Raw genomic sequence first — 70,193 nt, forward strand, 5'->3', positions numbered from 1 at the left:
GGTGGCTCCTTCCTGTGTGTGTGTGTGTGTGTGTGTGTGTGTGTGGTGTGTGTGTGTGTGTGTGTGAGAGAGAGAGAGAGAGAGAGAGAGAGAGAGAGAGAGAGAGAGGTTTCTAGTGTCAGAGACAGTATCTAGGGAGAGAATGTCGATCTGCTCCAGGTCGTAGCCCAGGGTGGTTTAGAACCTGCTTTTCAGTGTCACTGGTGATGAGTGAAACAGGGAGGGGAGTTAGTAGGCCCATGGGGTGCTCGGGGCAGCTCTTGGGTAAGTCCCTCATCAGTCAGAGTTCTGGAGCGTGGATCCCGGCTGCTCCGTCTCTGGCACCACGGGCATTGCTGAAGCACTGAGCTAACAAGTATGTGGACTCAGGCAGGCAGGGCAAAGCTGGCACACTGCCCTGCCACTTGGATCAACTTGTGTCAAGGAAACAAAATAGAACAACTTTATATCAGGGTGGGGATTCGTGCAATGACTAAACGTGAATGGTAGTGTAGAACTGAGCTTTTTGCAGGTAACTGATTCACACCATGTGTGTATGTCAGGAACAGTCTAACTGATTTACACCATGTGTGTATGTCAGGAAGTCTTTTGCAACTAACTGTTGTTGTTGGAGTCTTGGAGCTGTTAGAGCTTATTTTACCCCTTTTGTTCTTGATTCTCTGGTGTTTTTCATTTGCCAAGTTAAAACACAGAAGTCTGTGGGCAGTGAAGATAGTTGAGCTCTGTATAAGTTGCTGCAGAAAGACCCTGGTCCATATTTGCAACCCTACTGCAAGTCTCTCTCTCTCTCTCTCTCTCTCTCTCTCTCTCTGTGTGTCTATGTCTGTGTCTCTATGTCTGTCTCTGTCTGTCTGTCTGTCTGTCTGTCTGTCTGTCTCTCTCTCTCTCTCTCTCTCTCTCTCTCTCTCTCTCTCTCTCTCTCTCTCCGGTTTTGGGCTCTCCGAGACCAGGTTCTTGACTTAGGGGAAGAATTTGAGAGTCGAGAAATAAAATACAGAAAGTTGTTTATTAAAGCAAAGTAACCACTTAAGAATAAGAGTATCACTGCTCCCAAGTCAAACAGTTTATTGGGAGCAAGTGTATAGAGTGTGTGCATACACAAGTAAACGTACTGCCATTTCGACACAAACTTCTGAGTTAAACAGGTATGGAAATGGCTCATTACTAAAAACTAGAATATGCAGTGGGGTTTCAGAGAAGAGGGAGGCTTGGGGGAACGTGATTTCTCCTAAGCCCAAATACCACCCAGCTTCTTACCACAGAAGAAGTCACTTCTGGGGGTTGCTGTGGTAGTTGTGAGCTGTCATGGTGTGAACAGCTGTGATATCCCGTAAATGTCTACTGAGGGCATCATGGAGTTGGAGCTTATCTGTCATCACTCTGCTCCTTCATTCGATTTTAACTGGTGCCAGCCTTTACCATTTCCACCACGTGGTGCCCAGCACTTGTAACTCATTAATTACCTCTGTTAGGGCTGGAGCCATAGCGCAACGGCTTGGGCGTTTGCCTTGCATGCGCCTGACCCAGATTCGATTCCTCTGCCCTTCTCAGAGAGCCTGGCAAGCTACCCATGGCGTGTTCAATATGCCAAAAACAGTAACAAGTCTCACAATGGAGAGCAAGTTGATGAGCAACGGGATGACAGTGACAGTGACAGTGATCTCTGTTCACAGAAACACAGCAGGCTTTGTGTGCAGGCTAATAAGACAGACCTGACTGAAGATGGGGACTGATGTAAGGGAGGAGTGTTGGGGTGTGAAGGGTCAGGAAATGACTGGTCCCTGGCTATGCATCTGGGTGTTTGCTCTGAGAAACTAACAGAATGTGTTAGTTGTGGGGGGCTTTGCAGTGCCTGCACGAGGGAGTATTTTCCCACAAGAGGCAACGTTTCCTGATTCTTTCCTCCTTTTGGTTGCATGCCACACCTATGCAGGCTGTTCTAGCTTAGCTCGGGGTTAGAATTTACAAGAGAATCTCTGTCTCTCACTCTCCCTGTCCATATCTCTCTCGCCTCTCCATCCCCACCCCTTCATACTATGTGTTTTAAATGGCTGGACAGGGAAATGAACCTGACTCTGGCGAGGATACGTAAACTCCAGCTGGCTCAGTGATTGCCCAGCCTTAGAACCCTCAGATTCTGGGTCCCAGCCTGGCGTGTACTGGAGAGCCCGGGAAGCAACACTTTCCGGAGTGTGCCGCCCTCTGATGGCCATTCCGCAGTATTACAATCAAGCCAGCGCGTCCTCCGGGAGCCCGTGCACAGCTAAAGCCAAGGAGCAAAGTCGCTTCTGACTTTGTTGCTAGCGCAGTAGCTTTGTGGCCCTGTTGCTCATCGATTTGCTCGAGCGGGCACCAGTAACATCTCCATTGTGAGACTTGTTGTTACTGTTTTTGGCATATCAAATACGCCATGGGTAGCTTGCCAGCCTCTGCCATGTGGGCGGATACTCTCTGTAGCTTGCCTAGCTCTCCGAGAGGGACAGAGGAATCAAACCCAAGTCGGCTGCGTGCAAGGCAAACGCCCTACCTTCTATACTATTGCTCCAGCCCTAAATTAAATTAAATTATTTAATTTTAATTTAATTTTAATTTATTATTTTAAAATGTTGTTTGTTCCTTTGCTTTGTTTTGGGGGCCACATCTATTTGTTCTCAGGGCTTACTCCTGGCTCTGTGCTCAGGGATCACTCCTGGTGGTTGGGGGATAATAATCAGTGTTGGAGATGAACTAAGTTGTCTGCATTACAAGTGGCTTAAGCCTTGTATATCTTCCCTGTCTTCTCTCAGCTAATACCCGGAGCTCCTACGAGGCAGACTTCGTGGTGATAGTGTTAGAGATTCCACAGCGGACATGCAAGTCAATCACCAGCTCTTCCTATGGTCCCCAGTGACACATACTCCCCCTTCTGAAACACTTCCTGGTTCATTGTAGAATTAAGTCCTCATCCCTTACATCCCAGGCTAAGTAGCACGTAATCAAAGACCTCACTGCCCTCCCATATAAGTTAGATCCCTAGATTAGATCATTTGCCTTCATGGCATCTTGGGGATTACATTACAACTCAACCCAGTTGTAATGCACCCAACTGTAATGCAGTTACGTTGAGCTGGAACTGTTGCAAACCCATCAGGACCAAGGAGAGCTGGATCAAGGGAAGGAGGGGCAGGCTTACTGGAAGGGAATGGCAATAAGTTTCAGGGTTCTCTTGGTAGTCTGAGTAACACCTCGCAGAGATGACACCAGGTTCAGGGCCGGAGCGGTAATACAGTGGGTCGGTGTTTGTCTTGCATGAGGCCAACTTAGGTTCCATCCCTGGCATCCCATATGGTCCCCCAAGCACCACCAGGAGTAAATCCTGAGTGCAGAGCCAGGAGTAACCCCTGAGCACCACTGTGTGTGACCCAAAAAGCGAAAAAAAAAGTGACTAGGTCCACACCCCAGAACTCAAGACTTTATTCTGTTGCCTTGGAGAATGACTCTTACGTAGGCTGTTTATGGGAAAGATCGTGAGGCAAAGAGAAGATTCTGGGCTAGCCAGGTGCACCCAGTGTAAGGAGGAAGTGTCGACAGCCCCCCTGAATGCTGGCAGCTGCCAGGCTGGAAGCCAATCTCCCTGGGCCCCCAGCTAGAGCGCAGAGGACTCCTGCCACTGTGTCGTCACTGCAGCAGGACCCCAATTGGTAGACTAAGACAAAACAACCCCCCCAAAATTGCTAGTAAATTAAGAGTCCACCCCTAACCCCCGTGTTTCTTTTTGCAATTGGTTAATTTTGTCTGTACACAAGTTGCCTTTAGTCCGGGACACCTGCAGAGTGGGATGTAAACATCCAAACCACATTTTTTGTTGTTGTTTTGTTTGGGGGCCCGTCTCCGCATGCAGGCATTCAGACCATATGTGTTTCTACTGTCTTTGGGTATTAGTGTTGTATAATGTTTTTTATATCCCACAAATGAGTGCAGTGATTCTGTCTGTCTCTCTCCCTCTGACTCATTTCACTCAGCACAATGCTCTCCATGTCCTTCCGTTTATAACCAAATTTTATGGCCTTATTATTCTTGGCAACTGTGTAGATGTACCATAGTCTCCGTAGCCAGTGTCTGTCTCAGACAGTCAGGTTGATCCCAGATTTTGGCGATTAGTGCTGCAATGAACATTAAACATGCAGATGGGTTTTGTGTATTGACTTTTGGGGTCCCGGGGTATATCCCCAGGAGTGCCTAACCTCTTTTTAAGAAATAAAAGTCCAAGAAGGTCCTGTTTAAGCGGCAGAACGGTCCTTAGCTGCAACCGCTCATGCAGGTTGGAGACCTGGGTTCAAGACACCTGTAGCGCCGGCCTTAGCAGAAGGGGTAGACTACGTACTTAGAAAAGGCCAAACTGGAAATGCCAGAGGTGCCCAAGGTTCTTGGGCCCGAGAAACCTCTTTTCCCTGGGGTTTCCGCTCTTCACCTCAGCTCAGGGACTTGGTCTAGTTGGTTCCCAGCGGGTACACCTGGGTGGCGGGCAGAGCAGCCGTGCGGACAGCCGGCCTCTAGGGGGCGCGCGCGACGGCCGCCGCAGCGTGGGGCCGCTCTAGGCCAGTGGAGGCCAAGCTGGGCTCTGTGTCGGCCCGTCTCCCCTCCGCCGCCGCCGCCGCCGCCGCCGCCGTGCCCCGAGCTGCTCGTGCTGTCACCGCCGCTCGGCTCCGCCCAAGGTACCTGCGCGCGGCCGGGGGGCTCCGGAGCCCCGCAGGGCCCACGCCGAGGGGCTCGAGGGGCGAGGCCGGTGGGCCCCCGCGTCTCCCGGGTGCCGGGGGGGGGGGGGCCTCATCGCGGGGCCGGGTCCCCTAGGTAGGCCGCGTCCTGCCCCCGAGGGGCCGCAGGTAGGAACCGGCTGCGGGGCCCAGCCCGGGGCGCGGGCCGGAGGGTCAGCCCTGCTCTGCCTCACCCCGGTCAGGAGCCCGGCCTCTTGGTGAATTTCAGTGCTCAGTGAGCATTTGCCTGGCCTCCTCCAGAATTTCAGTGCTCAGTGACCACTTGCTGGCCTCTTGCAGAATTTCAGTGCTCAGGAGCATTTGCTGGCCTCTTGCAGAATAATTTCAGTGCTCAGGGAGTATTTGCTAGCTTCTTGGTGAGTTTCAGTGCTCAGGAGCATTTGGGGGCCGCTTGCAGAATTTCGGGGCTCAGGAGCTCCACGGCACACCCCAGTGTCCAGTACACGTGCCTTCCTTGGTGGCCAGTGCTCAGAAACAGCGTGCTGCATTGAGTGGCAAGTGTTTGCCGATAACCTCGGAGCCGCAGAGGTGCTGGTGGGGGGCATCCCCACTCCCCTGCGCCCTCGAAGGGACGAAGGGACGGGGTGCCGTTTCTTTCCCCTCCACCGCCGTGCTGCTCGCAGGTGAGTGGTGTGTCTGCAGGTCCCCCAGACCCCCCTCCCCCAACCGTGGGAGCTGAGGAGGGTCGGACTCGACATTTCCCGGCTTTTGCAGAGGGTGAGGGGTAGCTGCTGCCCTGGGATGGCCCAGGACCTGGTTAGGTGATCCCCGAGTCCGGGTGGGCGGGGCTTCCCCAGCTGGGAGTTGCGGGTGACACTCAGGGGAAGTCAAGCTGGGATTTATCCACTGCCATGGGCGGTGCCCTGGGAGAGGAGATTGAAGTGGGACCCCCAGCTGGTGCCAGGACGCTGGAGGGATGGAGTTTTATGTTCCCTGAGCCAATACAGACTTGAGGATGGAGGGGCTGGAGCCACAGTAGGCAGAGAGGGCCCAGGTCCCATCCCTGGCATCCCACGTGGGATCTGAGTGCAGGGCCAGGACTAACCCAGTGTGGCCCAGAAACAAAAGCAGAGAGAGAGAAATAAATATACTTCTAGATTTCCTATATGTGTCTAGTTGCACGGATTTTAAAATACATCTGGATTCTTTTATTGTAAAGAATTTTCAGCAGTATGTCTCTTTCTCCTGATAGAGCTAATGAGGGCCGGAGAGAGAGCTCAGAGGGACGGAGAGTTTGCTTGGCAGGCACAAGGCCCCAGGTTGGGTCCCTGGCAACACATGGCCCCCTGAGCACTGCTGGGGGGTAGCCCTGGTGGCCTCGATGGCCCTGGGGAGGCCCAGAAACTAGCCAGGCACGCAGAGCTGGGGAGTCTCCTTCATTCCACTCGCTTCACATGGCTTCCTTCCATTCACGCGTCCTTGAAGTATGAGTCACTTTCGAGGTGTCACTAGGCTTGAATTTGTCCACCCAAGTTTGTGCCCTTCAGAGCAGACTTTAACAAAAATTTTTTTAATTTTTAAAATTTTGCACTTTGTTGCTTTTCTTCTTTTACTTATTTATTTATTTATTTATCGAATCACCATGAGATGCAGTTACAAAGCTTTCCTGATTGTTTCAGTTGTGCAGTGATCGAGCACCCATCCCTCCACCAGTGCACATTCTCCACCACCAGTATCCCCAGTATCTCTCCCGCCACCCCAGACTTTTCTTTAAGTGTCTTACAAGGAAACTAATTAGAGAATGGCGTCTTCTAGAGATGCTCCTTAAGTGACCCCTACTGGGGTACTTCTAAAAGTAACACCCATGTAAAATTATTTTGGAACATTAGATTTTCAGTTTTTGGTTTTACCTTGGTAATAAGAATCATTTTTCCTAACCAGTCAGTAGATATAGGAGTGGTCAGCATAACGTAAACTCAATATTAAAAATAAAATCAGGGGTGGGGGACAGAAAGATAGTGTGGGGCTTCAGGCACTGGGTTTTCAGGTGACTGACCCCAGTGTCCCTCTGGCCTCTAGCACCCGGAGTGGTCCCTGGGCAGAGAGCAGGAGGAGGCCTGACTCTCCTGGTGTGGCCCCCAGACCAAAGCTAAGAACATGAAGGAACTAATTACAAAATACGGGATCTGGAGAGACAGCACAGGGCCAAGGCTCCTGTCTTGCATGCATCAAGCCCAGGTCAGTGCCGGGCAACACTCACGATGCCCTGTGCACTGGCGGGAGCACTCTGGAGCAGAGTGAGGAACAACCCGGATCATTGGTGCAGCCCCAGACAGAACCAGAAAAGAATCATCTGGAGGCAGGAAACATAGCTCACACACACACACACACACACACACACACACACACACACACAGTGTAAGCAGCACACACACATACACACACATGCACACACTGTAAGCAGTATGCACACACACACACATGCACACACTGTAAGCAGCAGACACCCCCCCCACTCACACACCAAACATACACACCACACACACCGCAAACACACCAAACATACATTCACACCACACACTGCAAACACCAAACATACATTCACACCACACACACCACAAACACACCAAACATACACACACTGCACACACCCATAAACATACCAAACACACACACACCACAAAAACACTGAACGTATACACACACCACATACACACACCACACACTAGGCAGCAGACACCCCCCACAACACACACACCAAACATACACACCCCACACACTTGGCATACACACAGTCACCACACATACTACACACTATAAGTAGCAGGCATACAAACACCACAAACACACCAAGCATACGCATACACAACACATATACACCAAACACACGCACTGTAAGCAGCAGACACACAAGCATAAGAAACACACACACACACACACACACACACACACTCACCCCTGTTGATGGAGGTAGTGGGGCCCTTGTCCCTGATGCAGCCGGCAAGCTTGCTCGGGGATTCTGCCAGCCCTGTGGGTCGGGTCAGTGCCCATGGCCCGGGCACAACCCTTCCCTTGAGCCGCCTCCTGGGAGCTGGGGCCCTAGGAGACCCGCTGTCTGCAGTGGCCCTTTACACGGCGTCCAGGCCTCTGTGGTTAGGCCACCATGTCTTTTCTGACTTTCAGCCTCTGTTTCTGCTATGCTCAGCATGGCAGTGCTCAGGGGCTGCTCCAGGCCCAGTGCTCCGAGAGCCTTCCTGGTCATGCTGGGGATCGAACCCCAGCATGCTGCTCGCGCTCTGGCCCTTTGCACTGTCGCCCGACCCATGGGTTCATTTGTTTCAGTGTCCTGATCACCTGTTGGGGTTGTCGGCGTAGATAATACCGGGCCTTTCCCCGCAGTAGCCGACAGCTCTGCGTCTTTCAGCCCCTCACCCCGCCTCCATCTTTGGGTTGTGGTTTGCCTATGGGTAGTCATACCAAGATTTTTCTTTCTTCTTTTATTTTTGTTTGTTTGTCTTTGGGCCACACCTGGCAGTGCTCAGGGCTGACTCCTGGCTCTGCACTCAGGGATCACTCCTGGCGGGCTCGGGGACCACCCAGATTCTGGGGATGGAACCCGGGGCGACCCTGTATAAGGCAAACGCCCATCTGCTGTACTGTCTTTATGACCCCAAGGGTTTTTTGTTTTTTTGCTTTTTGGGTCATCACACCGGGCGATGCACAGGGGTTACTCCTGGCTCTGCACACAGGAATTATTCCTGGTGGTGCTCGGAGGACCATATGGGATCCTGGGAATCGAACCTGGGTTGGGCGCATGCAAGGCAAACGCCCTACCCCCTGTGCTTTTGCTCCAGCTGCAGTTTTTTTTTTTTATTATTATTCTTTTTTTTTTCTTTTTGGGTCACACCCGGCGATGCACAGGGGTTACTCCTGGCTCTGCACTTAGGAATCACTCCTGGCGGTGCTCAGGGGACCATGTGGGATGCTGGGAATTGAACCCAGGTTGGCTGAGTGCAAGGCAAACACCCTACCTGCTGTTCTATTGTTCGAGCCCCCAGTTTTTTTTTTCTTTTTGGGTCACACCCAGTGATGCACAGGGGTTACTCCTGGCTCTGCATTCAGGAATCACTCCTGGCGGTGCTCAGGGAACCATATGGGATGCTGGGAATCGAACCCGGGTCGGCCACGTGCAAGGCAAACGCCCTACCCACTGTGCTATTGCTCCAGCCCCCAGTTTTTTTCTTTTTAATCTTTTTCTTGGGGGTGCATGGGTGGCATATCGGGCTGTGCTCAGGGCTTACTCCCAACTCTGCTCAGGAATCACTCCTGGGTGCTACTCTGTGGTGCCAGGGATCGGACCCAGGTCGGCCGCGTGCAAGGCAGGCGCCTTCTGCACTGTCCTGTCTCTGGCCTTTTTTCCTCTCTAAACCAGACAGAAACAAGAGCTTTCCCGTGGCGAGTTGCTTGTGTCTGGTTTATCCCGAGGGTCCTGTCCTTTCAGCTTGTCCTTCGAGTTCTGCCCTTGGCCCCTGGGGTTGACCAGCTTGCAGCCGCCCTCCAGCCTTCTGCTGTGTGAGGCCTTTGCTTGCCTGCCCACCCCCCAGTGCTTCCTGCACAGCCCCTCCCCTCCCCTCCCCTCCCCGCGCAGTGCCCACAGCGCCTTCTTAGACAGCCTGGCAGAGCACGGCCCTGGCACCTGCTTCGGTCCTTTGGCTCCAGACAGTAGAGAAGGGGGTCTCGGGGTCTCGGGGAGGGGGAGGCTCAGGGGGAGCGCAAGCGAGTCAACCACCCGCCCGGCTCTCTGCCTCACTCTGCACGCTCCCACTCCCCAGAAATGTGCGTGAGCCCCACGAGGCCTTGTTTCCATGTCCTGTTCGGTTTGTTCTGTGAGACACTGTAGGTTAAGGAGACAGTGTATCATAAGAGCATCCGGGCAGGGACTGACCACTCAGCCTCCCAACCGCTCGGGCCAGGGGATGTGACAGGAGAACACGCTTTAGTAAGGGGGCAGGTACCTGCATTGCAAACCGTGAGGGAGGCCTAAAAGGAGGGAGGGAAAGGGATGGGGAGGGGGGAGGTCAGGGGGGAGAGGGAAGGGGGAGGGGGGAAAGGAGAAAGGAGAGGGAAAGGGGGAGGGAGGGGAAAAGGAGGGGGGAGGGTTGGAGGGAGAAGGGAAGGGGAGGGGGGAAAGGAGAAGGGAGAGGGGAAAGGGGAGGGAGGGGGAAAAGGAGGGGGGAGGGTTGGAGGGAGAAGGGAAGGGGAAGGAGGAGGGAGAGGGGAAGGGGGAGTAGGAGGGAGAAGGGAAGGGGGAGGGAGAGGGAAAAGGAGGGGAGAGGGAGGGAGAAGGGAAGGGGAGGGGGAAAAGAGAGGGAGAGGGGAAGGGGGAGGGAGAGGGAAAAGGAGGGGGGAGGGTTGGAGGGAGAAGGGAAAGGGGAGGGGGGAAGGGGGAGGGAGAGGGGAAGGGGGAGGAGGGGGAAAGGAGGAGGGAGAGGGAAAAGGAGGGGGGAGGGTTGGAGGGAGAAGGGAAAGGGGAGAGGGGAAGGGGGAGGGAGAGGGGAAGGGGGAGGGGGAAGGGGGAGGGAGAGGGGAAGGGGGAGGAGGGGGAAAGGAGGAGGGAGAAGGGAAGGGGGAGGGAGAGGGAAAAGGAGGAGGGAGGGTTGGAGAGAGAAGGGAAAGGGGAGGGGGAAGGAGGAGGGAGAGGGGAAGGGGGAGGGGGAAAGGAGGAGGGAGAGGGGAAGGGGGAGGGACAGGGAGAGAGGGAGGGAGCGGAAGAGGGAGAGAGAAAGGGGAGTGGGGGAGGAAGTGCCAGTCTTAGAGGCAGGCTGGGGGGTAGTGGCAGAAGGGACCCGGGGACACTGGCTCTGAGCACTGTGCGCGGGAGGAGGGCTGGTGTTGGAACACTGTGAGACTGAAACCCCGTCCTGAACAACTTTGTAACCGCGTATCTCACGGGGATTCAATTTGAAAACACCTTGAAAGAAGTGCTCCTCATTGTCACAGTAGTATCAGCAGTGATCATGGTGCTGAGGGCAAGGGTGCGGTAGAGGCAGCAGTGGGGCGGGAGCCGGTGGGCCAGGCCCGGTCTGGCTGAGAGACTCGGTGAGTCTGCTCAGGGGCCCAGACACCCCCGGCACGTCCCATCCCGCCCCAGTCCTGCCGGAGTCGGGGGCCTCCCCCACCCCAACACGAAGGAAGGGGGAGAGAGCTGCCGCTCGGCCCCGGGCTTCACTGCACCCGCTCACTCGGAAGGGGCGGAGGAGAGGAGCTGGGGACGGTGGAGGGGAAACTCACGTGGTTCGAGGTCTGGAGCAGGCTGACGGGGCGGTGGGACATCGTCAGGAAATAGGTGTTTATTATAATGTCAGGTGAATAAGTTGGGGGTGGGCTACATCCAGGGGTGCCTGGGGACTGCTCTTGGCACAGTGCTCGGGGACCCCAGGCTCCCACCATCTCCCCAGGCCGGCCTGTCATTCCGTCATCTCAAGGGGCGGAGGAAAATGGTCAAGCTCTCATTACAAAATCAGTTGTGTTTGTCGTAGAAAGAGTATTAAGTCATAAGCAGAGTATTAAGTCACTAGCATCAAAAAACTGATCAGGCCCCCCGGGGTCACCGGTTGCCCAAGACAGATTTGTTAGCAGCTGGAGAAACGTGCACAAAAAACATACTCTCTCCACTCCTTTGCCAGGTCGGGACTACAGTGGAACCAAAAAAAGCTGTGCTCAGCAGAACTGTCAATAAATCAGGTTTATTTTTCACTTTCAGTGTTCTGTGTGGTTTGGCTTCCCGTGTGTGTCTCATATTTCTGCTCATTTGCATTCAGAGGATCCGGTACAGTTCCTACCATTTGTATTTTTATCAACTTATACTTCTATGGGTGGAGTGATCACACAGCGGGTAGGGTGTTTGCCTTGCATGCAGCCGACCTGGGTTCAATTCCTCCATCCCTCTCGGAGAGCCCGGCAAGCTACCGAGAGTATCCCGCCCGCGTGGCAGAGCATGGCAAGCTCCCCGTGGTGTATTCGATATGCCAAAAACAGTAACAAGAAGTCTCCAATGGAGACGTTACTGGTGCCCGCTCGAGCAAATCAATGAACAATGGGAAGACAGTGCAACAGTGCTACATACTTCTATAATTTTTAATAACGTTTCATTTGCCATTCGGAGATGCTGCCAGTGTTTAATTTGAGGCACGATATGCTGAACGTTTCACCTTGCTTGTCAGTGTGAGCTTGGGGTCAGAGTGAGGGTGTGTCAGTCGCCTTCCCAGGCCGCGGTGTGGCCCTGCGCCCCTTGCCTGTCGCCCTGCCCCCTCCGGCCGCCTTGCTCTCTGGCCCGCTCTGCTCAGCCCCCAGTCGGCCAGCACCGCCACGTCTAGGACATGAAAACACTTCTGAGGCGTTGTCATCCGGATGGCCAGTCACCAAGGCCACACCCGCCTGCAGGCTTGGGGCCGCCCGCGTGCTCCCAGCACGGCCCCCGGCCCTGTGTCCAGGAAGAGGCTCAGCCACCGAACGAAGTCTCCACGACACAGCCCTGGGTACAGGCACCCTGGGCACAGCCACCGCCTCGACGCCACCAGAGTGCCAGCAGCACGGCCCCAGGGTCACACACAGCGGGGCGGGGGCTGGAGACGGCAGTCAGGAAGCCTGCCCTGTGTGCGCCCACAGGCTCCATTCCTGCACGTATGCTCTCGGAGCATCGCCGGGGGTGGCCCTGGGGTCGCTGAGCATCACTGGGTGAGGCCCTGCAGGTCCCTGAGCACCACTGGGTGTGGCCCTGGAGACCCCTGAACCACCGGCCTGATTGGCTGAGAATTCTGGACTCCTCCACCTGGGAGACCAAAGCAACGGGACCCCACAGACAGGAAGGGAAGGAGGAAGCAGACCCCTGGGTGTGACTTCTTCTGTTTCATTCTCTGACGGGGCCACGCCAAGGCTTGGCCTGGAGCTGCTCCGGAGAGGCGGAACTTGAGCTGGGATGTTTCAGTGCTCGATCCACAGTCTCGGTACACACGGGCCAGGTGTGGGACTCAGAGTCTCACATATGCCATCACCCCAACCAGCCGCCCCCTAAGTGACCTCTTTGAAGGAGTTTTTGGGGGCCCACTCGGAGCCCTGCATTCTTAGGCCAGTTCTGTCCTTGGGCAGCGGGGGTGCGTGTCTCCGTCCCTCGTCCATGGCTCCTGATGCCTTAGTTGTGCCCAGTGCAAGGCTCCAACGAAAGACTCGCTGGGGTGTGGACTTCCCACAGATAAGCTCCGGCTGCAGAGTGGATGATTAACCTCAGCCACCGGGAAGAGCCTGGACTGCAGTCGAACTGGGCAGGAAGTCGATGTGAGAAGCGAGGGACCTGGGGGCCATGACCAAGCCCCCAGAGCAGAGATGTGCCCCCGAAGGGTGCCTGCCAGCAACAGCAAGGGCACGTGCAAAAGCCATGGGGCAGGAAGGGGCTTCAGGGAACACCAAGGAGGCAGACTCTGTAGGGCAGAGTCTAAAGAACAAGAGCAGGGGTTCAGAGGTCCCTGGACAGGGAGGGAGATGGCACCTCATTGAGAGCCAGGGCAGGGGAGGGAAGGGCTATTTGGGGGTTGGATTTGAGGGCCACACCCATGGGTGTTCAGGGCTTACTCCTGGCTCTGCACTTCGGGATCACTCTTGGCGGGGGTATGGGATGTCGAGAGTCAAACCTGGCTCTGCCTGTGCAACGGAAACACATCTACCCGCCATCCCCTTAGCCCGCCCCTGGGACTTTGTTCTCCCCGTGCCTCCTGAAAGCAGGGGAGCAGCCTTCATTGTTGTTTGGGGGTGCTAGTGAAAGTGGACGTGGATTTGAATTCCTGACACCTGGTGAGGTCGGGGGCTGTGGAGGACTGCGGGAGACTTTGGTCCTCAGTGAGGGTACAGGAGGTTGATGGCGAGCCCCAGGCACGCGGAAGGGACACGCCTGGGGGAGAGGAGAGAGGGTAGTGTGGACGGGAGAGAGATGGCTCTGAGGGCCGGGCCGTCCAGTGTCCAGAGAAAGGGCATCGAGGACCATGAGTGGCCACTGCTGCAGGCAGACTCTGGGGCCATCTCTGTTGGCGTGTGCGTGGGATATGGGGTCTCTGGTGTGGGCTGGGGGTGGGGCAGGAAGCCCCGGTCACTGTCCCTTCACACGTACTCTGCTGGCCCCTGGTCCCCCCTGCCCAGCCCTGCCTCCAGCACTGTGCCCGCCTCTGCCCTTGCCACCTAAAGGGAGAATCACTGCTCCTGATACTGCCGCAATGTGTCAGCCGGGGCCTGTCTGCCAGCGTGTTGGTTTGGGGTCCAAGGGGCGCCCTGCCCCGGGATTCTCAGCCCACTCAGGCTGGCATCAGTGCCAGGGCCTGAGGGCACAGTGCCAGGGGTGCCCTGGCCACCCTGTGGTGCTGGTGATGTTTGGAGGGCCGCGGGGGACTCCAGGAACACGAAGAGCATGTTGTTACTGTTACTGTTTTTGGCATATCAGTTATGTCACGGGTAGCTTGCCAGGCTCTGCCATGTGGGTGGGATATCTTGGCCATTAATGAGATTACATGGCACGGGGTGGGGGGCAGTTTGTGGGTGTGGCTGCCAAGTTACTGGAAAACTGGGGGTCTGGGTGGAGGAGGCCCAGTCCTGATCCAGGCAGGCTTGGAGATCTCAGCAATGGGTCCTGCATACCTAGGTTCCTCTGTCGGTTCCTTCATGGGTGAGACTTGTCTGAGCATGTGGAGAGTGGCCTTGAGCATGGCTGTGTCTGGGTTCTGGAGGTTTTCGGCTGCCGGGGCTCTACTTGGGGCCGGGAGGGAGACTCAACCTGCCCTCCTCGGTGTGGCCCCGGTGAAGACAGCCTGGTGCCGGGGCAGGAGATTCTGCATCGCTCAATAAGATAAGCAGAAACTAAAATTTGGCTTACCAGGGTAGGGGGGTGGGCGGATGGGGACCCTTGACAGTGGCATGGGGAAGTGGACACCGGCGGACAGCATGGGGTTGAGACATTCTTCGGGGGCATGAAACCCTGTCGGTTAAATGGTCAGTTACCATGGTCGAAACAGAAAGAATTGAAAAGAAAATGCTTCGTCAATATTAAAACTGTCTGTCTGTCTGTCTGTCTCTCAAAAGACAGAAGGGAAACAATGTGAAGAGACCATATATTTGGTAAAAACCTTTTCCACTTGTTTGGATTAGTGTCATGGATGGGGTGTGCCCCGTGGTCTGTGGTACGTTTGGTTGATGTTTGGGGTTTTTTGGTGCCAGATGGAACCGGGCCTCCTCCATGCAGAGCCTGTGCCTTCCCTCGGAGCGACATCCCCTTCCTAAGTGGCCAGTGTCGCAGTGGCTGAACTTAAAGCTTTTCCTTTGATTTTTGTGTGTGAGTGGGGGAGGGGTTGCATTCGGGGGTCACACCCGGGGGTGCTCTGAGCTAACTCCTGGCTCTGTGCTCAGGGATCGCCACTGGCGGAGCTCTGGGGGTCCTGTGGGGTGCTGGTGACCAACTGGGGTCACCCACACACAAGGCGAATGCCTAACCCCATGCTGTCTCTCTGGCTCTGGCTTTTAGCTTAAGCATAAGCTACTTTTTTTTTTTTTTTGGTCATAGATTATTTTCCCAAATGCCAAGTTTGGCAGGTCTGAGAACATAATTCCATTTGCGCTAAATATACAAGATTTGTTCTTCATCTGTTGTGGGAAGACAATGAAGTTATTCTCTCTGGATAGCATTTTAAAGAACAGTTTTCCTTTCCTAATTATCTCTGAACACTGGAGTTCTATTGAGCACAGGCACAGCAGTTCAGAGGAGGAGTTTCTCAAAAAATGCATTTAAGTACTCTAAGACGTCATACCCCTCTCTAAGGCTATAGTGTGTGTGTGTGTGTGTGTGTGTGTGTGTGTGTGTGTGTGTGTACATCATCATCATCATCCGGTTGATCATTGATTTTCTTGAGCGGTTTCAGTAATGTCTCCATTCATCTTACCCCTGAGATTTTAGAAGCCTCTCTTTACTTGTCCTTCCCAACGGTGCCACATTGGAGGCTCTTTCAGGGCCAGGGGAATGAGACCTGTCATTGTTACTGGTTTTGGCATATGAATATGCCACGGGGAACTTGCCAGGCTTTCCCACACAGGCAGGAAACTCGGTAGCTTGCCAGGTTCTCCCTGAGGGAGAACTAGGCTATAATATGTTCCAGGAGCTTGGTTTTATAGTCTCTAGATGTTCGCCATTGATGGGATTACACAGCGCTGGGGGCAGTTTCTGGGTGTGACCGCCTAGCTACTGAAAAATGGGGGATCTGGGCGGAAGAGGCCCAGTGCCGATCCAAGCAGGCTTGGAGGTCTCAGCCCTGGGTCCCGCACACCTGGGTTTCTCTGCCGGTTCCTTCATGCATGAGGCTCAACCGAATGTGTGGAGAGGGGCCTGGAACATGGCTGTGGCTGGCATCCAGAGGTCTTCGGCTGCCAGGGCTCTGCTTGGGGTGGGGAGGAAAACTCAACCCATCCCCTCCAAAGGACCCCGTGAAGACAGCCAGGCACAGGGGCAAGAGACTCTCCGTCGCGCTCTTCCAGGAGCTTGGTTTTATAATCTTTGGATGTTTGGATGTTGGCCGTTGATGGGATTGGGTGGCCTGTGTGTGTGTGTGTGTGTGTGTGTGTGTGTGTGTGTGTGTGTACATATATATTTAATTATATTTATTTATTTTTGGCTCTTTGGGTCACACCCAGCAATACTCAGGTTTCTCCTGGCTCTGCACTCAGGAATTAGTCCTGGATGTGCTCAGAGGACCAAGATGCCGGGGATTGAACCCATGTCAGCAGTGCGTGCAAGGCAGACACTCTCCCCACTGTGCTATTGCTCTGGGCCGTGTGTGTGTGTGTGTGTGTGTGTGTGTTTAGTTGTAGTTTAGTATGGTTATGCAGTGTTGGCTCTCTCCACTACACTATTGCTCTGGCCTGTGTGTGTGTGTGTGTGTGATTGTAGTGGAGGTGGTATGGTTATGGAGTGTTCATTGTCATGGTTGTGGTGGACAGAGTAATGGCACTTTCACCACCACCACTGAAGTGGGCAGCCCCCTCCCCTGGTTCCTGGTCCTTTCCTTTGCCTTCACTTTCAGCCCCGCCCCCAGCCCCCACTGCTGCATAGTCTCAGGGTTTGTCCCGTTGGAGGCTGTCCCTTGTCTCCTGCCGCCTATGAGTGAGTGCGTTGATCACTGCTTCTTCCTCAGAGTCGGCCCCTTCCCACGGCCCCTCCAGTTCCGTCCTGGCTCTAGTGGGCAGGATGGCGTCTTTCCATAGGGTTCACAGTGCTCTACAGTGCGTGTACACACGGCTTCTTTTTCTTGTTTTTGGGTCCCACCTGGTGGTGCTGGGGGGTTACTCCTGTGGTGCTGGAGGGGCCATATGGGATACGGGGGATGGACCCAGGGCCCTCCCTGCTGTGCTTTGGCACCGGCCGGCCCCCAGACCACACCTCCTTCATCCCCCGGAGAGCCCTCTGCCATCTGGCTCTGCCCGTGGCCTGCCGCAGTGCCGTGTCCTGGGCCGTGGGGCAGCTCTGTTCCTCTCCCTTGAGGAGCCTCCAGACTTCTTTCTCGTCGAGGCTGACCCAACAGCTTCCCACCGATGGCGGGTGGGGTTCCTCTCTCTCCGCCCCCGCACCCACTGGCGGTTCCAGCCTTTCTGATGCCTGCCCTGCTCACGGGTGGGAGACGAGTGGGGTACTGCGAGGTGCTCGCCTTGTGTTAAGTGGTGACGCACTCTCGTGTGCCAGCTGGCCTCGTCGGAGGAGCGTCCCCACCTCTCCCTCTGTGGGCGGCAGCATTTTTGCTGTTGTCAGAACTTGGTTGTCTGCATGTCTACAGTATGTCTGCATATTTGCCTTTTTGCTTGTTTTCGTTTGGGGGCTACAGGCAGTGGTGCTCAGGGATACTCCTGGCTCTGGGGGACCAGATGCGGGGCCCTGGTCAGCTGCACGCAGGGCCAGCGCCTTAGCCCCGGTCTGAACACTTCCGTGAGTGAGGGTGTGCAAGTATGTTCTCACGCTCACAAGGGCATGTTTGAGTTTCAGCCCTTCTTCCTATTTGCCGGGCAACCCCCTGGTTAGCAGAATGTGGCCCCACTTGTCGATTTGTGGGTTTTTGAGGTGTGGAGGTGGGTTAGGCCGGACCCAGCGATGCTCTGGGCTCACTCCCGGCTCCGTACTCAGGGATTATCCTGGCGGACCCGGAGACCACATGGAGCCCGGGTCGGCCACGCGCAAGGCCAGAGCCCCTCCAGCTGCCCTATCGCTCCAGCCCAGATGTGCTCTTTTTTTGTCTTTGCCACCCTTGTGGGTTCATTGAGGACCTCCCCGAGGTGCTCAAGCCGGGAAGTTTCACCCGTGTCTGAGAAGACATTCCCGGTTTCCTTCCCCGGCTCTTGGTGCCTGCCATGGCACCGTGGCCAGGCCAGGCCAGTGTGTTTGGAGAGATTGGAAGCACCACGGAGAACCCGAGTCCTGGAGATACCCTGATCTGGCGGGGCTGTGGCCCTGAGTCTGAGAGAGGGGCCTGGGGGTCACCGGGGCTGGTGGTGCTGGGGGCCTACAGCGTGGTGCCGGGGACTGAACTCGGGGCCTCGCGCATACAAGGAAAATGCTCCAGCACTGGGCACTATCTCCATACCCCTCGGTGGGTTTTGTAAAAATAAGTTGAGCTTGGTTCCCTGCCCTGACTTTACAGAGAAGTGGCAAGTCATGTGCTTGAACCACGTCAGCCACCAGGGGGCACCACGACCCCACGAGAATGACGCTGAGGCGGTCACAGAAAAGCCCCCTGTGGACAGTGCCCATCAGCGGCTGTCCACACACCCAAGGCCTTCGGCCTTTGGGTGGACTTTGCAGCGCTTTAAGAAAACATAGCCTGTGGTTTTGTTTTGTTTTTTTATAGATAGGTACAAATTAGAAGCGGGAGATTTAGGTGGGGGTGGGGGGAGACAGGCTGGGAGTACAAAGAAATTGATTTTGGTTCCCTGGAGCAAGTGCTGGGGACTGGGTGTGCTTGAGCCAGCAGCGGGGCCTCCTGATGCTTCAGCCCACAGCGATCATGCCTTCTGAGGCCCCGGGCTAACCACAGGGTTTGCAACAGGGTCCGATGCCCCCAGCCTGTCGCCTGCCTCCCACGGACTATTGATTTTTCACCATTTGCATTGAGGTGCTGGATGTACAGTTACTGCCCGTTATATTGTTTTCCTGCGCGCATCATTCCTACCCATGACCGAGAACCTGCTTCCCTTCACCCTGTCCCAGGACCCCATCCTGCCCCCCAACCCCACCACGCGTAAGCTCTGTTCTCTAGACAGAATCTTTAGTTCCAGTGATGCCATTTGTTGTTTCTTTCCTTGTTTTTCAATGTTTCTTTTTTACCCCACATATGAGGCATATGTGGGATATCCCTTCAAAAAAACACTTATTGTGGAGGTGGTAAAACCCACACAAATATACATGAATAGTGCTAATCTTCCGATGTTTCACAAAATTGTAAACCAGTGAGAGGTTTGCTGATTTTTTTTTTTTCAAAATCTGTTTCTCTTTTTACAGTCACACGCATTAAACGTTAATATAATTCTGTGCAGAGATATTATTTTTTGAAGTCCCCTTTCACCACCCACCTGTGTTTAGAGTTCTGTGCAGCGCCAGGGGTCTAACTTGGGGCCTCACAGGGGCAGTGTGCGCCCCTGCCCCCTCCCCCAGCCCCATCCCAGCCTGCCACTTGCATCCTCACTGACTTGGGGCTGTGTGCTAAGAATATGGGACGGTTTGATTTTACCACCCCTGCCTCTGAGTTATTTATATTCCTGGCCCCTTTCCCAGAGTTGATTCTGTCAGTGAAAGGGTCCCGCCCACCTGGCGACCACGCTTGCCCAGTTAGGTGGGGTGCATGGGTGGGGGTCTCCCGTGATGGTGCTGCTCTCTCACTGGGGGCCCTAGGTGGTGAGCCACGTAAGCAGGTGATGGACATGGTGCCACGGATCAGAGCCCGTGGCCTCAGGCCTGCATAGCTCGAGCCCTACCTTGGAGGCCCCCGGCCCGAGCCACACTTTAGTAGTGACACTGTCGTAGCTTTTTTGTAGTGGGCTAAAGAATTCAGAAAGATGCGGCCCGAGTGATAGTACAGTGGGGAGGGCCTTTGCCTTGCACGCGGCTGACTGAGGTTCAATCCCTGGCATCCCATAGGGTCCCCTGAATACTGCCAGGAGTGATTCCTGAGTGCAGAGCCAGGAGTAACCCCTGTGCATCACCAGGTATGACCCAAAAAGCAAAAACAAACAAACAAACAAACGAAAGGAAGTTGAGCACGCATGCACTGGCTCTCCAGCAGGCCAGCTCCTGGTTTGGGTTAACTTTCTTTAAATGATACGACAGGGCCTGGGGCCTCAGACGGGCCTTTTTAGTTCCTGGCACCTCGTGGTTCCCTGAGCCGCATCGGGGGCAGCCTTGGGGGTCCCCAGCACCAGGGAAGCCCTGGGACCCCCAGCCGTGCAGGGCCCGAGTGGCCCTGCGTCCTCTGATCTTTGTACTCAGTGACTGGCCGGTTGCCTACTAGCCGTAGAGCTCTCGGACCTCCTGGGTCCCCCCCCCCCACCGCCACACACGATTTTCATTTTTGGCCACACCCATCAGGGTGGGTGCTGGGGGTGGAACCCAGGCTGCCGGTCAGGCAACCCCGCCCTGATTCTGCCCTCCCAGAAGACCTGACATTTGTAGGGGGGAGGTTGGGGCCAGGCCCGGAGGTGCTCAGAGAGTCCCAGGGTGGCCCAGAGGGACTCCTGGAAGCAGAGCGTGACTTCAGCCCCATTCCCACGCCCCAGTGGCCCCCGACACCCTTTGTCCACACCAGGAAGGCTGACGCCCTTGGCCCCCAGGGCCTTTCGGCAACTCGCCAGCCCTTGCTCCAAGCTTGTGTCTGTCTGCCCGTCCAAGATGGGATGTACATTGAGAGAAAATGCCAGTCTGAAGGTCCACACTGCGCCATGCTTAGGGCTTGCTCTTGGCTCTGCTCTCAGCTTCACTGCTGAGTGCTCGGGAGATCAAAGGGGATGCGGGGGTCGAACCCTGGTCGGCTGCGTGCAGGGCCAGCGCCCTACCTGCTGGACTGTCGCTCCAGCCTTGTTAAGAACAAGTAGATTTTCTTACAAGGAAAGTGGTGGGCATGGCCGACGGGGTGGGGGGAAGCCTTGGGGTTTATGGGGCTGGGATGGGGGGTCGGCTAGGGTTCTGCCTCCCCCCCACCGTGGAAAGCAAAACCCACGGGTCAGTGAGGACCAGGGATGCTTGAGATTTGGGTCACGACTTCTAGAATCCCAAAGAGGAAGCAGTGGAGGGGAAACGGTGTCCTGTGTCGGGAGCGGGGGGCGGCGTGAGAGGGACTGACCCTTACCTCCAGCACCTGCAGCCGCCGTGGGGCCTGAGCCATCCCTGCACAAGGACATGGGTGCAGTGGGTGCTCAGTCTTGTGCCTAGAGCAGTGCTAGCCCCAGGTGGCTTCAGGACTCTTGACTGACCCCCCCACCCCTACTTTGTGATCAGCCCATGTCTTCTTCAGCTGCTAACTCCCGCCCACCCACCCTTATTCTCTTGACCCTTCTGAGAAGAATTCCAAGAAGAATTCGGGGCTGGGTGGCCCCGAAAGGGGGGGGGCGGGGAGAGAGAGAGAAAGAGAGAGAGAGAGAGAGAGAGAGAGAGAGAGAGAGAGAGAGAGAGAGAGAGAGCGAGAGAGCGAGAGAGAGGTCCCCTCCCCACTGTGTGTGAGCTGGGGCAGGCTTGCTGTCTCTTCTCAAGGACAACTTGCCAACACTTGTAGCCACCTCCGCACACTTGAGGGAGGGACCCAGGAAGCCTCACTACAGGGAGCCCACGTGGCCCAGCCCCCAGCGGCCGCAGGAAACCCCCAGCCGTGTTTGCACCACAAACTCCTGCTCTTGTTTCCCCTTGTCTGAGCTTACACACATCAGCCCTTGGCTATGTGGAGACCTTTGTTTTGAAAATGACTTTTTAAAGCTCTCTCTCTCTCTCTCTCTTTTTTTTTTTTAATGAGCCAATCCAGAGAATATTGTGGGGGAAAAATAAATCCACCCAGAAGAGGATTCTACACTGTTTTGCTCAGCAATATCCATTGTGTTCATGTATCTAAAACTCTTTGTAGGTGCCGGAGAAATAGTGCAGGGGTTAAGGCGCACTTGAGCCCCACCTGGTCCCCCAGCATAGTCGGACGTGGCCCCTGCACCACCGGGTAGGGCCTTAAGACAAAAGAGAGTCTTTGTAGTTGGTCATAAGGTGAAGTTGCCACGATCCCCCCTTTCTTATCGGGGTCTCACTCTGTCGATACAGTCCTATTTTCCTGCCCCCTTTCAGGGAACTCCTTCTTATTTGGGGGAGGGGCGCCACATCTGGGGTTGCTCTTGGCCCTGTGCTCAGGGATCACTCCTGGCAGGTCTCCGGGGCCATATGGGATGCCGGTTCAGACCCAGGTTGGCCATGTACAAGGCCAGCGTCCCCTTGCCTTCCTATCGTTCCGGGCCCAAGGACACCCGTTCTGTCCACTGCGGCTTGCCTCCACCTCCCGATCCTCATCCCCGTCTTGTCCCTCTGTCTCGGACTGCCCGGGGGCTCTCCTTGACGGGGACCCGGCCCCTCCCCTCACCAGGAAGACCTGGGTGGTGGACGCCTTGCAGAAGCCAGGGTGGCCTCAGCCTTCCGTGAGGTGGTTGGGAGAGTAAATCAGACTGCCTGCCCTGGTGCCGGGTGTGCTGGGCAAGCGTTGGCTGGCCTGCTGCCCGCTGTGCCCGGCTGGTGACACTCGGGTCTTGCCCTCTGCGTCTCAGAACTGTCCATGCCCACATCTCTCCTCAGTACCTCCCACATGCCCCAGACCCCCACCCGCTGCCCGCCATCCCCCACCCCTCTTTACTTCCCCTCAAGTCCTTTCCTTCTCTGTCCTCCTTCCTGGCACCTATGGTCAAGGGTCAGCCCCCCTTAATAATCTCACGTTCCCTCGAAATAAGTCGTTTGTTCGTATTTGTTTTTGTTGGGGGGCTCAGGGCTTCCTCCTGGCTCTGCACTCGGGAATCACTCCTGGAGGGGCTCGGCAGACCCTTGGGGACCCGCTCACTGTCTCTCTGGCCCCTCCAAGTCAGAGCTTCCGAGGGGCCATGATGCCTGAGGGGGCGGGCTGCTGTTTGTCCCCAGGGAACTGAGGCAGGGGCCAAGCCCTCCTGCGCACCTCACACCCCCCCCCCCCCCGCCCCCGTTGCAGGCCCTGTCTCGGCCATGTCCTACGTGTTCGTGAACGACTCGTCGCAGACGAGCGTGCCGCTGCTGCAGGCCTGCATCGACGGGGACTTCAACTACTCCAAGCGGCTGCTGGAGAGCGGCTTCGACCCCAACATCCGGGACAGCCGGGGCCGCACCGGGCTGCACCTGGCCGCCGCCCGTGGCAATGTGGACATCTGCCAGCTGCTGCACAAGTTCGGCGCTGACCTGCTGGCCACGGACTACCAGGGCAACACGGCCTTGCACCTCTGCGGCCATGTGGACACCATCCAGTTCCTGGTCTCCAATGGGCTCAAAATTGACATTTGGTGAGTCCTTCTGGGCCTCCTCGGGCCGGGCCCTCCTCTTCTACACGTCTCTCTCTCTCTCTCTCTCTCTCTCTCTCTCTCTGTCTCTCTCTGTCTCTCTCTCTGTCTCTCTCTCACATTTTGAGTCATACCCGGCGATGCACAGTGGTTGCTGGGATTGCTCCTGGCTCTGCACTCAGGGATCACTCCTGGCTGTGCTCAGGATGCCGGGAATCAAACCCAGGTCAGCCACATGCAAGGCAGATGCCCTCCCCTCTGGACTATTTCTCCAGCCCTCACCACGCCTTCCTCAAAGTTACAGGCAACGACACAGGGTCAGGGCCATGTGGAAGGACATTGGGGATGATGTCAGCGTGTCAGAGGGGCAGAACAAGGGACTGTGCTCTGGATTCAGTTCTGGAAGCAGAGGTGTCCATGTTTTTTTATATATAACTAGTGATCAGATTTTTCCTCTTGCCAGCAAAGTCCTCCCTCTCTCTCTCTATTTCTTAATCACAGATCATTTATTTATTTAAAAGCATGTACTGCTACTTCCTATGCAAGGAATCCCCTTAAGCTTAGTGAAAATATGTGCAGTCATAATAGCAAATGTTTACTCCTGAGACTCCTTTCTAGCCAGGGAGATAGATAATACACGAAGGATAGTAAATGATGGAATCCTCTCTATTTTTTGAAAATTCTTTTAAATCATTTATTACTGGTAATGGAATCGATTTTATATGCCCAGCCCCACCCCTGGGTCCCTGGATCTCAGGGTCCCTGCCCCGCCCCCACAGTTCTGCCTCCTTGTCTCAAGCTGCTTCCCAGGGAAGCCAGGTTCAACCCAGGAGGAATAAAGACAAGAACTAGAGGTTGTGGAGGGAGCCACAGTCCCCGTGTTCCCTTTCACTGGCTCACTTAACTCCCAGAATCAAGAACTTTTGCAACCAGCGTTATCTCCAGTGCAGGTTGAGCTGGTGGAGGTGAGAGGGGGATTCGAACCTGATTCCATGGAGTCCAGAACCTCTTGGCCACCCGCCGAATCATCACCGTCTATGGCTCAGAGTCCTTTTTCTTCCAAATGCACTGAGGGCTTTTATCTCTTTTTTTCAATATTTATTTATTTATTTATTTAATTATTTAATGTTCTTTTTTTGATGGTTTGAGGGACGCCTTGTCTCTGAGTGGGGAAGTCACCGCCATCCTCAGAGCAGAGGTTGAGCTTCCCTGCACAGGCTCCTGTTGTCTCGCTTACCCGGTGTCTCTGCTGTCCCCATCCGCAGCCTGTTTACTTGGGGCTCGAGTCTCCCTGCGTGAACGTTTTTCCGAGAGGGAGAGGCCTGGGCCTGGACTTTCCCGTCCATGCTCTGACACGCTCTGGCTTAGCTCTATCCCCAGTGGCCCACGCTTTCACCTGTAACATTACAAATGGGTGAATTCTAAGCATTTGCCCTGGGTGTGGCTGACCTGGGTTTGATCCCCAGTATCCCATAGGGTCCATAAGCACCGCCGGGAGTGATTCCTGGGTGCAGAGCCAGCAGTAATTAACCCCTAAGCATTGTCAGGTGTGACCCAAAGAACTCTTTCCCCCCACACATACACACAAACAAAACCAAGTGCATCCAAAATCCAGGTTCCCGCTCCACCCGGCTTCTGTGCTGGGTCTCATTCCCAGCCCCTCGGGTCTCCCTCTCCCCGCCGGGAGCACCGTGCTCATCCCGACATTGTTCCGTTGGACTTTCCTAGCAACCACCAAGGCGCCACCCCCTTGGTGCTGGCGAAGCGCCGGGGAGTGAACAAGGACGTCATCCGGCTGCTGGAGTCTCTGGAGGAGCAGGAGGTGAAGGGCTTCAACCGGGGCGCACACTCGAAGCTGGAGACCATGCAGACGGCCGAGAGCGAGAGGTGCGTGGGGCAGCGGGCCTCCGGGGAGGGGGGCTGCCTCTGAGCACTGCCTTGCCCACACACGTAGGACAGGCTCAGCCAGCCTGGGAGAGAGCTGCGGGCCTGGGGGGACTGGCTAGAACCCGGGCTCGGAGGAGGCGGGGCTCATCAGGAGACAGGGAAACAGTCCTGGGGGGGGGCGGGAACACCAAGATGGGGCGGAGAGGGGGAGAGGAGAGGGAAATGGGGTGGAAGGCTACGCCTGCACCCTGCAGCGCCACACGGCCGAGACAGTGCCTGTGACGAGAGGGGGAGCAAATCAAGTCCAGGTCCCGGTCAGCCTCGGGCACCGAGCTCGGGGGCCAGAGAGCCCTGAGGCGCCCTTCACTCCTTCTCCTCCTTCCTTCCCACCTAGCAGCGGTGGAGAGCACTGTTTTAGGGAGCACTGAGAAGGTGACGCCAGGTTAATTCTCTAGGGGAGGGGCCATGCCAGGCAATGCTGGAGGCTAATCCTGGTGCTTGTGGGGGAGCTCTGCTCTGCTTGGGGGTTCGGGGAGTGAACCCCGAGCCACCACGTGAGGATCACGTGGCCACGCTGAGCCGACAGCTCTAGTGTGCGTTTAGCTTGGTCACCTTGGAGTTCAAGACTAAAGGTGCAAAGAGGGTAAGTTTCCTCTGGCCTCCCCGAGTCTCTGGCTGAATATGGTTTGAAGGTCCTTAGCAGTTGAGCTGGACTTAGACTTTAGAACTTTTAGGGGTTTTGTTTTGTTTTGGGGTTTGGGGTTTTTTGGTTTTTGGCGGGGGGGGGGGGGTTTGGGTCACACTCAGCAATGCTCAGGAATTACTCCTGGCATTGCTCAGGGATCGTCTGGGATGCCAGGAATCAAACACTGGTTGGCTGCATGCAAGGCAAATGCCCTCCCCTCTGTACTGTCGCTTTGGACTTAGATTTTAGATCCGGTAGTTCACTTAGATCTTTGGGGTCGTTATGAGTCTTTTTTTTTTTTTCTAAATTTATATCTACTTATTTGATTTCTTTTTTTTACCACACCTGGCAGTGCTGAGGGGCCATTCCCGGCTTTGTGCTCTGGAGTGACCCCTGGCTGTGCTCGAGACCATCTGCAGTGCACGGAATCCATCCATGGTCAGCTGCATGCAAGACATGGTGTCTTAACCCCTGTCCGATCTCTCTGGCCCGTCTCTCTAAGTTTCAAATGAAACCCTTTTTCCAGCTCAGACTGTGTTTGACATGAATCCGGCACTGCCAATTCGTGTTAATTAAACCCCAGTTAAATGTGGGCCACCGGTGGTACACACCTCATCGGCATGTTAATTCTTCATCCTGCAAATGCTCTGCTCTCTCCTCATGTGCGAGACAGACTCCTTTGCATCCTTCTGTCCCACTCTCCAACCAAGGCTAGTTTGGTTAGAAAAGTCCAGACAGCCGTTTTATCCCAGTAAAGAAAGCGCTTTGCTTCTCGAGCCACCCCCAGAGACTGCAGGTTGTTCAGGCAAGTAAGAAATCAAAGACACGTTTGCAGTTTCCCTCCTCGGCTCCCTCTCCTCTCCCTCTGAGTCTGCGGCCAGGGTGCCACGTGAAACTCAGTCAAAATGATTTGCCTGTCAATCAGGTGCCCTCCAGGAGCTTGACACTTATTTTTACGTTTTTATAAAGGAAGTTACTTGAAGTTCCCTTTCCACCAAAAGCATCTTAGAATGCTGTGGCTCGCTGGGGGATGCTGGTTAGGATGTTTTGTTCACAGCAAGTTCCGTGGCTGCCCTTTACGTAAGCCGTACCTTGAACTTTATTTTGCCTCCGTGGTGATTACTCATTAACTACAGAGCGATTGGTAAGCTTAGCAGTCGCCACGAACCATTTGCTCTTGTTGCCATCGCATCCCTGCTTGTAAATATTTTGGGTGACAGCACGTGTAAAGCCAGTTCTTCCAAAAGGGAACCACTGGCCCTGTATAGTCAGGTTGTCCTACCCTTCTCTGCCCTTCCGTGTCGTGGTAGAGATGCCGTGGTTGGAAGTTGTGTCATTGGTCATGGGGGAAAAGGGGGCCAGACCAGCGACAGAGCCTTCAGCACCCCAAAGCTGCAGCCCGAGCTAATCAGAGAGAGGGACCAGGCAGGAAGGTCGGGAAGCTGAGCCCCGTGGTGTTGATGGTGGCGCCAGTCGTACAGCTGCCTTCAGGAACCGTTTTACTGCAGGCCTGACCATTCCACTCCGAGGTGTGTATCCAGCTTTAACTCTTCTACAGCCACTGAGTGGGGCCGGAGCGATAGTACAGCCGGAAGGGCATCCGCCTTGCACGCAGCCAACCAGGGTTTAATCCCCAACATCCCATAGGGTCCCCCGGGCACTACCAAGGAATGATTCCTGAGTGCAGAGCCAGGAGTGACCCCCAAACAAACACTACTTGGAGTGATTCCTGAGCACCACTGGTGTGGCCCCCAAACCAAAAAAAATCAATAAACTGTTAAAGGGTGGGTTTGGTGGCATTCGAATTCATCTCTGTAGAGAGACCGTGGCTTGCATAAGGCGTCTCTGACGTTTCTCCCACGGCTGTGTTTTATAGCCCAAACGGGGGATGCAAGTGTTGAAACGCACGTACCACTTAGGATCCATGTTTCTTAGGATTTCCAGGGGCCGAGCCTAGTTTCTCAAAGGCGGCCTGTGAGCCACGTCGATGGAAAAGCATCTCCCCCCCTCTCACCTCCTAAATGGAACTTCTTTTCTTTTTACCTTGTTGGTACATATAACTCAGAATAAGCCCCGCACACACACATGCCCAGACCGTGCTGAAATCAGGTGTTTCCAGGCAGTACAAAACACCTTATTGGATAAAAGTCTCTACAGGAAGTTCTGATGAAGGGAGAGCCAGACAGACAGCACTTTCTTTCCATGTGGCTGCCACAGTGCTTTGAATCCTGGCATCTCATTGTCCCCCAAACACCCACAGGTGTGCACACCCCCGGCCTCCCCAAAATAAAGTTCTCATGGTCTGTGCTTCATGAGCTCGGAGGAACAGAGGAAATGCTTAACCAGATTCTCTCTTTTATCTTCGAGTCCATTTTCTGCAAGTCAAAATTTCTGTCATTTCTGTAAGCCTGAACTTCTTTCTCACCCTGCCTGTTGTAAGTCTTCTCAAAGTTCTAATCCTATTCCTAACTAGAGGTTTCTTCAGTTTCTCGGGGGTTGCAAAGACAGAAAACCCCGTCTTTCTGGTCTTCACAAAACGTCTTTTTTAAAAATAGATTTGACTCGTTAGGCCGTGAGCCCACTGGCCCACGAGGAAGTCAGTTCCCTGGGACTAGGAGGTCTCTGAGACCTGATTGTCCTGGCAGAGGCTCTGGGCGACGGTGTCCGGAAGGACAGTGAAGCAGGAGGTCACGAAACTGCCAGTTTGGGGACTGGAGAGATAGTGTGGCAGGGAGGGCGCTCACCTTGCACAAGGCCAGCCCATGTTCGATCCCCGGCTTCCCAAAGGGTCCCCCTCACCCTGCCAGGAGTGATCCCTGAGCACAGAGACAGGAGTCAGCCCTAACACCGTTGGTGTGGCCCCAAAACAAAACCAACAAAGAAAACTGGCAATTTGGCGTGGGAAGCAGGTCCTGGGGATATTGCTGCATGCTCAGGGGAGGGTTGGGCACCAGTGAGGGATGGGGGTCAGACCGGGTTGTGATGGCCCTGCCGGTCACCCCACGCTGGACTGCACGCTGCCACCCCCGTGTGTTCTGGTCCTCGACGTCCAGGACTCCCTCACGGTGGGGCCTCCCAGGCCGTGATGTGACACGCCAAGGTGGCTCTGAAACCAGGGTCAGGATCTCCGTGGCGTTTGCATCCCACCCAGTCTCAGCACCTAAGAGAAACATGTTCCAGTGTTTTGTGCAAGATAGAACTTACAGCCCGCGGTTGGGGGCGGGACAGCTTAAGGGCAGTGCCCTGTCTCCAGGGTGACCGCTGTTCAGTGGACAAAATCACGAAAAAGAGGGTCCACCCATCAGCAGAGGGGACTCAGTGAGTGAAACCCCCCTCCCCCCCACACCACCCCTGTTAGCTGTTAAGATTCAGGCTCCGTCTAAAATGGGTTTTAGACTTGCCTTCATGGCTTATTTCCACTGGCATAGAGTCTCGAATGACAGATCTTCATCTTGAATGTATCTGAGTTGAAAATGGCTAAGGGGCTGGAGAGTGCAGTGGTTAAGGCACTTGCTTGAATGCGGCCAACGCCATTGTGGTCCCCGCCACTACACCAGGTGCCCTGCACGCCACCAGGAATGATTCCTGTGGACTGTTAGGTATGGCTCCCAAAACCAAGAGAATAAAATAGACCACAAGCCCAAAGATAAGCAAAACCCCACAAAATGACTGAAACATGTTTGGGGTTAGTATCTGATAGGAAATGCTCATTTGAGTCCAGCAGGGAGGGCGCCTGCTTTGCACACAGCCGCCCGGGTTCCAGGATACCCGGCCTCCCATATGGCCCTCCCAGCACTGCCAGGAGTGATCTCTGGGTGCTGAGCCAGGAGTAACCCCTGAGCATCACTGGGTGTGGCCCCAAAACAAAAAAGGAAAAGAAGAAGCAAAGCTCCTTTGATCCAGGTCCGAGAAGGATGGTCACCTTAGCCAGTGCTGGGCGCTGCAGCAGGAAGCTGTACCTTGTGTTAGCAGTTTACTGCGAAAGCCCAGTTGTCTCGCGTGTCCCCATCCACCCAGGAGCAGGGAGACTGTCTGCAGCCCACCGTCCGTCCTTCTGTCTGCCCACCTTCTCGGGTCCTCCTTCCCCGGGAGGGGGGGTGCCCCAGCTCTCCCGTCTGTGGTGGGTGACGTGTGCCTCTCTCCCCTGCAGCGCCATGGAGAGCCACTCCCTGCTGAACCCCGACCTGCAGCAGGGCGAGGGCGTGCTGTCCAGCTTCCGCACCACGTGGCAGGAGTTCGTGGAGGACCTGGGTTTCTGGCGGGTCCTGCTCCTGATCTTCGTCATCGCCCTGCTGTCCCTGGGCATCGCCTACTACGTCAGCGGGGTGCTCCCGTTCGTGGAAAACCAGCCGGAGCTGGTGCACTGAGGGGGCCCGGAGAGGCAGCCAGGGCCGTCCGCTGCCCACCGTTTTCAGTTTTCCGTTTGTTCGTCTTGCGTTTGTACCTTCTAGAACAGGGCGTGCGTCTCCACGGATGGCTACGCACTGCCCTTCAGTACCGCAGCCCTGAAGCCCCGAATCTACCTCGGACTCCCCCTGAGATCTTAGGAAATCAGCATGCACCCTTGTTTGATAAAAAAAAATAATAATAAATGGGGTGCTCTAGGGGCCAGAGCTATAGTGCAGCAGGAATAGCCGACCTGGGGTTCAAGTCCCCAATCCTGTATGTTCCCCCTTGCCCCCCAGGAGGAAGGAAGCCCTGAGCACTGCAGGGCCTGATCCAGAAACAAACACAAAAGTTGGGTCACTCGAGAGGATCCAACTGCCGGCTGGCCCTCACCCTCTCGGACCCGTCGGCTGGAAGCACTCAAGAGAAGGGCTTGGGGTTCGCTCTGGTTTGTTTTGGCAGGAGCCCTTGTATCTTTTTATTTGCATTATCGGAGAACAGGGGGAAATGAAACAGTCAGCTTAGAATGTGCAATGAGGGCTGGAGCCATAGTACAGCGGGGAGGGCATTTGCCTTGCACAGACCAACCCCCGGCATCCCATATGGTCCCCTGAGCACCGCCAGGAGTGATTCCTGAGTGCAGAGCTAGGAGTAACCCCTGTGCATCACCAGGTGTGACCCGAAAGAAAAACAAAAAAATGTGCAGTGCTTCCTTCAGTCCCTGGAGAGCAAATCAGGATTGTTGGAATCAGTTTAACTTAATTTTTTGGTGGGGGGTGGGTAGTGTTTGGACCACTCCCAACAGTGCTCAGGGGCTCTTCCTGGCTCTGTGCTCAGGAGAGACCCCTGGTGGTGCTCCAGGTTAGCCACGTGCAAAGCAAGCCTGTTGCCCCCGCCGTTATCTCTCTGGCCCTGGCTTAATCTTTTTTTAAGCTGCATCACAAACCCAACAGAACTTTTGAAAATGAGCTCTGAAGAAGAAAAAGAAAAAGAAAGAAAATGAGCTGTTTTCTTTTTTTAAAATAATGACTGCTCATATATTTATTTGTTTTTAAGGTCATTTGGGATTCTTTTTTCTCCTTTTGTAAAGCGCTCCATTTGTCTTTGTCATCTGTAGAAAAGGTACTTCCGGAGTTCTCCTCTGCACTTTTCAGTCTCTCCCTGTTTATTTCAAAGATGGGATTTCTCTGGAATAGTGTTAGAAAGTGTGGTCCCTACTTCCTTCGTAGTTGGTGGCTAGTTGGGGTGAAAACAATCCTGAGAACTGTCATTGTGATTCTTTGGTTGCTACGAGGTGGAAAACCCAGTTCTATAAGCGGATGGGGTTGACACAGTTGTGTCACGTCATGATGCTTTAAGCCCAGAAGCAGCCCCGCTGATAACCCCTGAGAGACTCCTGCTGACAGCCCCCCTGGGTCAGGGCTTCTAGGGGTTGGGGGCAGACCGTCCTGATCGCCTCGTAGGTGAGAATGAAGAGAAGGGTCTGAGAATTGAGACGGAGCCCCCAGCAGCAGCAAGCTTAAAGGGCTCTTTTGTTAATAATTCTGATATATGTAGATCATTTGGGGGGCTAACTTTTTTAAAAAGACCGGGAACGGTCAGAAACGGTCAGAACGGTCGTGAAAACTAATGGCTGGACTTCTCCTTGGAACCAAGGCAGCCGAGCTGCTCGCCCATCGAACTGTTGCCAGAAATAGAAACTATCATCTCAAGCAGAATTGGTGCCTCCGTGACCCTTTTTTGCCTCTTTTTTTTTTCTCTTTTGTATTTATGTATCTAGGATGTGGCTTTACCATTTGTAGAGCCATTTCAAAAATTTCTAATTTGGCTGGCGGCCTCAGGGTCAGCGCACAAGTCTTAATTTTAGATCGGGGTTTGAGCAAAATCACTCAGAGCCGGTGTCAGCACAGCCGCGAGAGTGAGCGTGCAACGGAGAACGCCCGGATACGGATACGCACACCCAAAGCATGGACACGGATAGTGCTGTGGAGTTGGCTTTGCATCTGTTTGAGAATCTAGACAGAGAAGCAAAGTTGGTTAACGTGTTTGTAAACACATCACATTCGTAACGGCTGAGCATTCCCCCTTTATACCCTGACTTCTTTGTATTACATTCCGTGTACTGCACATGAGTAATTCTACCAATAAATTTTAATCTATAACCTATTCATCGCAATCTGTTTTCTTAGAAAATCCTTGTGTTTCCTTTCATTCAGGTTTTCTTTTCACTAGTTTGCAGTTGACTGAAAGGCAGAGAGATTTTAGTTGAAACCTGAGCACCTCAAGATATGTAATAAATTACATGTATATTTTTAATTGTTTTGCTATAGTTTAGGTAAGGTGATTACACTGGTGTTAACCATTTATGGTCTTGATGGACCACAGCACACCACCACCAGGCTGCTCACAACCTTCTCCCACTGTCCTGTCACCTCTAGTCTCATCTTCATCACTGTGGCACCTCAATTGTTTTTTCAATTTCTTAATTTTGCATTTTGGGTCACACCCAGTGATGCTCAGGAGTTACTCCTGGTTCTGCACTCAGGAATCAGCCCTAGCAGTGCTCAGGGAGCTATATGGGGTGCTGGAGAAACGTCTTACCTGCTGAACTATCACTCCAGCCTCATGCTCCCTCAATTTTATTTTAAATTTGGCTTTTGGTGGTGTCTGGGGAATCATGCAGTGCCAGGAACCAAACTGAGGTCAGCCACATGCCAGGCAAATGCCTTAACCCTCCTATTATCTCTCTGGCTCATCATTTGTTTGTTTGTTTGTTTGTTTGTTTGGGGTCCACCCTGGGCTGTGCTCAGGGCTTATTCCTGCCTCTGCACCCAGGGATCACTCCTGGTAGGGCTTGGGGGACCACATGGGGTGCCGGGGATCAAACCCCAGGTCAGCCTCGTGCAAGGCAAGGCAAGAGCCCTACCTGCCGCACTAGTGCTCCAGCCCGCAAATGTTATTTTGTCGAACAAGTGTCTGCTGTGAGCTTACAGCCGTGTGGGCTTTCTTGCCACTTGTGGTCTGTGTGTTTGAAGAGTTCAGCGAAAGCCTGCGGGCGTGCAGGACGCTCGCGCTGTCCTCGGTCACGGGCTTGTTCTCTTGCTAGACGTTTGCAGAGAGCACCAGGGAGCCAGCTCGAGAGGCTGCAGCACAGGCTCCCGCCTAGCTATGCAGCCCCCCTCCCCCCGGACACCACCAGGGCAACCCCCGGACATGGCCGGGGCGCCCTCCCAGATGAAAACAAACTGAGTGATCTTTTCACTTCTCCCCATCGGAAAAGTCCATATCAAAATCGCTTCCTGTAGAGTGTCCCACACCGGGAGACCACTTCCAGATGCAAACAGAACTTTCTAGAGTCCCTTCAGTCGAAAGCATGGAGTGCCTCTGTTAGAGCGCTCCGCTCGAGCGATTTTGCTTCCGAGAAGGAGTTTTCTCCCATCCGGCGGTCTGCTGCATCCTGTAGGTCCAGGTGGGAGGTGGCTGAGTGCAGGAGTGTCTGTGAGTCACCCTCGGGCAGGTGTCATGGAGTCTGAGCATCAGTGGGGCACAGGTGCGGCTCTCCCAGGCGTGGCTGCTGTGGGTATCTTTGAGGCGGGCCGAGGAGTGGGTGAAGGCAGAACAGTGTTGAACCCATTATCGAATCCACTTAGAATCAAGAGCTCTCGTTCAGATTCAGTGGATTTCTCTGTCCACTCTTTATTTTTTTTTTCTGACTGGTTTTTGTTTTGTTTTAAATCAGGGCTTTCCCTACCCAATTAAAGGAAATTCCTTTAGACAGATGAATTCAAATAACTTTAGCCAGTTGAAAAATAGAAATGTATTAGGCGCAATGGGTTTAGTTGGTTTAAAATACGTAAGGGACCAGAGAGACAGTATAGCAGGTAGGGTGCTTGCCTTGCAAGCCAACCTGGGTTTGATCCCAGCACCCCATATGTTCCCCCGAGCCCTATCAGGAGTGATCCCTGAGCACCGCTGGTATAGCCCAAAACAAATGAATAAATGTGCATTTCACATACATTTCACACACACGTTGGAAATAAAACTAAGGATTGATTTAACAATAACTTCTGACCTAGAATAATTAATTTCAGCTTCAAATCTACTGAGATTTAACAAAGTAAGGGGATAGTTAATTTGCTGGAATCACTCCAAATTGACATCCATATATTTATTTGTGAGTAAATCTGTTTCAGCAAACTTCAACTTTTTGTCTTTCACTCTTATATATATATATATATATATATATATATATATATATATTGCTTTTTGGGTCACACCCGGCGATGCACAGGGGTTACTCCTGGCTCTGCACTCAGGAATCACCCACGGCAGTGCTCAGGGGACCATATTGGGATGCTGGGAATCGAACCCGGGTCAGCTGCGTGCAAGGCAAATGCCCTACCCGCTGTGCTATCGCTCCAGCCCCTCACTCTTTTATATTACTCCTCTCTGTGCTTTTAAAAAGTTTGGTAGAGAGTGATAACTTTTCAGTATCAGTATTGCAAAGGGTGGGAGGGGAAGAGAGGAGAGAGAGAGAGAGAGAGAGAGAGAGAGAGAGAGAGAGAGAGAGAGAAGAGTAAAATTGCCTGCTGTAGAGGCAGGTTGGGCGGGATGGGGGTGATGGGAGGGAACCTGGGGACACTGGTGCTGGGAAATGTGCACTGGTGGAGGGATGGGTATGGAACGCTATGTGACTGAAACCTAATCATGAACAGCTTTGTAAGGGTCTATCACATTGATTCAATAAAAAAATAAATCCATTAGGGACTGGAGCAATAGCACAGTGGGTAGGGTGTTTGCCTTGCACGTGGACAACGCGGGTTCAATTCCCAGCATCCCATATTACCCATGAGCACCGCTATGGGTAATTCCTGAATGCAGAGCCAGGACTAACCCCTGTGCATCGCCAAGTGTGACCCATAAAGAAAAAAAAAATCCATTAAATAAATAAAAATGCGTATGGACGCGCGGGGCTGGGTGGGGGGGAGGTTCGTAGATAGGGTTTGTGCTACCGAATGCCTGGGGCTTTGTTTTCCGGCCATCAGCCAAATCCCAAATGAGAGATTCAAAAATAATTGCAACCAACCTCATTTGCTTGCCACTTCATTCTATAAATGACAAGTTTTCAGAGGTGTGGCATGCAGAGTTTATTATTCCTAAAATTGGGCTAGGAGAAGGTTACTGTCGGTCACCAGAAAAATTAATACACACACTTTCTCTCTCTTTGGGGATTCATTTTTCCAAATAGGAAGGTTTTGGGTCAGAATTGGCTGGACAGTTTCGATGAAATTTCAGGCCCCAAGAAACAAAAATAGGTTTGGATGTTGTTTCTAGGTCACCGGCTCAGCGAGCTGGCAGAGACCTCGAGCTTCCTCTGGGCAGTCCCCGTTGGTAATAACAATTCCAAAACAGCACAGTTTGTTCCTTGAGACGGTCGAATCAGAGCAGGACTCTAATCTATAGGGACCCCCGCTTCTTTACTCTGTCGGTACCGATGTGGGGGAGTCTGGATTTGCAGGGGAGGACACTTACTTCATCGGCCGTTCTGAAGGTCCCCTGCATCCATTCGCTCACATTTCTTAAAGCCCTAGTCTGAGGCGCTCACCTTGCATACTTCTGACCACCTGGGCTCACTGTGATGCCCTGCACCCACCGGAAATGGTCCTTGAATGCAGAGCCAGAAGTAAGCCCTGAGCCCTGCCGGGTGTGGCCCCCCAACCAAAAACTAAAATAAATAAACATGAAGTTCCACTCTTTGATCAGATGGTGGCAATCTGCTGCTGGGAAGCACGTCAACTTGGACCTGAATGATGCCGGCTATGAGTCGTAGGGATGGACGTTGGTTCAAGCCTCCGGTCAGGACCAGGAATAGTGGCCTCCGAAGGCGTCGCCGGGCACTCTCTCCTTCCCGAGTACTGCGCGGGTGCAGGCACCTAGGGGTCGATACTGTCGTTGAGCCCATAAAGAAAACTCCCATGTAGGGGGTCAAGTGCATCATCACTCAAGGTCACCAATCACACAGAACCGAGAGTTTAATCCCTGTGGAACCCGGCGACTTCCGGATCATGAGCAGGGCGTGTGGGGGGCAGCTGACACGCCGCTGGACAGGACTCAGTTCATGCCCCTGGGCCGAGTAAGCTGAGATGCGTGGGCTCAGCTCTGGGTCCCCTGAGCACGGAGCTGCAGGCTACCCCGTTTCCCACCAGCCAGTGGGGGCTTTAACATCTGTTGGGGCTGGAGTGATAGCACAGCTGGTTGGGCGTTTGCCTTGCACGCGACCGACCCGGGTTGGATTCCCAGCATCCCATATGGTCCCCCGAGCACCGCTGGAAGTAATTCTTGAGTGCAAAGCCAGGAGTAACCCCTGTGAATTGCAGGGTGTGACCCAAGAAGCAAAAATTAAAAAAAATAAAAAACCTGCTTTGTTGGTGGATGATTTTTCCATAGTGCATAGTGCAGCCTTGTCAGAGCCCATAGAACCTTCCAGTCTCCAGCCCAGTCCCTTCCTGATAAAGGGGTAGAGGCTCCTCGGTGGAGACCCCTTCACGGACCCCGCAGGCGAGGAGTGCCTGGCTTGGAGTCACGCCAGGTGCGCGATGAGACGGGAAGTGTGCCTTTCGGTTTGGGCGGGGCAGGGGGCGGCACACCCGACTGCTCACGGGGTTTACACCCGGCTCTGTGCTCAGGGATCACTCCTGGCAGTGCGTGGGGTGCGGGTGGGATATATGTGGTACCCGTGATGGAACTAGCCCCATCAACCAGCCCTGTCCTATCTTTCTGGCCCGGCCCATGCATCTTTTTAACCAGCCGCAAAGGTTCCCGGTGACCCCTCTGAGTCCCAAGACTGTGGCCATGCTGGCTCGTTTCATCCCAGGGTGCGCCCTGCTCTCGAGCTCCCACTGCTGCCTTCAGCGGGGAGATTCAGCCACTCAGCACCCCTTCGGGGGCTGTCCTTGAGGCAGAGCACCCCCCATTGTGCAGGAGGTGACTGCCCCCCATTGCTCCAGTACCGGGCGGGGGGGGAATCACCCACTAGGGATGCAGCCCTCTGAGAGACCCCTCTGAGGATACATGTGGGAATGAGGGCGGGGGAGGTGCATGGTTCAAGTGGGGAGCACGTGCCTCACCACTGTCAGGCCCTGAGCTGGTTCCCCGGATCCGCGTGGGCGCAGAGCTTCTGGACTGAGCTGAGGTTTCCTGCTCTCAGAAACACACACACACACTCTCTCTCTCTCTCTCTCTCTCTCTCTCTCTCTCTCTCTCTCTCTCTCTCTCTCTCTCTCTCTCTCTCTCTCTCTCTCTCTCTCTCCCTCCCTCCCTCCCTGCCTCACTGTTAACTGGACTCCCAGGGAACTAGTAGCCAGAACACACCTTTTGCAAACACTGTGACCTGGATGCAGAGTCTGGGGCAGTGGCTAAGTACTCGGGCCTTGGAATCCGACCCAACGTTGGGTCCCAAGACAATGACGGTAGGCCATTAGGAGGCCACTCCTCCCACCTCTTTCGGCCAAGGTTCCCCCTGGGGTACCCATTCCGGAAGGACGGTCAGGCTGAGGAGAGGTGCCAGTGAGCGCAGGAGTGAGGGCAGCAGGCAGGACCTGGCTGGGAGGTGTGGCCCCCCGGCTGGCTGGCCCGACCTCTCTCCTCTGTGCTTCCTTGAACAGGACCCTCATTCTGAGTTCTGGAGGGCGTGACTCATGGGCCCTGGCCAGCCCTACTAGGGGTGGGGGAGAGAACTCGGGTGTCTGTGCTCTGTGGCTCTCCAGGGAGGGAGGAATATCACACTGGAAGGTTTGCAAGGCAGAGTTGGGTCCTGGCCATGGAAGTCCAGGCCCGTGCCCCAGGCACTCTGCTGTCCCTGAGCCCCAGTGAGGACAGAGGCAGTGCCCGGGCACCTCTGCTGTCCCTGACTCCTGGAGAGGAGGCCAGAGGCCCTGTGCCAAAGGTGCAGCTGCCCAGAGGAGGTGAAGCTCTGCGCTGGATGACCAGAGACTCTCCCCTCTGGTCCAGCACCAGGTGATGCCCGCACACAGGGCGCTGGGTATGGGGGACTTTGGCCTCCTGGCAGCAACCCACCAGGACAGCTCGGTGGTGACGTCATGAGGTATTGTTGGTCTCCACTGACAGCAGATTCGATTTCAGTGCAAAGAAAGTGGTCTGGGGAGAAAAGTGTCTTCCTTGGGGGAAACTCCCAAAAGCCATCAATGCAGTGGCTGGCGCAGGAGAGAGCCACGCCCCCAACTTCCGGCCTGATTCCCACAGGCTTCCCCTCTCCTCAGGGGTTCTCCTAGGCTGGGTGCCAGCTTCCCCTGTCCCCATCCTCATCCAAGGGCGCCCTGCCCACCCATATCTGGAGCACCTCCAACAGGGAACCTTCCTCCTGGTCTCCCAGGCTTGTCCTGCGTCTTTAGTTGGCTGTGAAAGCAAATGAAAAATAACACGTGGTTGTTTTTTATTTCATCTCTCTGGTTTTGGGGCCACACCTGGCAGTGCTCAGGGCTTACTCCTGTCTCTGTGCTCAGGGATCTCTCCTGGCAACACTCAGGGGACTGTGGGGTGCCAGGGATCAAACCCAGGCTAGTTCCTCCCTCCCCCTCCCACACCTCCTCCCCGTGCTCTCTCTCCAGCCCGTCCTCCCTGTAGGAATTTGCTGACGTGAGTGTCTGTGCCCAGGGAGCCCCTTTCTGCGGGTTGCCCAGAAAGAGCGAACAGAGTCTCCAAGTTTCCTGTCCCCCCGGGGCTGGGACCGCGTCTCCCTGCCCTCGCCCTCACACGGGGCTCTCCCACAATCCTGCCCCCCTGGCCCTGTGGGCAGGAGTTGGGGCTGGATCCTTGGAACTGGGCGTGAGATGTGGTCCCCGACCCACCCCCAGTGCTGATGGAAGCGCTTCCCCTGGCCGGGGCTCTGCTGCCCACAGGCGCCTGGAGCTGGCCAGGGAGGCCCAGGCCGGCCGGCCGGGAGGAATCTCTGAGGGGCACAAAACCAAGCGCTGTGTTAGGGGCTGCCCACAGCCGCAGGGCGCACCAGGGGAGTGATCTTGGGGAGGAGCTCAGCCGCTGGGTCCCCTCCTAGGGTCTCCGGAGCTGGGGACAGTGGTGCGGGCCTCTCTGAGCCCCGGGGAGGGGCTGAGGGATGGAAGGTCTGAGCTCCCCCAGGGCAGGGGTGAGGTGAGAAGGTCATGGAGGACAGAGGTGCCGGGGTGCAGGGTGGGGGGGCACACTGACACGGGCCGGGGACCCTCGGCAGCTTCCCCACCCCACAGTCCCCCAGTTCCTTCATGCCCAGAGACAGACGACGAGGAGCCTGGAGACCACAGCCTCCCCTCCCCCACCAGGGGCGTCCTGTCCCTGCCGAGCCAGCCCCAGTGCAGGATGGGTGAGGGTCAGCCGGACAGATGGGCCTCACTGCCTGCCCTCAGACTGTGCTCAGACCCCCAGGGGGACGTGGGCCCTCTACCCAGCCCTGGGGGAGGGGCAGGGGACCAGGCTGGGGTGAGGGACTGAGCTTCCATCTGAGGGTAGGAAAGGCAGCCCTAACCCTGCCCCGCGCTTCCCGGGAACATCGCCTTCCCCGGAGGATGCTTTCAGGGGGGTTTCAGGAAGGGTCAGGTCTGGATAAATTTAGATAAACGAGGATAAGGAGAGAGACAGAGGCAGAGAGAAATAGAGACAGAGATAGAGCAAAAGAGATAGAGGGAGAGAAAACGAGAGCAAGAGAGACAGCAAGAGAAAGAGAGAGAGAGAGAGAGAGAGAGAGAGAGAGAGAGAGAGAGAGAGAGAGAGAGAGAGAGAGAGAGATTCTCGGAGTGGCAGGAGGTGCCAGTAGCTCTGGGTATATTTGGAGACTCCCCAGAATCGCCTTGGTCTGGACACAGGAGTTCGTGGGGGCTTCATGGGAAAGCCCCGAGCTGCAGAGACGGTGGTCCCCCGCTGCTGGCAGTCCAGCGCGTCTGCATCTGGAGGGGCCTCAAGCATTTGGTTGGTTCAGGCTGTGTTTTTCCCAGGACACTCACCAAGACCCCATCTCTCAGCCTACAAGTTTCCTCCCTTCCCTCCCCTCCCTGCCCCACCCCCTCACTCCCCTTCTCTCCCCTCTTCTCTTTTCCCTCTCTCTAACACCTCTTCCTCCATCCCTCTTTTCCCCTCCCCTTCCTTTCCCTTCCCACTATGTACATAGGTTCAATTCACTTTGACTCTGATTTCAGTGACTTGCACTGAAATTATTCCAGTATTAAGGCTGGAGCCATAGCACAGTGGGTAGGGCGTTCGCTTTGCACATGGCTGACCTGGGTTCAATCCCCAGCATCCCCGTGGTCCCTTGAGCACAGCCAGGAGTGATTCCTGAGCACAGAGCCAGGAGTAAGCCCTGAGCATCGCCAGGTGTGGCCCCTAACACAGAAAAATGATTCCAATATCCTGATGGCGTGGCCGCCTCTCATGCCTGGCGGACCTGACGCTCCTGGAGAAAGCTGTAGCTCTTGTTTTCACGGGAACCGCAGGCCTCTGAGCTGTGCCATCTACAGCCCTTTTAACTCTGAAATGTACAGCGGTCATGTTTCCCTAATTGAATCCACATTTTAAATCAGAGAAAACATATAAAATTACTTTATTATATTATTATTATTATTATTATTGGTTTGAGGGCCACACCCAGTTGTGCTCAGGGCTGACTCCTGACTCTGTGCTCTTTGATCACTCTTGGCCATGCTTGGGGACCATATGGGGTGCCAGGGATTGAACCCAGGCCGGCTGCGAGTAAGACAAGCACTCTTCCTGCTGTACTGTCGCTCCGGCCCCAGTACTGGAATAATTGAAGTGCAAGTGACAGAAACCAAACCCAAAGTGAATCGAGCCTACAGGCACAGGTTTTGGCACAGGGTTTAAGATTCCTGCAATCCACAGTGGGGAGGGAAAGGAATTTTGTGGGGGTGAGGGGACCCACCGGGAATCCCCCCAGATCAGCCCATGGAAGCAAGTGCCCTGCCCGTCATACTATCACTTGGGCTCCTAAAAATTATTTCCTTGAACTCACAAAGTGGGTCACAGATCCTTTCGTCCAAGTTCTCTCTGCCGTGGCTCTGAGTTCCGAGCGCCCGAGCCCTCCGTCGTGGAAGCATCGGTGGGAAGAAGGGAAATCATCCAGAAACAGCGGCGGGGGACCCCCATCCAGCACCCAGAGTTCGTAGCTGGCGCCCGGCTGCACCCTGGATTCTGGAGTTGGCACGGCCTCAAGAATGTGTCTTCTGGCATCTGCCAGGCGGGGCCAGTGTGGCCTGGTGCCCGCTAAGTGGATACAGAGCCGGAGGCTCTGGGTTTTATTTCCACCTAACCAGGGTGCTCAAAAAACCCAGTAGGCGCAAGGGGGTGCAAAACTTTGTCTTGGGGGCCACCGGCCCACCGCGCCAGGGGCCCTTCCCGGAAGCCAACCGGGAGAGCTTTGTGGGGGCTCCCACCCATTCCCCTGCCACCTTTGTCCCCCAGCTAGGGAGAGGGGCTCAGGGTGCTGCCTGCTGGGTCTTGGGGGTCATGGTCGGGGGAATGCAGAGTGGACTGTCCTCCTAAGAGCTGATGCCAACGGGAGATGCCAACCCCGGGCCCCAGCACGCCCACCTCCTCCGCTGGCCCCGGGTTCAAGAGGTTCAGAGCCTGGAGGACTCTTCAGGCCTTTTCCCAAGACTCTGCCTGGGCGCTTTGCGTGCATGCATGAATGAATGAATGAATGAATGAATGAGGTGCTTCCCGGAAGCAGAGGGAGAACTGGGGAGGTGGAGGAGGTGGGGTGGGGGAGCCCCTGCTCAGGGAGAGGGAGATTCCAGACTGAGTTGGTGAGATCTTATCTTCCCTCCTTATCAGGGTTTAACATTCCTGCAACCAGAGGCAAGGCCAGAACCTTCCTGGTTGGAAAAAACCAGAAAAAGACCCTGCAGGGCAGGAGGGGGAGGAAGTGAGGATGTGCCTGGGGCCCCCGCCTGCTGCAGGGCTGGGTGCAGGGGAGCCGGTACAGGTCTCCCAGCTCTGGGGAGCCCCGTCCCTGGGGGGTGGGGGCAGACGGGGGAAGTGGGCGCTGCAGCAGTGCGGGAGGAGGAGGGGACCTGCTTCCCTTTGAGCTTCCCAGGGGAAGTGCCGGGACCCCCACAGGCGCCCAGCTGGAGGGCCACAGGGATGCCCAGGATATGGGGGTCCTGGAGCCCCCCTCTCCCACCACCCACCCGACAGAACTTCACTCCCTCCCGCTGTCCCCCCTGATCATTTCCCAGGAGCCCCGTGGGGGCCTTCCCCAGACCCACCGAGCCCCTCAGGACACCCCTCCTTGCTGCCCATGAGTGGGACTCAGGAGTGAGCCCTGGGCTCCGACCCTTGCGGGGAGACACGGAAGCACGCAGGGATTCACCACCCCAACACTGAGGCAGGACCTTAGGGGCCCCCATGCTCCCGCCCCCACTGCCCTCTGCTGCTGCTGTGACCACCATCCAGGTTCGGGGCCCCCTCGCCGGCTGTTTCTGGATGGTTTCCCTGCTTCAGTGCACCCCGGACTCATTCGCCGGCCCTCTCTCCTCCACTCAGGCTCCTTCCGGAGGTTGGGCTCTCTGCTCGGTCGCTGCCGGGTCCCCAGGGATACGGTGCCAGTGAGTGTGTGCGTGAGTGGACGGAAGGATGGAAGGACGAACGGATGGATGGATGGATGGATGGATGGATGGATGGATGGATGGATGGATGGATGAGTAAATAAATAAATACATGTATGGAAGGACAGATGATCTGGCAGACGGAAGGAAGGAAGGAAGGAAGGAAGGAAGGAAGGAAGGAAGGAAGGAAGGAAGGAAGGAAGGAAGGAAGGAAGGAAGGAAGAAAGGGAAGGAAGGAAGGAAGGAAGGAAGGAAGGAAGGAAGGAAGGAAGGAAGGAAGGAAGGAAGGAAGGAAGGAAGGAAGGAAGGAAGGAAGAAGAAGGAAGGGTGGGGATGGATGGATGAAGAGATGGATGCAGGGATGAATAATACATGGATCAACAGACAGATGGATGGATGGGTGGGGAGGGTCCCCGGTGCCGTGGGGGAGCTTGGGAAGCAGGTGGGGAGCTGGGAGCTGATCTTCCATCCTGGCGCCTCCGCCGTCCCCCACCCCATGGCTTGGACGCCTCTGCTGGTGGCAGAGACTGGGGCCTGAGGGGTGCTTGGGGGACATGGCCCCAGGGATGGTGACTTGGGGGTCATGCCTTGGGGGTGGTGGCAGGGTGGGAGCTGAGCTGCTGCAGACGCGAAGGTGGGGGATCGAGTCTCCCTTGAACAGTGCCACCCAGACAGCTGCTGGCCCTGCCAGGGCAGGCCCACTCCCCCCTCCCACTCTGGAACACAGTTTCTCTGCCCAACCCTCTGTGTCCCCCACCCACTGAGCCCTGGGGCCGCTCCTGCATGATCCTCTCCCCTCTGCTGTCCGATGTCCACATGCCCAGTGGACCCAGGAGAGATGCAGATACGGAGCAGTGGGGCCTCAAGAAGGGGTGATTGCTGGCACGGGCACAGTCCTGGGCACTGGCCTGGCCCCACCCCGTGTCCCTCAACCTGCACCAGCAACCACGAAGCTCATGAGAGCCCAGCTGCAGAGAGACACTGCTGCAGCTCCCGGCCCACTCAGAGCACTGGGCCCAGAGCGCATCCAGGAGCAGACTGAGTCCCACACTGAACTCAGAGTTTGCTCAGAGCTCTGAACCCAGAGCACTGAACAAGAGCTTGCCCAGAACACTGGACCCAGAGCACTGGATCCAGGGGCCAGCAGACACCCCAATGGTCCTTGCCTAGATCCCGGGGACCCGGAAGTGGCCTCAGCCGAGCACCCAACTGCGAGCAGGTTCCCATGCACCAGACCCCTCCGCACTGACTCCCCTCACCCCTCATCACTGATCCCCACGAAGGCTCCCATCCCCCGCTCCTCCCCCGCGGGGGAATGGCCCCTGTCCTGTCCCTGCAGAGTGGGGACGGCTGCCCTCAGGCCCCCTGCTGCTGTGTGTCCTTGGGCAAGGAGCTTGGCCTCTCTGTGGGGATCCCGGGGCTCCTGGAGAGGCTCCCAGGGCGGGGCAGGAAGACCCCCACTCAGCCAAGTGCAGGGCGCCCTGGAGGCTGCACAGCTGTCAGCTGTAAGTGGGGCCTCGCTCCCCTGTCACGCCTCGGGGCTCCAGCTCACATGATTTCCACGAGTCTGCGAGATGGGGCCAACACAGCTCGTCTGTGCCAGGCCGAGCCAGCCCCCAGGCACGGGGAGGAGTCCCAGGGCCAGACCCCCAGGGTCCATACCCGGCACCCCACGGGGTCCCCCAAGCCCCACCAGGACAAAGCCAGGAGCAAGCTCTGAGCAGTGCCGGGGTGGGCCCCAACCCAAACGGGGACTGTGGCTGGGCTGTGGGGTGGGGAGCCCCCTTCTCAGCTGGGCCCCCCTTCCTACGCCCTCCAGGCCTCTCTGCCTAGACCCTTCCGGTCCCGGGGCCTGGACCAGCAGCGGCTCTGTCGAGATTGTGGGCTCTTTTTTTGGCTTTATTGCACGGGGCGGTGGGGGGGGCGGTGTCACGCCTGGCGATGCTCAGGGTTCCTCCTGGCTCTGCACTCAGGAATCACTCCTGACGGTGCTCAGGGGACCACGTGGGATGCGGGGGATGGAACCTGGGTCAGCTGTGTGAAAGGTAAACACCGTCCCCGCTGGGCTATCCTCCGTGCCCCCAAGACGGTGGGTTCTGCAGCACATCCTCCTCACAACGGCTCCCTGGGGGGCCCCGGCCCCAGCACCAGGCTCAGGTCCAGTCTTCTTCACGACACCTCCATCCCCCAGGTGGAAAGAGGAGGCTCAGCAAAGCCAATCCACCTGCCCGAGGTCACACAGCTAGGAAAGAGCAGAGACAGGCTACCCTTCAGGGCCACATCCAGCCCGTGAGTCCTTCCTCCAGTCCTGCGGTTTGGGCCGCAGCTGGCTGCGCCTGCCATTTCCTCCCGGCCCTGGACGGCTCGGGATCGAACCCAGGCTGACTGTGTGCAAGGCAAGTGCCTCAAGGCCTGCCTTGCCTCGGGGCCAATCCTTCCGTTTAGTTTTATTCGTTATTTTGGAGTTTTGGGGACTCAGAGCTGCTCCGGGGTTATTCCCAGCTCAGTGCTCAGGGGACAGTGTTGTATTGGGGGTCGAACCCAGGGATTCCACAGGCAGCAAAGCCTGTGCTCAGCCCTTTGTGGCCCCCACACCCGCTTTCCCTCTGCCTGGGAGGGAAGCACAGGCCGAAGGCGCCAACCCTCGGGTTCCCGACTCAGAAGTGAGCCTGGATCCCATGATCCCAGTGGAGAGCTGGGTCTGGGGACATCACCCCTGAGTCCATGCTGGACACTTTTCCAGGCACCAGAGCTTTTCAAATGGGGGGACGCCACCTTCCCACTGCCCGGAACGGGGGTGCTCGGGTGAGAGCAGGAAGAGACTGAGGGTGAAAACAAACAAACAGAAAAAACCCCGTTTTCTCCATTTATAGCTCACTGGCTCCTGGGCCGCAGTGGTCTGGAACCGTTTCCCCTCAGCCAGGCAAAGCTGAACTGAGAAGATCACTCAGCTGTTTGAAGCCTCCGTTGGGACTTGTTGCAGCGAATGTTGCTTTCGAACCTCTGAGAACTTTCTGGAAGTCACGGGTCATTTTCACTTCCACCTGTTAAGATCTAAGCTTACACTGAGCTTATTGAAAGGTCGCTGGGCAGAGGCAGCTGTCAGCCCTGGCACCAGGCTGGGGGTCAGGGCAGAAGGAGGGCACCCCCCTGCCCACTCTCAGGGATCCCAGCAGGCTGCAGGCGCCAGCTCACCCCAGAGCTGACCCAGAAACTGCGCGACCTCGGTCCTTGGGAGTGGGGTGCCGTGCCGCCCAAGACCCAGCAGAGGGAAAAGCTGAACCAGGAGGAAATGGGGGGGGTTTGCAGACTGGAGGGAGCCTATGGGCAGGTAATACGTCACCCACCACCACCTTCTTTAGGATTAACACACGGACACCAGGGTGTACCACCAGTAGCTCACACTTGAGTGTGGCTAATTAGCACAAGTTGCTGGGGGAGCGACAGAGTGTTACAGTATGGCCCCTCCACATTGCTGCTTCCAGGATCAGGGGACCCTCAAGAATCAGGGAATCAACTGACTGGCAGCTCTGCTGACTATTGGACCCGAACCCAGAGCAAGGGCTGAGAAGGTGGGAGGGACGTTGTTAAGCCCTTTAGCACCAGTGCAAATGTACTCCCAGGGAATGCCTGAGCCTCCACCCCTGCCTGCCATCATGTGCGTTCATGTATGTGCATGTGCATGTGTGTGCATGCGTGTGTGCTCCTGTGCATGAACATGTATATGTGTGCATGTGTGCTCCTGTGCATAAATGTGTATGTGTTGTGCATGTGTGTATATGTATATGCATGTGTGTGCTTCTGTGAGTGCGTGTGCATGTATGTGCATGTATGTGTATGTGTATGTGCATGTATGTGCGTATGCATGTGTATGTATGTGCATTAGCATCCATGCATGTACGTGTGTATGTGCGTGTGTGCATACATGTGTGTGTGCATGCATATGTGTGTGTAGTGTGCGTGCGTGACTGTGTATGTGTGTGTGCGTGTGCACTTGTGCACATGCTGCCTTTCTCAGGAGCCAGTATATTTGCATAACACGAACACCGTTGCGGATCTGAGACAAACAGGAAATTTCAGAAGCCGCGCCGTTTCCTCTCGCTGTGAACCAGCCGCCTCCTGCCTCTTTCTTCTCAAAATTACGAAAATCCCGCAGTCAGCTGTGGAATGTGACGTTTGGCCCCAGATGCCTTCAAAGTCACCTTCCTAAAGGAGGGTTTCCCTGAACGCCCCCGAGGCCAGGGCTTCCTGCCCTCTGCAGGGCCCCCCTTCCCGACCACCCCCTGGGTTGTCAGGAATGTTTGGAAACTCACTAGCCAAACGGTCCCCAGCTGCACCACACGTGTTCCGTGGACAATCCATGCTTGGGTGAGGTGCAGGCAGGCGGCCCCCCAAAGCACCCACCCCATTCCTGGCCCCGCCCTGGGGGGACCCAGGTGCCTGGCCTGGCACTCTGGTATCGGGTATCGGGTATGGGGCTGGCAGGCAGTCTCCCCGCTCTGAGCCTTGGGACAAAGGGCCAGGAGAGGCTCAAGGGCTGAACATGGGCTTTTCATGCAGGAGGCCCCGGTCCCATCCTGGGCTCTGCCTGGTCCCCTGAGCACTGCCAGCAGTGACCCCCAGGCACGGAGCTGGGAGTAGCACCAGTAGGTGTGGCCCCAAGCTCCCCACACCACCACCCCCCAGTAAATAAACTAAGTAAAAGACAATAAATGAGGCTCACTCCCTACAGAGTTGGGACCCAGCAGGAAAACAAAGGAACGGCTCAGACCCTTGAGTGCCCAGCCCAGCCCCACCTGCGGCCCCACCCCTGCCTGTCTCCCACTGCCCCTTCACGGAGCCAAGTGCCTCCTCCCCTCTCCCAGACTGAGCCTCTGAGCCCTGCTCAGCCTCTGCACGGGAACTCTGCACCATGCCAGCTGCCCCCGTCCCGCCTCCCCAGGTCCCAGAGTCCCCGAGGCAGCCCTGACCACTGCTGACCTCAGCCCCGGGAGCCAGAATGGACCCGTGTTCGACATATGTGGAAGGTCAACAGCTTGGGCCTCAGATAAACGTTCCCTGAGCCGAAGCCCGCCCCGCCAGCTCTGTCCAGAGGATCTTAAAGGTGTGGAATCTAGAAGACTGACTACACTCTGGCCGCCCGCCTGTTTGGGAGGCGTGAGCCTCGCTCTCCTCATCTGTACAGTGGGCCTGCCACTAGTGCACACCTTCAAGGGGGTCCTTTCAGCCCGCAAGCTGTGACCCAGAGTCACAAACCACGTCTGGGCCCAGCAATGGGGCATGGCCTTGCCTCCTTCCTCTTAGCCCCCTCGTCCCAGCAGCCCTCCTCCCTCCCGCTGCTGCCTCTCCCACGCCGGGAATCGCACCTGGGACCTCACAGGTGTGAAGCCATCACTCTGCCATCGACCCATAGCCTCAGCCCCCTCGGCCACAGTTGTCATCATTTTAGATTTCTGGGCGCTGGTAGGCCCTGCAGAGAAGGGAGGGGCCACCCGTCTCTGCTCTCTCCTGGGTTAACTTGGCCCTTTGAGCCTCTCTTTGCTCCCCGGGACACCACCAGAGGGCCGGGGAAGGACACCGTCGAGCCAGGAGCCCTGCAAACCTCTACCCCAGAACAGGCCAGGGAGAGCGCTCAGGAGGCGGGCACGGGGTCTGAATTCCACTCCTGGCATGCATGCACCTCCTCCCTGCCCCTCGTACCCCCCACTTTGCCCCCATGCCAGGTATGGTCCATGGAAACTTCTGGTCTAATTGGTCAAGAGTGGCCCCTCGGCTTCTCTGGGCAACATGTGCAGAAAAGAACCAAAAAGAAAAGAGCCAAATGCCTCCCAGCCTGAGGCCCCAGGTTCCAGCCCTGATGCTGCAGAGTAAAACAAACCAACGGGAGCGGTGTAAGTGCCATTACTCCTGCTGAGTGCCCGCTACGCTCTCCGGCAAGTGAACTCGTTTAGATCATCGGTTGAACTTGAGAGTGAAAATTTGGGAAATTTCTGGAACATAATTGACCACGCTAGACACACACGATTGGATCCAGGAATTCGAGCACATTTCCTTTCTCCTCCCCAAAGGCCATTTCCCTGACTGGATTGCTCCTTGGGCAGCATCTCAGCGGCCAACCCCCGACACTTTGGAAAATCACAGTGTGGTTTTATTAGCTCCCAGGCCAGGGGTGGGGCCGCCTTTGCCCTTCCGATACCTGAGTCAATATTGACCCGGTGAGTTTGCAGGAAGGGGCCTGGCTGGCAAAGGTCTTTCCCCTGAGTCACTTCTTAAGGCCTGGGCCATGTGTATCATGGGAATGTGACTAGCACTCCGACCCCCAGCACTGCCCCCGCCCCACCTGACACCCCACGCCCATCTTGAAGGAGATGTTCAAGGGCCTGAGTTGAACCTACACTCTTTCCCCCCGCCCCCCGAACCTATACTCTTTTTTAAAAAAAAAAATATATTTTTTCAAATGTGGTAATTGATTATATTCAATACTCCAACACCAATCCCACCACCATTATATCTTCTCACCACCATTATTTTGAAGTTCCCCTCCCCCAAACCTGCCCTCAACGCCCTCAAAATAAATTACTAAATAATTTATTTTGTATTGTTTGTTATAAATAATCTGCTAAAAATGATCCCAACAAGTTTCCTTAGAGGAAAGTGTGTGACGCTGGTTGTACCCCGCCCTGCAGCCATTGAGCCTTTGTGTAAGAGATCACCAACATGTTGTCACAACATTCTACATTCTAAGGCTGGAGTGATAGCACAGCGGGTAGGGCGTTTGCCTTGCATGCGGCTGACCCGGGTTCGATTCCCAGCATCCCATATGGTCTCCTGAGCACCGCCAAGGGTGATTCCTGAGTGTAAAGCCAGGAGTAACCCCTGTGCATCACCGGGTGTGACCCAAAAAGCAAAAAAATTTAAAAAATTAAAAATAAAGGCCCCCTCGTGAGCCTTTCTCTCCAGGTCCCACACACTGCAGCCGCCTTGGTCACTGTGTTGACTGGGGGCCACTGCCAGGCGGGGGCGGGGGGGGAGGTGGTGGTCTCTGTGCTCACACCTACCGGTGCTGCACCCTCTCTGTTCAGAGGAGGTCCTGGGGCCTTGGGTGCGGGGGGCGGGGGGTTGTTCAGTGCAGGGCCTTGAGCCCTGCTGGTCTTTGTGATGGATGGGGGTGGCGGGGTGGTGGGGCCACACGTCTCTGGTTCACCCCCACTTTCCAGAGTGCGTCCAAACCTACCACACTGGCCTCCCAGAGAGACCTGCCTCACCCCACAGGAGGGCAGGCTGCCCACCCTCCTGTCCCCACTTTGTTCAGGAGTTCATCTGTGTCCCCGACCTTGGCCCTCAGCTTGGTGTCCCCTGTCCCTTCTCTCTAGAAATCTGAGGCGCAAACACCATGCTGAGAATGTTCCGGGGTCTTCCTGGGCCAGAGCAACTGCAGACTGGGTTCAATCCCTGGCATCAGCGGATCAATCCCAGAGGACCAGGATCGATTCTGAGCACTACCAGGAGTGATCCCCGAGCACAGAGCTAGGAGTCAACCCACCCTGAGCACAGAGCCAGGAATCAGCCCTGAGCACAGAGCCAGGAGTCAGCCCTGAAAACCACTAGGAGTGATATCCGAGCACAGAGTCGAGAGTCAGCCCTGAGCACAGAGCCAGGAGTCAGCCCTGAGCACAGAGCCAGGAGTGATCTCTGAGCACAGAGCCAGGAGTCAGCTCTGAGCACAGAGCCAGGAGTCAGCTCTGAGCACAGAGCCAGGAATGATCCCCAAGTACAGAGCCAGGAGTGAGCTCTGAGCAGCGCGGGGTCCTGCTGTGCCCCTTTGTCCCTGCTGGTCTGGAGACCTGGGCACCTCTAGGACCCTGCTTCTCTCCCCCACCCTCTGCCTCAGGTGTCATGGGGTTCTCTCTGGCCCGAGAAGCTCCCCATTCCCGGCTCCCCTCCTCTGGCTCTGCACACAGCCCGGCGCCCCCAGGGTCCTGCCCAGTGGGCTGCCCCACCCCAAGCCTTCCTTGCCGCCTGCTGCCCTGCCCGGAAGCCCAGGGTCCTGTCTGCGCGGGGACACAGATGCAGTTTCTGTTTCTAGCGGGGCAGGACCACTGAGGAGGAGGTGGGGAATTCCCAGCCGCGGGGGTCAGCGGCAGGGCAGAGGAACCGGGAGCGGCATTTCCTATCCTCGGGCAGGGGCGGGAAAGCCTAGAGGGGAAGAACCATTTCTCTTTCCTCTGCCGTTTTTTTGGTGTTTGTTTGTTGGGGGGCCACAGCTGACTACACTCCTGGCGGGGCTCCAGGGGTCTTATGTGATGCCGGGGAACCAGCCCAAGGCACCTGCATGCGAGGCTGGTGCCCTCCCTGTCACACTCTTCTTTGGCTGAGTTTCTGGCTTTTTCAAGGAGCACTGTGGGAAGGAGTGCAGACTTCCAGTGTCATTGACTTTCTTCTGCTCAGCGAAAGCTGGGAAGGCTTCGTGGAAGGGGGACCTTGACGGATGGGGAGGAGGAGGGTGGGTGGAGCAGAGGCAGGACAGGTCCCCAGCCAGCCCTCTCCTGGCCTGGCACCAACTGTGAGATGCCCACCCCCACCCTTGGGAGCCCCTCTCAGGAACGGAGGGAATGAGGCCGCCTCACACCGGGCCTCGAAGGCTGAAATCGCTCATTTTTAATGGCTTCGTGTAAAGCGACTCTCGAAGTGCAAGTTAGAAGGCTTGGAAAGGGCTTAGGGAGAGTGCGGGGAGAAGGGGTTTGCCTTGTACACACATGGCAAACCTCAGTTCTCTTTTATTTTTATTTTTATTTTCTTTTTGGGTCACACCCAGCTAAGCACAGGGGTTATTCCTGGAATGCACTCAGGAATTACCCCTGCGGTGCTCGGGGGACCATATAGGTTGTTGGGAATCAAATCCCGGTCGGCCTCGTGCAAGGCAAACGCCCTACCCACTGTGCTATCGCTCCAGCCCCAAACCTCAGTTCTTTTTAAAAGAATTATTTTATTAAATAACTATGATTTACAAAGTTATAAACAGTTGAGTTTCAGGCGTACAGTAATTCACCGCCAATCCCCCCACCAGTGTAACTTCCCTCCACCCGTGTTCCCAGCTTCCCTCCCACCCAGCCCCCACTCCACCCCACCTGCCAACTTGACAGGCACATTACAAAGTTCCAGTGGCTGCCGCTCAGCTCTCACACTTTCAATGATGCAGAGTGTGTGTTTTGGGGATATGGCTGTACCACTCTCCCATCATCATCATCATCATCATCATCATCATCATCATCATCATTATCATCATCATCCCGTTGATTGTTGATTTGCTCGAGTGGTCTCAGTAACATCTCCATTCATCCTACCCCTGAGATTTTAGAAGCCTCTCTTTACTCAGCCTTCCCAACAGTGCCGCATTAGAGGCTCTTTCAGGGTCCGGGGAATGAGACCATCATTGCTACTGGTTTTGGCATATGAATATGCCACACTCTCCCATAGCACCATATAACTGAAGCCCTGATGTCTGTTCACCCGATACTACTTGTTTTCTACTTCCCTCCACCCCCATGATTTCTTTTTTTCTCTGTCCTTCTCTCTAAACACTAGGTCAGGGGTGATCTAGGCCTCCCTTTTTTACTTCCTCATCCAGTAGGCAAACATCAGTTCTACTGAGATACCTTCTAAAGTCCTAGGAGCACTGCCAGTAGCAATTCCTGAGCAAAACAAACAAACAAACAAACAAACAAGGGGCTGGAGCCATAGCACAGCGGGGAGGGTGTTAGCCTTGTACTCGGACAACCCGGGTTTGATTCCTAGCATTCCATATGGTTCCCTGAGCACCAAAGGGTTAATTCCTGAGTGCAGAGCCAGGAGTGACCCCTGTGCATTGCTGGGTGTGATGCAAAAAGAACAAAAACCAAAACACAAACCAAAAAAAAGAGGAAAAAGTGAAGAACTACTACTAAAAATAAAAATAGAAATAGTCTTCAATTATACACAGGATGCACCCTCTTACTCCTGGTCAAGCAAAGCAACTTCAAACAAAAGCTTAATCTCCTGGGAAACTTTAAGAATTATCCTCGGATCTGGGGCTAGAGCAGTAGTGCAGCAGGGAGGGTGCTTGCCTCGCACGTGGCCAACCTAGGTTCAATCTCCGGCATCCCAGATGGTCCCCGAGCACTGGCAAGAGTGATTCCTGAGTGCAGAGTCAGGGGTAAGCCTCAGTATTGCTAGTTGTGGCCCACCTCTCCCCTCCCCACCTCAAAAATATTATCCCCTGGTCTACCCCAGGTCCATTACTTAGGACCTAGAGGAGAGGGCCTCTCACAGGCCGTCCACACATGTGACTTTTCATGGAAGGTCACATCTGGAAGTGGTGTGTTGCCATCCCATCTTCCGCTTGGAATCCTGCAGTGTCTGAGTCTTAACACTCTTCTCTCCCACCTATGGAAAGATGGGAAAAAAACGACACAGAGGGCACTCTAGCTAGATTCTTGGTCTGTTAACAAAGCATTGTGTTTATTCACCTCTCCATCTTTTGGGGTGTGCATTTCTTATTTTTTATAGTTTTATTCTTTTACTAGGCACCACAATGAACAAAATTGCTCCTAGTATAGTTTCAGGCATCCAGTGTTTCCACACTGATCCTGTCACCAGTGTCAACTTCCCTCCACCTTTTAGGGGTGCTTTTTTAAAAACTGAATCACCGTGAGAAACAGTTACAAAGCTTTCATGTGTGAGTTTCAGTCATACAATGATGGAACACCCATCCCTCCCCCAGTGCACATTCTCCACCACCAATGTCCCCAGTATCCAGCCCCTCCCCTTTTCAACCCTCCCCCTGCCTCTGTGGTGATTTCCTCCATACTCTCTCTCTACTTTTGGGCATTATGGTTTGCAGTATAGATGCTGAGAGGCTATCACGTTTGGTCCTTTATCTGCTTTCAGCACACATCTCCCATCCTGAGCGATCCCTCCAACCATCATTGACTTGGTGATTAGGGGTGCATTTTTAAATGAGCCACAGCGTGGGGCTGGAGCAATAGTACAGCAGATGGGGTATTTGCCTTCCACACAACTGACTTGGGTTTGATCCCCGGCATCCCACGTGGTTCCCCTGCCCTGAGTCCACCAGGAGTGATCCCTGAGCTCAGAGCCCAGAGTAAACCCTCAGCACAGTGGGGTGTGGGCTCTACCCCTGCCCCCCAAACCAAACAAAACTCAAACCTAGCAGCCCACAGCTCTGTCTCCTTTGCTTGCACACAGGTTAGACTGCAGAGTACTATCAATACTGTGGACGGCTCCTTGCAGAGAAACTTTGCCAAAGGCGAAATGCACACATCGTGAGTGTTTTGACAAGTGCTCTCACCTGCACAACCCGAGCCCTCAGCAGGCATCAGAATACTTGCATTCTCCCAGAGAGTTTCAAATAACCCCGCCCACTCTTCCCTGCTTCAGAGAAATCACTACACAGGTGTTTATTTCACCTTTAATGAGCTTTGCATAAATATGAGCTAGAACTTCATACAAATTAAATACACAGAAGACACACTCTTCCCGGGAAAGGTTTTTTTTTTTAAAAAAAATTCTTTTTGGCCCTGCCAAAGATTAAAATTGCTTTCTTCTTGGGGCTTTTCTTAGTAAGGCTTTTTTTCTTACTTACTGATTTTTATTGCGTTTGTGTGCATATCCTATAGTTTCCCTCTTCTCATATTGATGGACTTTTGGGTTGCTTCCTGTGTGCTGAGGTGTGCGTGCTAGCAGGGCTCACAGGACGGGTGTTTTCATTTTTCTCTTCGGTTGTTACCTGGGAGTAGCATTGCGAAATTGTAAGGTCAGCAACTGTTTGGTTTTCCTGAAGCCTCCGAGCCATTTCTGCACTCCTGCTAACGTGTTGGTGCTCTGACTGCTGTACCGTGGGCGTTTCTGACCATCGTTTAGCCCTGCTGACGGGCGTGGTAGGGTGGCATCTCATTGTGGTCGTATATATGTTTCCGTGATGATTAGAGATGCTTGTGTTTTCATGTTTGCTGGAGTGGGTATAACCTTCTTTGTGACGCATCTGTCACATCTTTCCTGTGTTTTTTTGTTGTGGTTTGGTGTAGGGGGTGGGAGATTCGGCTACAACTGTGCCCGGGATCACTTGTGTGTGACGCTGGAGGCCAGAGCAGGGCCAGCAACACGCAGGCGTCTGAAGCCCTGAGTGCCCTCTCCGGCTCTTACAGATGTTAGTTTTGCTGCATTTTATTGACCCAGGTTGGGCCAAAGTTAATTTCACCATTTTACACACAAACCGACTGAAAATGCCGAGCCCAGAGACAGAAGCCAGAAAGCACGACCCTGAAGGGCTTCTGTTCTTTGTCCACCTCTCAGCTGTTGCCTTCCCCTCATGGCTTCGATGAATGAGTTTTCCTTCAAATGTTTATCACAAGTTCCATTCACAGGGCGGGAGGGTCCCAGACGTCTGTGAACTAAGGACATCCTGTTACGAAGCTTTTCTCTGTCTCGGATGGATGCCCCGGGGGCTCCCAGCTCCTTTGCTGACCAGAAAAGTCCATTCTTACAAATATTTGGCTGCTTAGCCACATACCCAGCCTCTAACTCATGTTCTGACCCTAGGACCTCCAGTGGCTTCGCTTCCTATATCAGCCGTTGACCAACATCCTTAAAGCTTTCTGAACCCAGAGTGGAATCCGGGAGGCTGGGGAGAGGGAGAGGGGAGAGGGGGTAGGGCAGGACCAAGACTCAGTGCTCTTTTTTTATTTTTGATCATAAAATAAGCAATTTATTCCAAATCACATAAATAAATGAAACTTTTGTAGTCATGGATATTAAACAAAGTGAAATGTAATTATTGCTTTATGACATTTAGCTAGACAAGTACAAAAATAAATTTTCCAATATGGAATCCATATTCTCTAGACAAGAAATCGGAGAACCTTTTTTATTGTCAATGACAGTTTTGATAGTTTTGACTCATTCATAGGCCATATGATACAGACAGGTGTATGGTCCTAAGCACCATAAAGAAGCGACCGTATCTGTTCTGTCATGTATCAGGGCTAGACCGTGTGATTTTATAGGTCTTATCTAGAATGGGGCTGGAGCAATAGCGCAGCGGTAGGGTGTTCGCCTTTCACGCGGCCGACCCAAGTTCGATTCCTCCGCCCCTCTCGGAGAGCCCAGCAAGCTACTGAAGAGTATCGCACCCTCGCGGCAGAGCCTGGCAAGCTACCCGTGGCATATTGGATATGCCAAACACAGTAACAATAAGTCTCTCAATGAGAGACGTTACTGGTGCCCACTCGAGCAAATCGATGAGCAACGGGATGACAGTGACAGTGATATTCCTAAGGGTTGTCGATTTTCATACAAAAATTCAGAAAATTTGAGGCTTTAAACCATAAGACTTTGAATTTGGGTACGAAAACCAGTTCTAAAAGTCTAAATCTTTTCATTTTGCGGCACATCATGGATCAAGAATATTAACACCATCTTCACTATTTAGCTAGCTCATGGTCATGAAGACTCTGCTCTTGATGGCTCAGGTCTGGACCTCAAGGAGGACCCAGGACTTGCCGCCCGCCCCCCCCCCCCCCCGCCCCTGATTTTCCTTCTTTAGCACCCACAGACCTCAAACCAACTTAAAAAAAAATTGCACCCTAGGAAGTGACCAAATATGGTCTGAATCAGGTGCTGCTTTTTCCTCTCCCTTGCAGGGGTGGGGGGTTGGGGGGAGGGGCCCTCTCAGCCACGCTCCAGGGCTCAGAAGCCGCACTGGGGGCATTGTGTTGCCACAGACCCCTCCTCACCCTAGTATCCCAACCTCAGCGCAGTGCTCCGGGGACCCCGCACCCGGCCTGGGGGCCTGCCCTCCTCTTCCCCGGGCGGCATCCTGACCCAGGCCCCACCTCCGCTGTTTTCCTTTCCTGTCGCTGCTGTAACAAAACAAGTGTGTTCTCAGACTCGGGGAGGTCAGAGGGGAGCGATGATTTCACGGGGTTCAAACCAAGCTCCCGGCCAGGCTGGTTCCGTCTGGGGGTGCAAACTCAGTCCCTTGGTTCTATTTTAGGGCTCCGCTTCATTTCGCGGGTTGCCACCCGAGCCCCATCTCCAAAGCCCGTCACTCTCTGCCCCTGCCCACCTCGCAGGCTGCCCACGGGGCCAGGCTGCACCAGCTCCCTGCAAGGGCCTCCCCGTGGTCGTCCCTGCAAATCCCCAGCGCGGTGAAGGCGGCCCGGCCCGCGGCCACGAGCAAGTGACCAGCTGAGCTCCCACCTGCCTGCCCCATCCCACCCGCCCCCAGCGCCCCGATGCCCTAAGACCGCACACACCTCCCTGGGCTTCCTGGCCATTGTTTTCTCCTGGCCGGGGCTTAGTCCTCCTCTTCCTCTTGATCTAGCACATGGCGGGGAGACCCCGAAGTGGCAATCAGCAAGGCGGGGCCTGTCTGGAAGGCAAGCCCCTGCCGGAAGGCTGGCAGCGCGTGTGCCCACGGAGACCCGCAGAGGCTGGCCTGCTTCTCCCCCCTGTGCCCGTGGCGGGACCACCCCGTGTTTCACGGAAGAGGAAACGGTAAGAGCACGGGCATGCAGGTCCTGTAGTTTCTGGTCTACACACGCCGGAGCCGGGAGCCTTCCCACCTCACCGAAAGGTGGTTCGGAGTACCAGGGTCCCAGTGTGCAGCCATGAAGGGAACAGTCCCTCCCACCCCCGGCCCCCATCCCGTATAACAGCTCTGGGACGTGCTCCTGATAAACTGCATGGGCACAGAGGGCCCTTGGCTCGGTCGTACGGGGCGGGCGGGAAGGCAGCAGAGCCCGGGGCTGCAGAGGGGTCCCTGCAGAAGCGTCTGCCTCCCGAGGGTGAGGCTGCAAGTTTGATCCCCGGTGCTGCCACCGTACGCCCACGCAGCCCTCGCCGTTTGCTGTTTGGGGTCCCCACCCACGGAGTGCGCACCCCGGCGAGCATGCGCACAAGCGCCGCCACGCAAGTACGCCCCGCACCCCGAGTCTGTGTGCCCCGCCAACAGACGTGCAACCCGCAGAGCACCCAGCCCAGAGCGTGCACCACCCCGACGTCATTGCAACAGTAACGCCGCAGGGAAGGGGGAACCCCCGGTCCCTCCCTGGCAGCCACCCTGGACAAGTGTCTACTCCGTCGTCCCCGTGCTCTGAGCCCGCTGCACCCCCGGGGTGGGTCACGGCACTGGAATCCAACCTGCAGGTTCGTGTGCTGTTTGCTGGCTAGGTTCGACAGTGATGAGCTTTCCAGCGAAACTTAATCATTAGACAAATTCCAGCCCCTATCAGGGGAGAGATAAACAGCAGCAAACATTAACCAAGACCCCTAGGGAACAGCCCACCCGAGTGCAAGGACGTGCCTTTTCCCACTGAGGTGCGGCCAGAGACTGGGGGGAGGGGAGAACAGCTCACCGGGGCAAGCTTTTAGACACTTTGTCAATAGACACGGGACGTGAGCTCTGGAATGCAGCCTCAGACATCGCCATGGCTTAAGTACACACACACACACACACACACACATACGCACACATGCTCCAAAGCCATATGTCACATCCGCATTGTTTCCTTTGGACAAGGCCACACACTCGTTGGATCAGCAAAGGTCAACCTTCCACACCATTGCAAATGTCCTGCGGGCTGGGGGACGCATAGGAGGAGTCTGGCTGTCCAGAGCTGTGTGGCGTTGCGTAAGCTCGGGCTGTGTGTGGAATGGTATGCCCTGGGCTCAGGGACACTCTCAGCGATGAGACACTTCTGGAAGTGTCTGTGGATGAAGGGGGTGGGGAAACGGGCCGGCGAGTCTGGTCAAGCCCCGATAGAGCACATACTTTGAGATAGCTGAGGCCAGGAGAATGCATCTGTGAGGCGTCCCCACCGGGGGCCCCATCGCCATCCCTGCTTTCATGAGGAAGGGCATTTCTGGAAAGGTCCATCTGAGCAATGGGTCCTCTAGGAAGCACCAGAAGCTTTTGGTGCTTTTGGTTCCCAGGAGGACTGCTCAATGGGTGGCCCTTTTCCTGGTGTCTTTGACCTTTCCTCCAGTGCTCTGGGGACCTTCCATTTCTTTCTGCTCTGGGGAGCTGCCTTTCACTCCACACCTTGATTTCTCTCTCCACCCTGTCCTCTCCGGCATCTGAAGTCCTGCGCTCACCTGCATTCTGAGGCAGAGAGGTGGATGTCCCAGAGAGGGGCCTCAGAGGGGGCCTTGGACTCTGGCTTGACACAACCGGCACCATCTTGCAAACTTTGGATTTCTCACTTCTATCCCCTCTCTGCTGTGGTGGGATATTTAGGAGTCCCTGAATTTGGAGTTCCCCGGATGTGGCTCAGTGGGGGTCCTGCCATTTCTAGGTCCTGTGCCCTCGAGTCTTCCTACCCCTTAGTCCTCACCTGCAAAACGGAACTCATAAGGCCGAGTCCCTCTCAGAGCTGCTCTGAACCCTAAAAAAAGATTGTGCCTGTGAAGCAGTTCATTCCTGTACCCAGTGGATATTATTGTTATATGGGCAGTGATGGGACTGTGGGTATCTGGTTGCGAGCTTGCTGGTGGTCGATCACTCAGTCTACCCGACTTATTTTCAGAGTCGGTGGAGGTAGGCTTGTGGAACGGGAGGTACATGGCAGCGAAGATGGAATTCAGAAATCTCACTCCCAAGTATCTCCCAATTGAAGTGAACGAGGAGAAATGTAGCTTGTTTTTGCTGAGAATCTGGCCCAAAGGAAAGTATTTCCACAGAAACAGTCACAAGTCAGTTCTAGTGCCAGAGGAAGAAAGCCGAGCTGCTCCTCGGGAAGGGTTGGGCCAGCAGCTTCAAATTACACGTCGGAGGAAAAACGAAATGATTCCCCCATAACTTTACCTCACGGAGCCCCCCGCTCTGTGAGCTCAAAGCAATTCCCCACAGGTATCAGGCCAGAACTTCTGAAGAAAACCATGCAGGGCATCCCGGCTGTACCCCGCTGGGTTTCGTGGTGTTGGGTGTCCATTGCATCCAGGTGTCTCGATGGTGAGCCCACGTGCTGGCACTGGAGAGTGTTTATAAACGTCTTCGTCGTGTTCCATGCTGGTGAGTGGGTGCTGGCGAGATCAGACTCAAATCAAGCTCAGGCCCCACCCAGGTAAGAAAGGGCTGAACCCAAACAGACAGAAGGACTTGCCCCACATTCTTGGCTGTTCCCTAGTTCCAAGAAAAGTGCTTTGCCGTGGGTGTGACAGAGATAGCATCTAGGGAGTCCTAGTTTCCTGGGAAGCCGGGACAATGAGGAAGTCCCTCATGCTACCTGCCGCTTGGCTGCCTTCCTGGGAGGAAGGGCATGCCGAAAAGGCAGGCTCCAGTCAGCCTCACGACTTTTCCTGGGTCATCCATTCACACAGAGCCATTCCCAACCTCTCTTTGGCAACAACTTCCTGTTCTGGCCACAGCTTCCTGTTCTGGCCAAGAAGGATACCTGGTTTTGAGACATGCTCACCTTGGTGTTGGCTGGAGCTCTGGGTTTCTATTTTAGGTCTGCCTTGGGGCCAGAGGCTCAGTGGTCACAATCAGACCAGGCCAAAGGCATCAGCAGAAACACAGCTCAGGCCAACATGCATTGTGCCTCGGGCCCAGTCTCTAAAAAGGAAGATGTGCTGAAGTGTCATTCTAGGGGGAAAAGAAAGAGGTAACAGATTTGCAGGTAGGTAGGCCAGAGAGATAGTCCAGGGGTTAGGGCACTTACATTGCTTGCGGCTGAACCTAGTTTAATCTCTGGCACCGCATGTGGTCCCCAAGTACAGGGCCAGTAGTAACTCCTGTGGTAGCACTGCCAGAAAGTGGCCCCAAGTTCCCCTCTCAAAAAACTGAGACATTCAGGCAGACACATCTGTGGCCGGCCCAGTCTCACCAGGGGCCAGTCCTCGTGGTCCAAACCTGAGACAGCCCACAGTCTCCCAAGGGCCTGGGCACCAGGGGGCCGTGGGAGGAGATGTGTGGTCATTCATTTAGGACTCAAAGATCACTGTCCTGTGGCAGTGCTCACTTTTATTATGATAGTGTGCTTTGCAGAAGCAGCCGTCTGAGTCAAGCTAGCTCAGAGGCCAACAAGGTGAATGTTGGTGACACCAAAAAGACGGAACCGAATCCTCTCCAAGAAGGGCCTTCCTCTGGGTTCTAGATCTCGGTCTTAAGACACGTCCAGTTCCCAGCCAGATTGCTTACTCCTTCTGCGGGGTATTTCAGGCCCTGTCTGGCAGGCAGTCTGCTGTGCAAGGAGATCTGGTCACGTTTCCACGATCCAGTGTTCTCATGGTGCTCGCCCCACGGTGAGCCAGGATCAGGCCTGGGGAGGCCCACGGCAGAGTCACTAATCCCTCTCGGGGGCCCGAGTACCGTATTTCACCACATAATCATCACTCACTGCGTAATTGTTGCAATGTTTTGGCAGTCCAAATATTACATTGTAATATTTTAATTTCTTTTCAAAGCATCATATGATTGCTCCTAGCCTTTTTTTGGCAAAAAAAATTTATGCCCTCCTCACTGGTTGGCATCCCACTGCCATGTCCCCTCACTTCTGCTGCTGGCTTATATTTTCAAAGATGTCTGTGGATTCTATCAGAACACCGAAGCGCTGTGGAAGGCAGGGACCGGGACAAAGGTGAGCCCAGGCCCCGGGTATGTCTGAATATGGCGACAGCTCAGCCTCCAGGCAGCAGTTCTGGCCCTGCCACCCACTTCTGAGCTCTTGAAAGAGCGAGCTCGTGGGCTGGGCCAGCCCACCCTTCTTTCCCTCCCATCTGTTTTCTTCTCACCCTCCTCCTGCTCCAGCTTCTCCTTCCTCTGAAATGCTGGGGAAACCCTTCCTAGTCTGAGTACCATCCCCCTAGAGCCACCCCTTTGCTTTCAGCAAGTCAGAAGGTTCCAGGAGCTAGTCTGCCCCAGCCCCTCCCCCAAACTCTGTGGAAGGGGGCAGGCAGGGCAGATACACAAATAATGTCTCTCTTTCAGAACATCGCTAGGGGCTCGAGAGATAGTGGGGGGCTGGGCTGGTTAAGGCCTGGCTTTACAGGTGGCTGACCCTGGTTTGACCCCCAACTCTGCAGGGCTCCCTAAGCACAAACCGGAGTGAACCCCTGGCATAGAACTGGGAGAGCCCCATAAGCACCCCCAGTGTCTCAACCTTCTTCCTCCAAGTAAAGGCAAATAAGACTCGCTGCCAACTTGTCCTGAGGTGACGAGAGAGGGGAAATGGCACGAGGGACTCCATAGAAGATGAAAGAGGCCAATAGCAAGGATGGGACATGCAGGAGGCTCTCCTGCCCCTGGGAAGTAGCAGGATGTGGAATCTGGCTTTCTCCTGAGTGTCCCCTTAACTCCAGGACCTGAGTCCTGCCCATTGCTCCCAGCCGGGCTGCCAAGTCTTCCCAGCTCCCTGGCTCCGCCTTCTTCCTCCTCCTGGGAAGGCTCCCGAGTGCCAGCACCTCAGGTCAAATGAGAGCGACGCCTTGGAAAGAAAACGGTTGTGGGTGCCACTGAAGGAGACGCACCTGGCGGTGCTTGCGGGGGGACCCTGCAGTGTTGGGGACGGAACCTGGTGCTCCCGCATGCAAAACATGCACCCTGGCCCTCTGAGATGCTTCTGAGCCCCGTGGGAACTGTGGGTGTGAAGGGGACGGAGGAGGAGCTGTGGAGGCTGTGTCTGTCATGCTGGGGCATCACAATGGGTCAGAATGATCCCCAAGGGCCCGAGCTGGAGGGTGCTTGCCCTGCTCGCAGCCGACCCTGGTTCAATCCCCAGCACCACCAGTGGGACCCAGCTACTACCAGGAGTGATCCCTGAGTGCAGAGCCAGGAGTAACCCCTGAGCATTGCTGGGTGTGCACTGCACCCCTCCCCACCAAAAAGGAACAGAACCCGGAATGGTCCACCAGCTCCATGTGGTGATATCTCAGGGACTTGACACAGAAGGTTCCATCAACAGCTGGAGTGATTGAGCACTGTCGGGGCAGAGAGAGAAATTCAACTGTAATCAGGGAGTTGAGGAGATAATATAGCGGGGAGGGTGCTTGCCTTGCATATGGCAGACCCGGGTTCGAAACCCAGCATCTCATAAGGGTCCCCCGGGTACCACCAGGAGTGATCCCTGAGTGCAAAGGCAGGAGTAACCCCTGAGCATCACTGAGTGTGATCACAACTCTCCCCTGCAAAAATAAATGAATGAATGAATGAATGAATAAATAAATAAATAAATAAATAAAGACAGATTCTGATTCACTGGGGCCTTGCCTGGTGGGCAGGGGTGGAGTTGAGACTTGAACCCATGCGATCTTGATGCATGCACCTCAGGAGCGCAGAGGGGCTCCTCACATCTGTGAGGGTGAAGACACAGGCGCCAAGTCCCCCCAGAGCCCTGGCACCAGGCAGGCCTCGGGCGACCAGCAGCCAAGAGGCAGGGCCCAGGAAAACCCCTACTTTCGGAAATGCTGCCGGGGCTGTACTTCTGGAATCAGTCACCCCGACACGGTCGCAGCTGAACCCTATAGTCATCCTGCTCTCACACACTCCTGCCACCGGCCTGGGCTTCTCCTCCGCAACTGAGCTCTGACCCCTTGTGCGTGATACTCAGGCCTCCACCCCAGCCGGAAGGATCCCCCTCATTCAGGCTCCTAGCTCCCTGGCAGGGAGGATGGACTGGGACACTGCAAATGTCCAGCCTGGTGGCACTCAGGCAGGAGACTGGGACCCGGGAGGCTGTAGGGGTGGGCACCAGCGCTCTCAGATGCACATATTTGCCAGCCTGGGGAGGAGGAGAGCAGGTGGGCCTGAGCTAGCCTTGAGGGGGACACCCAGGAAGTGGGCCACAGCTGGGTCCTGTGCTGGATGCTTCTCTGCAGAGCCGGTGCGGGAAGGCAAGCCCACTCCCCACACAGCTGTGGGTCGCTGAATCTTGGGGTCCACCCTGACCCGTAGTCACATATCCCTTATCCTGACCCCCACCCCCACAGCAACCCAGCCAGGAACTGGGTTTGAAGAGTAAGTCTGTCCTTCCTGTGGGTTTCCTGAGAATCACGGGCTCCTGGTTTTCATGAGAATCACATGAGCTGCTGATTTTCATATTTCTGTCCATGGCCAGCCCAGAGTGATTGGATCCTGGGCTCTAAATCTGTGGACGGAAGTCGTCTCCAGAAAGAATTTGAATAATAGGACTGTCGGAAGGGAAAGGGGCCAGGAAAAAGGGTGGACAGCCTCTAAGAACATACACACACATACACACACACACACACACACACACACACACACACAAACCCCATTACAGGCTGTTCTCAGAGTCAATTTTTCTTTTAATTCCACTCTTTTATCTTCTTCCCTGCCCCCAATTGTCACTCATTATGGATTGTGTGTCTCTTGGAAGTTTGTTAATATTATTAGTGTTGGAAAGGCGTTTCCTGCTTCTTTTCCACATGCAACAGTTTATTTAGTCAGCTGGTTCTTGTCCCGAGTCAGGGCTCAGTGGTCACCCTGAAGGGGCGCAGGCAAAGCTTGGATGAAGGAAGGGCTTTGATGTGTATTTTGCAGCAGACAATGCCTGAGCTGACTGCTCTATGGGGACAAACCTGTCCCCATGATAGAAAAATACCCCAGAGGGGGGCCAGAGTGATAGCGCAGCAGGGTGGGTCTTTGCCTTACATGCTGCTAGTATGGGTTCGATTCCCGGCATCCCATATGATCCCCTGAGCCAGGAGTGATTCCTGATTGTAGAGCCAGGAGGAACCCCGGAGCACCACCAGGTGTGGCCCAAAACCAAAACCAAAACTTAATAAAAGAAAAAAGGAAAATAGTCCAGATCCAGGGAAAATGGGGGCTAGGAGGACTGGTCAATGGTTGGAACTAACCACAGTGTGTGTGGGGCTGAGGGGAGGTAAGATAGAGAAGAGACCACTATGACAGTAATAGCTGGAAATGATCACGCGAGACAAGATCTGAGGGTTAAAAGTAGGTAAGGGATATTCTTGATAACCTTTCAGTATCAATATTGCAAATCACAATGCTCAAAAAGGGAGAGACAAAGACAGACTGAGAGACAGAGACAGAGAAAGAGAGAGAAAGGGAGAGAGAGAGAGAGAGAGAGAGAGAGAGAGAGAGAGAGAGAGAGAGAGAGAGAGAGAGAGAAAGGAGAGAGAGAAGGAAAGCACCTGCCATAGAAGCAGGCAGGGGGTGGGGGGTGGGGGGTGATGGGAGGGAACCAGGGGACACTGGTGCTGGGAAATGTGCACTGGTGGAGAGATGGGTGTTGGGACACTGTATGACTGAAATCCAATCATGAACAGCTTTGTAAGGGTCTATCTCACAGTGAGTCAATAAAAAAGTTTTTCAAAAACAGCCCGATGGTTTGCGATTTCCTGAACTGCCAGCCCTGGCCAGTGACAGCCCTTCCCACACACGCCTCTGAGGGAAGCCGCTGAATTCCCCTGCGTTTCCAGAGGAGGAAACTGTGGGCTGTCCCCCACCCGAGGTCACCAGGTGGCCACAGGAGCTGGGGATCCCCAGGATCATATCTCACCCAATTCCGCCCTCCTGTGATCCATCCCCATCCGCCGCCCACTGCCTAAAGAAAGTGCTAGAACTTCCAGCAGCAGGGGCAGAAGGACGCCAGGGCTGCCCTCCTTGTTCAGGGCTGTCCCCTCCCGCCGGACTCCTGAAACGCTCATGTGAAACCGTTTTCCTTCCTGCTTCCTCCACCCGCGGGCTCTCCTCCTCCTCTCCCAGGCAGCACCCCAGATCCTGGGTAGTCTTTCCAGACTCACCCCAACCCCGCTACCCCTGTCTTGAGAATCTTCTCCAGGGACCCCCAGATATGTAGTTTGGGTTCCAGGGTGCACCCTCTCAGGCCAGCCGGGATGCTGTGTGGACCAGGCAGTGCCCTGCCCAACGGGGAAGGGAAGGGGGTGCTCCCCAAGGCCTGGCAGGGCCCGCTGGGAATGCCGCATCTGGTAGCGGGGAAGGGCATGCCCAACCTACTGCTGGAAACCCTGGCTCGGGCAGCAACGGGCTTGTGATGAATGGCTGGCTGTCTCTGAACCTGCCTTGTTTCCTCCAGCTAAACAGGTAGGCTCAGACCCATACTGGTCAAGGCTTCGGAGGTCGTGGGCAGCCCTGGACACACACAGGAGCCATTCCCCGCGCACCCCCCCCCCCCCCCGCCGGCACCCAGCTGCATCAACCCCACCTGGAACGGCTCTGCACGGCCATGGGCAGAGTGCAGGGATTCCCACTTCCCCTGGAGACTGTGGCATCCTAATGGTGCTGGGGTTTATTTGTTTTTATTTGGGGGGGGGGGGCACACCTGTAGTGCTCCGGGCTTACTCCTGGCTCTGTGCTCAGGAATTACTTCCTGTGGGCCCAGGAGACCAACCTGGGGATCAAACTCAGGTTGGCCATGTGCAAGGCAAGCACCCTGTCGGCCCCTGCATAGGGATTCGAACCCAGGCCTGGTGACTGGGAGCCTGCACTGGGCATCTCATTCTAAGCGGCAACTGCCATGAAGCTCCTAGCTCAGACAGCCAAGACTTAGAAACAGAAGAGGCTGGGGTGGGACTGTGTTGACAAAGGTTTGGGGGCAAGGTGCACGTGGAAGAAGCAGCTGGGAAGAAGGACAATGAACTTTATGATAGACAGACAGGGGGAGGGTTAGGTTTGTACGAGGCCCAAGATCCCAGCATCTGTCACTTCTTCCAGGTAGTCTTCCCTGATCTTGTGTGCTTGGATTCAATCCTCCCATCACATCTTTCAGCTTCCTGCAATCACTGAACTTGCTTACCGTTCCCACGGGGGGCTCAGCACCAACTCTGGCTTGCTCACCTGTGTACCTCTCGGGTGGTCCTGGCAAAGCAACAAGGACCAGGGCACTAGCCGTACTTGGATGAATGAATGAATGAATGAATGAATGAATGAACAGGCAGAGAAAGTCCCTGGGCCCGCAGACCAGCACTAATATTTCTGCCTCTCAAGCATATAGCGCATCCCCCAGCAGCGCATTCCATGGAGACCTCTCCCTTCTTTAGTTCTGTTCTAGGTGGGAGGGGCTCAGCACAGGGGCCCTGTTGGGTTGTGAGTGTGGCCGGGTCTCCAGCCAGGCAGTGGACAACACATTGGTCTGGATTCAGTCAGGGCCTGGAGGCCAGCCTGGCAGTGGACATACCCCCGCACGCCTGTCCCTGATGAAGAAGGCGGGCATGGGGCTGTCCCCCCTGGGCCGTGCCCGCAAAGCTCATCTGAGGGCACAGGAGGGTCCCGGCAGCTGCAGCGTTTCCCTGAGAGTCCACCCCCAGCGGGACCCTCTTTTTTCATCTTCACCAACTCTTCCTGTTTCTTCTGTCCCTGGGGCTTGGGGGAATCTCCAGGGGAACGTGGACGGGGAATTCCGAGGCCCGAGGGCCGCTGCTGTCTGAACTTGGCGCCCCTGGAGTTGCTCAAGCTTGCTGGCGCTGGGCTTGCGAGGCTCGGCATGGCGGCATGGCGGCCAAGCCCCAGCCTCGGCGTCGCCTTATGTGTAACCGGAACCCAGCAGGCCAAGTTCTAATGGGTTTGAAGATCAGTGTATCATCACCCCAGGCCAAGGTCAGTGGAGCTGGCTCCCTCGGCCAAGTGCAAAGTGGGACAAAGCTGAGGCCCCCGGCACAGCATTTGGACTTGGTCCTGCCCTTCCCTCTGGGACAGCCCTGGACTTGGGACCTTGGACACCTGCCCCACACTCTCTGCACCTTTCTCTATAGAGGCAAAATCCAGGGGGACACAGGTCAAAGCCATTGGTGGGTGACTTTTGTGGACAGCAAGAAAGGGCTTCCTGCTAACTCCTCTTTAAGGGTCTTTTGGGGGAAATTTGGGGCTTGGGGGCCACACTTGGCAATGCTCAAAGATTAGTCCTGACTGTGCTCAAGGACCACTCCTGGAATAGCTCTGGGGACGCTCCGGGGTGCCAGGGAGTGAACCCCGGTCAGCTGCTTGCAGAGGTAAATCTCTCCGCTTCACCTCCCTGCTAACTCTGTTTTGGAAAAGAGGGTCTCTAGAACATTCCGGGCAGTAGCCAACTGTCATTAAAGTTCCCGTCCATACTGTGAGGAATCAGACGAGGACATCGCTAGATGCGGGCCCAGGCAGATGAAGTCACGTTAGGGGTTGAGGCGTGCAGCTCCTTTTAACGCTCTTGTCCCAAATGCCCTGGGGCCCGGCTCCAGGCTGGCAGCACGGACTGGACAACTGGGCATCGTGACCCTCTGGAGGTTTAGAGAGCAGCCTCTCTCTGCTCTCGAGAGCTGAACCAGAAACTCAGCTGAGTACCCGGGGGTGTCAGTGTCCGCTCTGCTTCTCAGACTCCTTCCCGGGTACCCACAGAGCAAACGAGTGCATGCGTGTGTGCGTGTGCGTGTGTGTGTGTGTGTGTGTGTGTGTGTGTGTGTGTGTGTGTATGGCGGTGCCAGCTTTCTGTGCCTCCCTACTGCTCTGTGACCCTCCAGCTCTTCCCTTCCATAAGGCTCCCCGTGGGATGCTGGTGGGACCAGATGGCAGCGCAGGACTGGAGCAAGCAAGCAAGGCACCAGGCTGCACGGGAGGGGGCACTGACCTCAGTCTGGCCCTGGCACCCTCCTGCCAGGCACACAGTTCAGACTAGAGGCTGCTCCTTCTCTCGGGCCATTCACAAACCCGCGGCTCAGCTAGGGGAGGAAACAGCCGCCTGGTCTTCCGGGCATGCAAGACTATTGTCAAGGACTCGGGTTTCCTTCCCCCTCCGGTGACAATTGCCTTCCTCTGCCAGGAAGCGCATGTGCTCCGGGATTGGGAGTCCTTGATTCACATCTCTGGAGGAAGTGGGCCTCGGCCGCAGGAAGAAAGGGGAAAGGTGGTCCAAGAAGAATTTAGGGGTGTCCAGGTGTCCTCACCCACCCATACTAGCCTGTTTGGGGAGAGTGGGGAGCACCAGGCCACCGGGGAAGAACCATGGGGTGGGGGGCGCTAGTGGCCTGCAAGCTCAGGGCCATTCTCTGTGCTCCCATTCAGCTTTGGGAAGAGCAAATATTGCCTCCACAAGTTTGGTTCCCATACAACATGAAATGAGCAAACTGCCTCTTTCGTTGTGTTTGGAGAGGAAAGCCCCGCGCTTTCTCCAGACTGGAGCTGCAAAGGAAATTCACTCGCTTTCTGTCTCCCGTACCAGACCCAATACTCCCCTCAGTACGGACCAAACAAAATGCCCAGCCACTGAGCTGTGGGGATCAGGCTTTGGGAGCACCGTGGTGAGCAGCCCCCAGGCTACTGCGCCATCGGCCACCTGGGTCAGCCTCATGTGGCAGCTCTGGGCCAGGGAACAGAATCTGTGGTTGATCTTCTTCTCCGCAAGAAAACAACAGTAACAGATCCTACACGCACAACTTTGGGAACGGGTGTTTCCTGCTGTTGAACCTGTCACTGAGAGATAGATGTTTTGTCTATTTGCAGGGATGCCCAGTGGATAGGGCGTTTGCCTTGCACGCAGCCAACCCAGGTTCAATTCCTCCGTCTTTTTCAGAGAGCCTGGCAAGCTACCGAGAATATCCCGCCCGCACAGCAGATCCTGGCAAGCTACCAATGGCATATTCGATATGTCAAAAACAGTAACAACAAGTCTTACAATGGAGACGTTACTGGTGCCCGCTCGAGCAAATCAATGAGCAATGGGATGGCAGTGCCTCAGTGCTACAAAATATTTGCAGAAGTTGTTGGGGCAAAGCACCAAGACAGGGATGGAAGCTACCCACGTGCAGTTTCCACTACCCGAGAGGTTCCAAGTCCACTGGATTGGTTTCTCCTGGGGTCTCTAACTGGGCCGGCAGATGGTCATCTCCCCACTCAGTTTTCACGTGGCCTCTCCTCTGGACCTGTGTCCTGGTCCCCTCATCTTTCAAGGACATGGATTTCCCCCACCCCCGAAGGGAAAAATGTTCATATCTCATTTGGCCTTGATTATCTCCTGAAGGAGTCTCTCTCTCCCAATACACTCCCATTCTCAGATCCCAGCTAGGGGCTTATGACACCAATCCCAGCCCCCTGGGATCTGGGCGCTGGGGACAATTCATATCAGTACTCACAATGACAGTTCCCATGGCAGCTAATATTTTCTTAATGACTGACCAAGTGTTCGGAACTGTAGGGAATACGTAAATGTCCAATTTAATCTTTGAAATGTCTTATTTGCTAGATGACACTATTCTTCCCAGACATCATTCTTCTCAGACAGGAGGAGGTTATGGGCTTTGCTCAGGTTCACATTACAGAAGTTAGGGTCATAACAGGAT

At 55.2% G+C, this 70,193-nt stretch overlaps 1 protein-coding gene across 1 annotated transcript; it reads left to right on the plus strand.

Annotated features, from left to right (window-relative positions):
• Positions 1 to 4,567: 4,567 nt before the first annotated feature.
• Positions 4,568 to 32,427, plus strand: ANKRD46 (ankyrin repeat domain 46). The gene is made up of 4 exons (XM_055127985.1): positions 4,568 to 4,694; positions 22,982 to 23,306; positions 25,032 to 25,190; positions 30,026 to 32,427. Exons 2-4 carry the CDS (start codon positions 22,996 to 22,998, stop codon positions 30,240 to 30,242), a joined length of 687 nt encoding a protein of 228 aa, XP_054983960.1. The 5' UTR covers positions 4,568 to 4,694; positions 22,982 to 22,995; the 3' UTR covers positions 30,243 to 32,427.
• Positions 32,428 to 70,193: the final 37,766 nt, after the last annotated feature.

Source organism: Sorex araneus, chromosome 2 (assembly GCF_027595985.1).
Source record: "Sorex araneus isolate mSorAra2 chromosome 2, mSorAra2.pri, whole genome shotgun sequence".
In the NCBI taxonomy this organism is placed as follows: domain Eukaryota; kingdom Metazoa; phylum Chordata; class Mammalia; order Eulipotyphla; family Soricidae; genus Sorex; species Sorex araneus.

Coding starts and splice junctions, on each gene's coding strand:
- ANKRD46 (XM_055127985.1), top strand. CDS start 22,996: ATGTCCTACGTGTTCGTGAACGACTCGTCGCAGACGAGCGTGCCGCTG. Junction 23,307..25,031: donor GGGCTCAAAATTGACATTTG/GTGAGTCCTTCT, acceptor GGACTTTCCTAG/CAACCACCAAGGCGCCACCC. Junction 25,191..30,025: donor CAGACGGCCGAGAGCGAGAG/GTGCGTGGGGCA, acceptor TCTCCCCTGCAG/CGCCATGGAGAGCCACTCCC.